The sequence below is a fragment of the Diceros bicornis genome, chromosome 37 (assembly GCF_020826845.1).
Source record: "Diceros bicornis minor isolate mBicDic1 chromosome 37, mDicBic1.mat.cur, whole genome shotgun sequence".
Classification (NCBI taxonomy): domain Eukaryota; kingdom Metazoa; phylum Chordata; class Mammalia; order Perissodactyla; family Rhinocerotidae; genus Diceros; species Diceros bicornis.
Window position 1 is genome coordinate 5,524,392 of NC_080776.1, and position 72,089 is coordinate 5,596,480.

A 72,089-nucleotide genomic window follows, 5' to 3' on the forward strand; every position below is an offset into this window, starting at 1 on the left:
CCTAAGAGCCACGAAGACCGGAACTGTCTGTTTTCTTCACTATTAAACACTCAGCATGTAATCTGATACCTACTAAGAGTAGTTGTTTAAGAAATATTTGCTAGATAAAAGAATGAAGATTATGGTTGAATCAATGAAAAAGATTAGGATAGCAAAGTATAATGAGTGTAGAAATTAGGGAAATGGATCAAACACAGAACCATAAATAACATCTACAAATTGTGCTTTGCAAGAGAAAGAAAATCATCTAAGACCAGCCTCAGTACAAGACAGTGATGAGATATATAATAATAATAATTCCCAACATTTAGGTTAAGCAGGTTATTACTCACATGCTTAGAGTTCACAAAGATAGGAAAGAATTTGTACCTAAGGTATTTGTGGACCCTGGAGCAAAAATTGCATGTTAGAGGTTGATGTTGTTTTTTAAAAAGTTATGGTTAGTGGGCTGGCCCCGTGGCTTGGGGGTTGGGTGTGTGCGCTCTGCTACTGGCGGCCTGGGTTCGGATCCCGGGCACGCACCAATGTGCTGCTTCTCCGGCCATGCTGAGGCCGCATCCCACATACAACAACTAGAAGGATGTGCAACTATAACATACAACTATCTACTGGCTCTTTGGGGGAAAAAGAAAAAGGAGGAGGATTGGCAATGGATGTTGGCTCAGGGCTAGTCTTCCTCAACAAAAAGAGGAGGATTGGTATGGATGTCAGCTCAGGGCTGATCTTCCTCACAAAAAAATAAATAAATAAATAAATAAATAAATAAATAAATAAATAAATAAATAAATAAAAAGTTATGATTAGAAAGAGAAGGGGAATATTGAAGTCTCCTGCATCCCCTCATTCTGAGTGATCACACTTTCTGGGGAATCTGTAGGGTAGGGGTTGGGATGTATGAACGTCTTAACGCCAAATGATCTTTCTATAAGTCGAGCCTGTTACTCCTCGGTTTAGTACACTTCAATGACTTCCCACTACACTTAGGAAAAATCCAAACTCCCTAACATTGCCTACCTAGTCCTACAATACATCTGTTTCTCGCCAAACTCTCCCATCCAATTTTGTGCCTCCATCTCCTGTAGCCATGATACTGTAAACACATCCACCATTTTGTTTTCCCAAATGGGCTATCCTCCTCCTTCTATTTTTCTTTCTGATTGGAATGCTTTCCTTTCAACCATGACTTCTTTCCCCCACCCATTCACTTTATCTAGTTAATATCTGCTCACTCTTCAATCTCAGTTCAAACATCACTTCTCTGGGGTAGCCTTTCCCCGCTCCTTGGTTTAGGCCACATTTCCTTGTTATAAACTATTAGAGTTCCATGCATCTTCACTTTACAGCCTTTATTATAGTTTATAATTAGACACTTGTCTCTTTTTAAAACATCATTCTCTGCCAATCAACGATCATCCTCATGGGAATAGTGTTGGTTTTGGTTCAACTTTGTACCCCCAACATCTAGCAGAGTGACTGGCATAAGACAGTGCCCTACAAAAATTTTAATAATGATAATAGCTAACTTTCTCATATATATTTAGCGTTTACTCAGTCCCAGATATTGTTCTAAGTGCTTACATGAATTGAAGGCAGTAGAATGTGATGTAAAAAGCATGGACGTGGAAACTGACAGCTTGGCTTCAAACTTCAGCTTTACCGTTTATTAAATGTGTGAACTCAGGAAAATTATTAAATTCTCTGTACCTGAGCTTGCCCATCAATAAAATGGAGATGATGTAAGAGATGTATGGTGATTAGGTAACTGAGAACCAGAAAGCTTGATTAACCTGCCCAAGGTCTTAAAGCTGCAAGCAGCAGGCTGCAAACCAAACCCAAGCAATCTGAATCTGCTATGAACCATGACACAAAGAGACAACAGTATACATTATGTATAATATACAGGTGATGTCCATCTCTAAAATTACTGTACAGACAGGCAGAGACATCCATAAGCACCTGCCCCTATCCCTCACACCATATCCTGCTCCTTCCTTTTCCTTAAAGCAATAAGTAGGATGTTATTCCTAGACCCGTGAAAAAACATCCCAAGATGGGAAATCAAGCCAAGATTATCTTTTCCACCAACGCCAGAGTCAAAACTAGAAGAGGAAGACCGACAAGCACAGGTGCCCTGGAGCAGACTGGTGACAAACACTCCTGCACTTGTACCTTGCTTGTAAGTAGAATGTCACTTCACCAACAGATTTCAAATGTCACTCCTTTGCACATAAACACGAGTATGCTTTATTGAATATTTATCACTTAATCAACACATGAAAGATTGCACAAAATCTGTGTCCAATGATCCTTGATGACAAAGCATTAGTGACCCACTCCTTTTCCAGAACTAATGATATTTTGCTCTAGCAGCCTAGTGCTATATCTCATAGAAACAAATAAGGCTCTCATGCATAAAATTAATACAGTAAGCTGTCTAGGCAGTGATAAATTTGGAAAGGAAACAGGCCCACATAATCATTTTGTCCCTCTTGAACGCAGATTTCCTGCAAAACCTTGAGTCACCTACATCTTGACTTGTAAGGTTTTTTTGGAAATTATGCCATCGTCTCCCATGAAACCCAATAGGGCATGTGCAGCCAAAGTGGAAATAAAGAATGCAATGAGGTTGTTGAGGAGATGCTTAGAAATACGACCACTTCATTTTATGTGGAAAGGTAATTGATCTCCAAGCATTGAGAGAGCTCTCAGCTTGCCCTTTACTGTTGTTATCCTCGCCACTCTGCACCTTTCAATTCACCTGTGTGTAAATGAGTCCTGAATTCTCTTGTTTTATGTAGGGGTAGCTGAGGGTGATTGTAGGCTTTGGAAACCATTGATAAGCAGCAGTATCAAGAGTATCATCATGGAAAAGCAAGTTGCCTCGATTTCTTCAACAATCACTAGAAAACACCTCTGCTTCTGAAAGCACGAATCGCATGAGGACGTTCACAAATAAACCCCACGTGTCCTCAGAAACATGTCTTAGTCACCCCCACAGTGAACCTTACTGCAGAAGTTTGAAACAAACATTTGAAAGTGGGTTTTGAAATCTGAAAACTGAATATTATATTCAAAAATTCCCATGTATAGGTTTTGAAGAACAAAGGAGATAACCATTGCTGCATAGATCCCATTAGACCTCCCTGAGAAGAGGAAATGAAGGAATTGATTTATTTAGGGAACACGTTGTTAATTTGCTGTATGTGTCATGTTATACTTGGGTAGCATCTGAGGAAAATAAGGAATTCTGGCTGAAATGATACTGAGGATGGCAGTTCTTCGTTTTACTTCCCCAGGCTCAAAACAGCATCTGTCATGATCTTCAGATGACTGCTATGGCATTTGTTATTCTCATTGCAACTCCAGCCACAAGAGTGAGTTTTCTGAATGCGCGAATCTCATGTCACCACTGTACACTTGGTAAATTATATACACGAGTGTGTTTGATAGATTCCCTTTGATTTCGTTGGTATTTATGTTTCTTGTGTCATTTTGAAGGAAAAAAATGAAAAATAAACATTGTCTTCTAAGGTTCTCTTTTCCAAAAGGGGAATTGGCTAACATCCCCTTTTTACCTGTTCCAGGTGGGGGTCCTGAACGACAGAGTAGTTTACATATTAAATTGATAACATGAGTCTCCATGGAAAAATGAAAGGCAAGCCAAAACACACCCGAGGGGATTCTAAAGCGGCAGAAATGTGATCTTGTTTCTGTAGAACCAAAGCATTAATATTAATGGTGAATTAGATGTACTTGCTTAGCAATCAACTCTTCTCCCCAGGGGGGCTCTCAGAGTGCTGACAATCTCCCCTAGTTCTGGTTCTGTTTCCTGACTTTGAAGCCCAGGCACCAGAATGCTGTCATTTTCTTGCAGATTCTTCCTTTCCCTTACAGGTCAGAAAGAGCCTCTACTCATCCTGCAGTTGTAATACAACCTTCGTTCCGTAGTTACCCAGGGCTTTCCCTTCCTCCACCCTGCCTCTTCGCAGGGCTCTTCTCCCTCTATTTGCCCCGTCCTCAGATCACACTGAAGTATATCATTTCTAACAGGAACAGTCCTAGACTGCTGAATTATGGAGCTTAGGTTTAATTAAATATTAACTGAAAAATAACTAACGTTTTTTAAGTGCACATATAAAGTTCCCAGAAAAACACAACCCACCGGAAGAGAAGCTGCATTCCACTCTGCCATGATCAGATTCCCACTCTCCTGAGCACAGCTTTGTACCTCTCACTTCTGTTTTAGTGGTATATGTGTACGGAAATATGGAAAAAAATATGTGAGTAAATGTTGTAATTACTGATAATAACATGAGATGAGCTGTTCAGGATGGTAGATTTTTATGTTACCACTGTGTTTATTTAGAAAGGATTTCAATGAACAGTTGAAATTACTCCATTTTGTACACCGTAAATCATTCTGAAAAGCTACTCATACGTATTAGAGCTGTCACAGGACATATTGGGACATTTTGGGACTATGAGAGACTGACTCAGTTTATTAGCCCATATTTGGCCTCTTGAAAGAAGATCAGATCTCTGCACAAAATGGAAACAAAGATTTTCTGTGTAAAAAGACAGAATGTCTTTCTATTTCATTTAAAAACTGCTAATGGGGATTATTGCTAGAACATATGTAAGCTCCCTTAAATCCACATCATTCTTTTCTCTCCCCAATAACTGCATCTTAAGGTAGGGTGTGCATGAATAAATAATTCTCAGTATTGGAAAAATAAGTCTTTATCTGCCTAGAACCCCAATGCACTAGTGTGTTAAGCCTGAAATATTTTGAAGTTCACGTTGTCCACCTCAATCATTTTATAGATGAGGAAGTGAAGCCCCAAAGAGACAAGTGGTGTGCAAAAATAACCCAGTGAAAGAACATGTTGTTTAATTATAAAGTATTGGGATAAATAGATTATTATACTGGAACTTTCCATTAGAAGTAATGGATTGAGCACTCATTCCCCTCCTCTTTTTATACTACTAAAATATCAGAAAATAAATGTTTTTAAATATGATCTCATAACCCCTGAGAAAGGAGGCAGCCTGTAGATGAGAGATTCCACAGATTTCCAGAATGTAGAGGTAGAAGAAGAAAGGATAATTCATGGAACAAGGCAGAGGGAGCCAGCGTTCTTAGTGTTAACATGTGTGTCCAGGGCCAGCCCCAGTGGCCTAGTGGTGAAGTTTGGCGTGCTCCACTTCAGCAGCCCAGGTTTGGTTCCCAGGTGCGGACCTACGCCACTCAGTGGCCATGCTACGGCAGTGGCCCACATACAAAATAGAGGAAAACCGGCAACAGATGTTAGCTCAGGGGGAATCTTCCACAGCAAAAAAAAAAAAAAAAAAAAAAAATGCGTGGCTGATAGCAGGAGCCATAGGAAGTCCCAAAGTGGGGAAAGTCCAGTAGACCCAGAGACCCATAATTAGCACTCAGACCTGTCTTAAAACCAGATATTTTAGAAATGAGATAATTCAATTTAGCAAACAAATATTGAGCATTTACTAGAGACAAAGAGCTTTTGGAGTTACAAATTGAACAAAAAAATTCCTTGTTCTCCAGGAGCTTGGGTCAGGTGAGGGAGAAAAATGTATTCACACCTAATTATAATGTAAGGCATCCTAATATACATTCTATGGGAATGGTGCAAGCAACTCATTGTGATAGCTCAAAAAGAACAAGACAATTCAGATTGTGGAATCCAGAAAGATTTTATTATTAGACTTTAACCTTAAAAGACAAATAAGATTTTGAAAATCAGAAAATGATGGTAGGAAAACTTTTCGTGAGGAGAGACTAGGGAGAACTATGTCATGTACGCTAGGAAGGAATACTCATATTTGGGAATGATGAATAGATTGGTAAGCATGAGCACAGGATGAATCATGAGTTGGAGAATGCATTTGCCAGATCATGGAGAACCTGGAATTTCAGAAAAAGGAATGTGGATATATTTAAAATGTTTGAGTGGCATTGAGCCATTGAATATATACGGTGTAGGAGAAAAGCAATCATATTTTTTCAATCAAATAAAGGGATGATTTATATCCAATAAAATTCACCTGTTTTAAGGGAGGAGTTTGATAAGTTTTGACAAGTGTAAATACTTGTGTAACCACCATCCTAATCAAGATATAGAACATTTTCCATTACTCTAAAGGTTCCCTCATGACTTTTTCCAGTCAGTCCCTCCACTCCCTATCCCGGCAACTATTGATCTGAGTTCTATCCTATAGATAAGTTTTGTCTCTTCTGCAAGTTTATGTAAGTGGAATTATACAGTCCATACTCTTTTGTGTCTGGCTTGATTCACTCAGCACAGTGTTTCCTGAGCTTCATTTTGCCTTGCTGTTCCCTGCCCATGTACCTCCAGAGGAAAATCCTCCATCAACGGAACTTGCCCACTTTTGCAGATCCTGTATTCAGCCTTTATTCCACTTATCTACTGCTGTATAACAAATCACCCCAAAAGATAGCAACTTAAAACAGCAATAAGCATTTATTTTCCTTATGAACTAGTCATTTGCACAAGACTTGAAAGGAACAGCTTGTCTACACTCCACACGGCATCAGTGGCAATGTTCAATTGGGACAGGAGTATTCACTTCCAAGGTGACTCACTCACATAGCAGGCCAGTTAGTGCTGGCTTCTGGCTGAGAGCTTGGCCAGGACTGTCAGTCAGGGGCCTTAGTTTCTCTCCATATAAGCCTCTCCAGAGGGCTGCTTGGGCATCCTCTCAGCATAGTGACTGGATTCCAAGAACTAGGTTGTCGAGAGACGAGACGTGGAAGTTGCTGATCTTTAAGACCTGGTCTCAGAAACTAGCACAACATCACTTCCACTGTATTCTACTAGTGAAGCAGTAACAGAGCTTACTCAGAATCAAGGGGCAGAGACATGGATCCGTACCTCCTGAGGGAGAGAGTATCAAAGAATTTGCAGCCATTTTTAATCTGACATACCTTTCCATTCAAGGGAGAGACCTTTTAAATAAAAAGATTTGTTCAACACAAAGGGAAGCTATATTAGCCATCTAGACAAATTAACCTAGTCTTCTTGTCAGACATTTGATGAAAACAGATGCAAGAAAGAGAAAGACGAAGATGAACAAACAGAATAATGTTGGGGGAATCAGAACTGATACAAATAATTGGAAATAACTTGTTTCCATTCTAATTTTAATTCAAATATAATTAATCGGTAATTATCCCTAAAGATAATAGAATATTACATCCTTAAAATAAGCATAGGTTGCTATTCTTTAAAAAAGGAATCTGAAGGGGGGGAGTCAAGATGGCGGTGTCGGCAGACTCTGAACTCACCTCCTCCCGCGGACATAGCCAATTTACAACTACTCGTGGAAAAATTACCCCTGAGAGAGGACTGAAAACTGGATAAGAGGAACTCCTGCAACAAATAACAATTGTAATTGAGGTGGAAGAAGCAGAAACTCCCTTCTGGAGAGAAAAAACACCACCTCCACAGGCCTCAGTGATTCACAGCCGCCCGGGAGCAGCCAAAAGGTACGCAGCCCTCCCTGGAGGAGCAAAGCCCTGAGCCAGAAACTCACCCATTTCAGAAAGCAACCTAAAATCACCAGAAAGAAAGGCGCACAGTGCTTTATGAAAAGAGACTCACCTGATAGGCTCTAGGTGCATCTCAGTGAGAGGTGAGACCTCTCCAGGGACTGGGACATTGGTGGTGGCCATTGTTGCAGCCTGGTGTGGATGTGCTAACACAGACACTGGCAGATGCCATTGGACTTCTCCCTGGGGCCTGCTAGACCAGGGTCTGCCCCACGCAATAGAGCACCCATTTAATCCAGCTCAGCCAGGACAGGCAGCCCACCCTAGGGACTGGCCCCACCCAACAACAAATCCTCGGGCAACATGTGGGCCTGCTAAGTGAGCTGCCTGGATTCTCTGCAGACTGGCCAGTGCGTCCAAGGAGTGGGGGGAGAGTGTGGGGCGGTGGTGGAGTGTGTGAGGCTCCCTCCTTGGAGAGATTGGGTCCACTTCAGGAGGTTGGGGCATGCACACAGGGCAGGACTGTCTTGACTGGGTATTTGGACCTGTGGGCTAGGGGCTTATCAGCTGCAGAAGACTTGTGCTTCTCAAAGACCCACATAGTGGGTTGGCCCACCTTCCAAAGTCTGAAACAATTGGGTGCTCTCATGTCTGAGGCCAGCCCCACCCAACTGCAATCCTCAGAGAGCTGACAAGAGACCTAAAGGCTGGAGGCTTACAGCAATTGTAAGCCCCTGAGCCTAACAACCTGCACGCTGGGGGCCTACTCACTTAAAAGAAATACTGCAACGCAAATGTGCTATTAGAACTTGCAGTCAACTATGCTGGGGCTCCCCACGCCTGATAAAGAGACTGAAGGGCCCACAACAACTACAAGCAGCTGAGCATTACAACAGCTGGCCAGGGTCATAGCTCAGACACCCTGGGCACCTACAGGGAAAGCAACCATGCCACAACAGAAGGACACATGTAGCCCACGTAGGGGCCACCCATGGAACATTCAGAACTGAGGGAGGCATACTGCCTGGCCTCATAAGGCATCACTTATATAAGGTCACCTCTCCAAGATCAGGAGACATAGCTGACCTACCTAATACATGGAGACAAGCACAGGGAAAGAGGCAAAATGAGAAGGGCAAAGGAATACATTCCAAGTAAGGGAACAGGACAAAACCCCAGAAAAGGAACTAAGTGAAAAAGAAATGAGCAACCTACCTGAGAGAGAGATCAAACAAAGAGTGTTAAGGATGCTCATTGATCTGGGGAGAAGAATGGATGAACTCAGTGAGAATGTCAACAAAGAAATGGAAGATATAAAAAAGAACCAATCAGGAATGAAGAATACAATACTGGAAATGAAAGATTCACTAGAGGGACTCAAAAGCAGAGTAGAGGATACAGAAGAACGGATCTGTGAGCTGGAAGAAAGACTAGAAGAAATCACCCAAGCTGAACAGGTAAAAGAAAAAAGAATTAAAAAGAGTGAGGAAAGTCTAAGGGACTTCTGGGATAACATCAAGCACACTAAGCTCCGTGTTATACGTGGTCCAGAAGGAGAAGAGCAAGACAAAGGGGCAGAGAATCTATTTGAAGAAATAATAGATGAAAATTTCCCTAACCTAAGGGAGGAAACAGACAACACAGATACAGGAAGCACAGAGAGCACCAAACAAGATAAACCTAAAGAGGCCCACACCAAGACACATCATAATTAAAATGTCCAGAATTAAAAATAAAGAGAGAATCCTAAAAGATGCAAGAGAAAGCCAAGTTACATACAAAGGAAACCCGGTAACGCTATCAGCTGACTTCTCAGCAGAAACCTTACAGGCCAGAAGAGAGTGGCACAATATATTTAAAGTGCTAAAAGGAAAAAACCTACAGCAAAGAATACTCTACCCAGCAAGGTTATGATTCAAAATGGAAGGAGAGATAAAAAGTTTCCCAGACAAGCAAAAATTAAAAGAGTTTGTCACCAAGAAACCAGTGCTACAAGAAATGCTAAAGGGACTTATTTAAGGAGAAAAGAGAAGAATACAAATAGGAAAAATTATTGATTTCCATGATAAGAGGGTAATGGATACAAATGCACAAAAAAGAGGTTAGATATGATATAAAAAACATAAAATGTGGGAAGAGGGGAGTTAAAGAGTAGAGCTTTCAGATAGAGGTCAAACTAAAGAGACCACCAACTTAACATAGATTCCAATGTACGTAGGTTACTGTATATGGACCCCATGGTAATCACAAACCAGAAACCTATAATAAATACACAAAAAACTAAGAGAAAGGAATCCAAACATAATACTAAAGAAAGCCATCAAACCACAAGGGAAGAGAGCAAGAGAAGAAGAAAGGAACAGAGAAGGACTACTAAAACACCGAGAAAAAAAAGTTAAAAAATGGTAGTAAGTACATACTTATCCATAGCTACTTTAAATGTCAATGGACTAAATGTTCCAATTAAAAGGCATAGGGTGGCTGATTGGATAAAAAAACAAGACCCATATATATGCTGCATACAAGAGACACACTTCAGACCTAAAGACACTCACAAACTGAAAATACAGGGATGGAAAAAGATACTCCCCATAAATGGCAATGAAAAGAAAGCTTGGGTAGCAATACTCATATCAGACAAAATAGACTTTAAAGCAAAAACTGTAAAAAGAGACAAAGAAGGTCATTACATAATGATCAAGGGAACAATCCAACAAGAGGATATAACACTTGTAAATACCTACGCACTCAACGTAGAAGCACCTAAATATAAAAGCAATTATTAAAAGACATAAAAAGAGAAATAGACAGTAACACAATAATAGTAGGGGACTTTAACACTCCACTTACACCAATGGATAGATCATCCAAACAGAAGATAAATAAGGAAATATTGGCCTTAAATGACACACTAGAACAGATGGACCTAGTAGATATATACAGAACATTCCATGCAAAAACCAAAGAACACAGGTTCTTTTCAAATGCACATAGAACATTCTCCAGGATTGATCACATATTAGGCCACAAAACAAGTCTCCATAAATTTAAGAAGATTGAAATAATACCATCTTTTCTGACCACAACAGTATGAAACTAGAAATCAACTATAGGAAGAAAATCCGTAAAGTCACAAATACGTGGAGATTAAACAAAATGCTGCTGAACAACGATTGAGTCAATGAAGAAATCAAAGGAGTAATCAAAATATACCTGGAGACAAATGAAAATGAAAATACGGCATGTCAGAATTTATGGGATACAGCAAAAGCAGTTCCAAGAGGGAAGTTTATAGCAATACAGGCCTACCCCAACAAACAAGAAAAATCTCAAATAAACAATCTAACAATGCACCTGAAGGAATTGGAAAAAGAAAAATAAACAAACCCCAAATCAGTAGAAGAAGGGAAACAATAAAAATCAGAGCAGAAATAAATGAAATAGAGAATAAAAAACAATAGAATAAATTAATAAAACCAATAGCTGGTTCTTTGAAAAGATAAACAAAATTGACAAACCTTTAGCTAGACTCAACAAGAAAAAAAGAGAGAAGGCTTAAATAAGTAAAATCAGAAATGAAAGAGGAGAAATTACAATGGACACCTCAGAAATACAAAAGATTATAAGAGAATACTATGCAAGCTATATGCCATCGAAATTGAGCATCTAGAAGAGATGGATAAATTCTTAGAATCATACAACCTTCCAAAACTGGATCAAGAAGAAATATAGAATTTGAATAGACCAATCACCAGTAAGGAGATTGAAACAGTAATCACATACCTCCCCAAAAATAAAAGTCCAGGACAAGACGGCTTCCCTGGTGAATTCTACCAAATATTCAAAGAAGACTTAATACCTATCCTTCTCAAATGTTTCCAAAAAATTGAGGAGGGGGGATGTTCCCTAACTCATTCCATGATGCCAACATTACACTAATACCAAAACCAGACAAGCATAACACAAAAAAAGAAAATTACAGGCCAATATCACTGATGAACATCGATGCAAAAATCCTCAACAAAATATTACCAAATCGCATACAACAATACATTAAAAAGATTATACCCCATGATCAGGTGGGATTTATTCCAGAGATGCAGGGATGGTTCAACATTCGCAAATCAATCAATGTGATACACCATATTAACAAAATGAAGAATAAAAATCACATGATCATCTCAATAGATGCAGAGAAAGCATTTGACAAGATCCAGCATCCATTTATGATAAAAACTCTGAATAAAATGGGTATAGAAGGAAAGTCCCTCAACATAATAAAGGCCATATATGAGAAACCCACAGCTAATATCATCCTCAATGGTGAAAAACTGAAAGCTATCCCTCTAAGAACAGGAACCAGACAAGGATGCCCACTGTCACCACTCCTATTTAACATAGTACTGGAAGTCCTAGCCAGAGCAATTAGGCAAGAAAAAGAAATAAAAGGGATCCAAATTGGAAAGGAGGAAATGAAATTGTCACTATTTGCAGATGACATGATTTTATATATAGAAAACCCTAAAGAATCCACCAGAAAACTTTTAGAAGTAATAAACGAATACGGTAAAGTTGCAGGATACAAAATCAACATACAAAAATCAGTTGCATTTCTGTACACTAACAACAAAGTAGCAGAAAGAGAAATTAAGAATACAATCACATTTACAATGGCAACAAAAAGGATAAAATATCTAGGAATAAACTTAACCAAAGTGGTGAAAGATCTGTACACCGAAAACTATAAAACATTGCTGAAAGAAATCGAAGACGACACAAAGAAATGGAAAGATATTCCGTGCTCTTGGATTGGAAGAATTAACATAGCTAAGATGTCCATACTTCCTAAAGCTATCTATAGATTCAATGCAATCCCTCTCAAAGTTCCAACAACAATTTTCATAGAAATAGAACAAAGAATCTTAAGATTTATATGGAACAACAAAAGACCCCGAATAGCTAAAGAATCCTGAGAAAAAAGAACAAAGCTGGAGGTATCACACTCCCTGATTTCAAAATATACTACAAAGCTATAGTAATCAAAACAGCATGGTACTGGCACAAAAACAGACACACAGATCAATGGAATAGAATCGAAAGCCCGGAAATAAACCCACAGATCTATGGACAGCTAATCTTCTACAAAGAAGCCAAGAGCATACAATGGAGAAAGAAAAGTCTCTTCAACAAATGGTGTTGGGAAAACTGGACAGCCACATGAGAAAAAATGAAAGTAGACCCTTACCTTACACCATACACAAAAATTAATTCAAAATGGATTAAAGACTTGAATGTAAGACCTGAAACTATGAAACTTCTAGAAGAAAACATAGGCAGTATTCTCTTCGACATCAGTCTTAGCAACATATTTTCAAGCACCATGTCTGACCGGGCAAGAGAAACAATAGAAAATATAAACAAATGGGACTACATCAAACTAAAAAGCTTCTGCACAGCAAAGGAAACCATCAACAAAACCAAAAGACAACTTAACAATTGGGAGAAGATATTTGCAAACCATACATCTGTTAAGGGGTTAATTTCCAAAATATATAAAGAACTGATGCATCTCAACAACAAAAAAACTAACAACTCAATTAAAAAATGGGCAAAAGGCCTGAGCGGACATTTCTCCAAAGAAGATATACAGATGGCCAACAGGCACAGGAAAAGATGTTCAACATCATTAACTATCAGGGAAATGCAAATCAAAACTACAACAAGATATCACCTCACGCCAGTCAGAATGGCTATAATTAACAAGACAGGAAACAACAAGTGTTGGAGAGGATGTGGAGAGAAGGGAACTCTCACACACTGCTGGTGGGAGTGCAAACTGGTGCAGCCACTATGGAAAACAGTATGGAGATTCCTCAAAAAATTAAGGATAGAACTACCATATGATCCAGCTATTCCACTGCTGGGTATTTATCCGAAGAACTTGAAAACACCAACGCGTAAAGATACATGCACCCCTGTGTTCATTGCAGCGTTATTCACAATAGCCAAGACTTGGAAGCAACCTAAGTGCACATCAAGGGACGAATGGATAAAGAAGATGTGGTATATATACACAATGGAATACTACTCACTCATAAGAAATGATGAAACCCGGCCATTTGTGACAACATGGATGGACATTGAGGGTATTATGCAAAGTGAAATAAGTCAGAGGGAGAAGGTCAAATACCATATGATCTCACTCATTAAGTAGTAGATAATAACAACAACAAGCAAACACATAGAGACAGAGATTGGATTGGTGGTTACCCGAGGGGAAGGGGGAAGGAAGGGGGGCGAAGAGGATAATTCAGCACATGTGTGTGGTAATGGATTGTAATTAGTATTTGGGTGGTGAACATGAGAACATGATGTAATTCAGGCAGAAATAGAAGTATAATGATGTACACCTGAAATTTATACAATGTATAAACCAATGTTACCACGATAAACAAAATAAATAAATAAATATATAAAAGGAATCTGAGAACAAGAATGGATTCCTGGAAATTGTATAAAATTACCAATATATAAAATTCACTATGGGTCGGCCCCGTGGCCTAGCGGTTAAGTATGCGCGCTCTGCTGCTGGCGGCCCGGGTTCGGATCCCACGCGCGCATGGACGCACTGCTTCTCCAGCCATGCTGAGGCCACGTCCCACATACAGCAACTAGAAGAGTGTGCAGCTATGACATACAACTATCTACTGGGGCTTTGGGGGGAAAATAAATAAACAAAATTAAAAAAAAATTCACTAGAGAGATTGAATCTTAGAATGGATATGGCTGAAGAATAAGTTAGACAGTTGAAAGATTACACAAAAATAGATCACTTGGAATTTAAAGCTAAAAGATGAAATGAGATGAAATGAAGAAACAGAGAAAAATTAGAGCATACAGAAGTTGGATGCAGAAGGCATGACATCTGTCTACTAGGCGTTCCATAAGGATAGTACAGAGAGAATTAAAGCAGAGAGATGAGCAAAGAAAAAAAAATTTCCCTAAAAATTACATGCATTTTCAGGTTGAAAAGTCGCCTTATGTCAAGAAGAGTGAATGACAAACGGCTCACACTTAGCCATTTTGGGGTGAAATTTCTAAAGTCTAAGATTGAAAAGAAAGCTCTGAGATTCTGGGGTGTGTAAAGGGTAAATCTGAGAGTAAAAATAAGAAGAATCGGGTTAACATCAATATTAACATTTACAACACTGAATTCTAAAAGAGAATAATTAATGCCTTCAAATGTCTGAGGAAAAATGATTTGAATTTATAATTTTATGACTGGCCTAACTATCAAGCAAATGTGTGGACAAAATAGTTACATTTTCAGACATGTGGGGACTCAGAACACTTATCTTCCAAGACCCTGTCTGAAAACAGTACTCAAAGTCTTATTTCAGCAAAATGAAGAAAGAAATCCAAGAAAAAGAAATGGGATCTAAGAAAAAGTGAAAGCAACCCAAGAATGCAATGAGATGATACCCCAAGATTAGCAGTAAAGCAGGTCAGGTTATAGAAACAGGTTAGAGGTCTCTAGGAAGAATGGTTCTATCATATTTCTTAAATAATGTAGAAAATCCTAAGGCCGGCCCCGTGGCTTAGCGGTTAAGTGCGCGCGCTCCACTGCTGGCGGCCCGGGTTCGGATCCCGGCGCGCACCAATGCACCGCATGTCAGTCCATGTTGTGGTAGTGTCCCATATAAAGTGGAGGAAGATCGGCATGGATGTTAGCTCAGGGCCAGTCTCCCTAAGCAAAAAGAGGAAGATTGACATGGATGTTAGCTCAGGGCTGATCTTCTTCACACACACACACACACAAAATATATATATATATAGAAAATCTTAATAAAGCTTCCATAAAAAAGAAAATAATGCATTAAGAAATTCTGGGAAGAAAAAAAACAAAAGCTTTACAAGAAAGTCATGGTCCAAATATGAAGCCAACTATTGAGTAAAAGAAAGAATCCATTTGATCTTAACACTGAGAAGAGTCTCCTTCAAATAGCACAGGTTTAGTGACACAGAATTATATTTCCATTTCTCTGGATCTAATCATGAACTTCTTGGTTTAGTTCTGCCACAAATAAAACTTAGATAATCATAATGTATTATGAAATGTTTATTGCTTTAATTTTTATAATTAACCTATGGACAGATGGATCCAAAATCCTAGAATGAATCTCTCTCAAATATATATGTGTTTATATATATATATGTATTTTTTGTATCTATCTAAAAAAAGAAAAAATATATATTTATATGCATCTATGTGTGAGCGAATGACACACACAAACACATATATGTATGTCTAAGTGTATACCTTATATGCTATGTATATGTCCTATATACATGTATATGTGTATGTATATGTATATATCCTAATACACTTCTCCTTTATTAAATCAATGAAGTAGCTGACCAGAAGGAGTAAAAAAGAGTGGCAGAGAGTGTAGGTATGCTAATTTCCTAATTTTACATATATAGATACTGCTTAAAATGAATGGTTCAAAAACCAGAGGTTTAGGTATCTAATTTATAGTTCTATAATAATAATTAGAAGAACTAAAAAGAATAATATAACTAAAAATCCAGAAGTGAGTGGAAAGTAGCACATACACACCAAATTCCTCAGAGATTTTTGGGGTTAGTACACAGATGTTAAAGTTGTTACATGAAGAAATAAGTTTGTGAGTGTACCATTTGGCATTATTGAGGTAACCAACTTTTTGAGGAGGTAGGAGTAGGACGGGAGCCCAAGGTACATCCTATTGCCCCCCACCCCCCGAAGAGGCATGACCTTTTTTGAAGCAGCTCTCTTGAGCTAAAGGTAAATCCTTCTTGCTGAGCAGCTGGGAACTGAGCACTTCGGTCCTGGAGGGACATCCAGTGCTGCCCTAGAGCGTCTGCTGCAGTGAGTAGCACTACTGAGTTAATACTTGTGAGTTCACACAAAAGGGATTCAGTAATTAGGGTTTTGTTGCATGGACATTTCCTATGTTACTCGGTAATTTTGAGGTGGTTCTTTCTCATTTCTATTAAAAATATTATGAGCATTAGAAATACATAGAAATAATTTCAAATAATTCCTTCCAACACGAATATCTTTTTGCAGAACCATATGCAAATAGAACATATTTGCTCAAACCCTCTAGCACATAAAGCATATTCTTCTTATGCAAAATGAAGCTTTAAAATGTGTGAAAGTCTCATTTCTCCTAATTACAAATTCTCTGTTAAATTTATTCTACTTCTACTCTTTATCATGAAGAGATAGGAGTACATATTCAATTCCATCACTTCTTTGCCTATAGGTTACAGTTAAATTTTGTTAATTCTGTTCCCACTAAATTAGATTTATAATTATTGTAATAGAAGATAGGTTGACATTCATTTCTATTCTATGATTTTTAAAATAATACTTTTATAGTTTTTACAAAAAATTATACATATTCATAAAACATTCAACAATTACAGGCAAGTATAAAGAATAAGGCAATTAATCACTTAAATTCACACCTCTCAGAAATAACTAGTGTTAACAGCACTCTAGACATCTCTCTGTACAGATGCGTAGGTGGATGGATGGATACACGGATGGATGGACAGATAGATGGATGGAGATAGATAACAGGAAAACATTTGTACAAATGAGATTACATGTACATACTACTTTACAGAATCTTTCTTGTCTTTACAACAGAGTAATGATTGTATGCCCAATTCTTAAAATATTTGTGACAATAATCTTCTAGTCCCTTCAAGTGTCTCATTAAAAATCATTGTGCTTTGTGACCTAGCCTTTTTCCAGTTTAATTTTAAACAACCCGAATTACATTATTTCTGTTTATAATTTTTGTTTTCATAATAAAAACACTACTAACATATATTAAACATTCACAATGTGTGGGACAATATGATAGACACTTTTACGAGAGTCATCTCATTCAATGCTTCCAGTACGCCCATAAAAAATGGAGTCCAAATAGAGAGGGTAAGCCGTGTGTCTGAGGTCACACAGCTAAGTATCAGACTAGACCTGAACCTAGGCATTTGGACTCCAGAGGCTACAATCAAGACCAGTCCATACAAAATTCATAAACCCCTCATTAATTAACCTGGTACAAGACCAAGATATTAATCACATTTTTTTCCTTCATCTGGATTTACAAACTCATAACAACACACTGCTGTATTCAGTAAATAATTATTAAAAATCTACTAGATATAAGACACTGTGTTACGGGACAAAGAATTAAGAAAAAAAGGAAAAGAAAAGAAATGTTTGTGTAAGGGATTTTATCATAAAAGAACAAAGCAATGGCCAAAAGAAACTGCTTGTCTATTTTTATAGTGTTTATATTTACTGATTGAAAAATGAATTGGGGTTTACATTTTGCCTGTCCTTTTTCTATACACACAATGTGTAAATACAAATTCTCTAGTAAAACTGAGAACATACTTCATATTCCATTCTGTAATCTGCGTCTTTCTCACATAACATTATAGATGAGTATTTCCCATATCATTAAATATTATTTTAAAAAATAATTCTTAGTAGCTCTTTGGATGTAATTTTAATGGGTACATTCTAGCATATGGTTGAGCTATAAAATATTTTAATTATTCCCCAATTGTTTAATGTTTATGCTGTTAACTTTTTCCTATTATAAAACAGTCTTTAATAAACCTTAGGAAGGTCCTAGAGCAGAAATAAAATGATTCAACTTTTCAATTATTCAAGACAAAAAGAGGATGAAAATTTATTCAAGAGATTCTCTTATGCTTAGCTTAGAATCCCAAATTCATCTCTAAAGTATGGTTTTCAAGCCTAAATATTGTTCTCTCTACTTTTTGTCCTTGGATGAAGTGAAAATTTCATTTTCTTCTTTAAATCTCTTCCCTTTTCAATGTATTGTTTTCTCCATTTCTTTTCTTTTTTCTTGTTTGTTTATTTTTCCAGTGTAAGAGTCACCTTTGATACTGAAAATAGCCAATTAGAGAAGATCTAAATTTCTGGGAAAGCAACTTTTATTCTTTCTCATTATTTTACTGTCTCTTGTTTTCCAATTAACACAGGAAGATTCACACAGCCCCAGTCTGTATTCAGTCACCCAGTCTGAGAGTTCGCCATTATCACTGAATAAAATTCCAATCTTTGATTTAGAAAATTCAAGCACATCCAACTGAGGTCCAATTCTCTTAAAGAGATGTGGTGTTAATGGCTTTGGTTGTTTTCTTTCCCTTAGCAGAGGGAAACAGTTCCATGGCATAATTTTTCATGCTTTCATGAATTTAAAAATAAATAAATAAAATTATCCAAAAGCAGTAAATTATTCATCATGTTGCTTAGTCTTAAATCCCTGGTATTTTTTTCCAACACTTTCACGTATACTTTTTCCTGTTCCATAATACTTCAGATACCAGTTAATAAATGTGTATGCTTGCGTGTTGATCACTGGGTTTAATTGCATGAATGTTTATCAAATCCAAGGGACTAATTATTATAAGCTTTCCACTGCACTGAAGAGCATTTTGCTGAGAATTGAATATTAAAAATGCAAAGGATCTGTCTCTCTATGCGAAATGTAAACTGACTTATTCTCACAAGAAAAGACAGTCTAAGCTGAAAGAAAATTGGCAAAAGAAAACAAAATATAATGTAATTGGCTTCCTTGAATTCATTTTGATTTTCCTTCCTAATAAAAAGTTGGAGGAACAGCCATTTAAAATAGTTTGCCCCAAAAGACCAGAAACCAACCACCATACATGATACTAAAAATTCTTCTAGAATTCCATCTACTATATCTTGGAGTTAGTCGTGATAGACATAACCATTTAGGTAAAGAAGTGGTAACCAATGTTTAAATACAGAGTATGACTTCTTGTGTATGAAAATGCATCGCTCATGGGTCAGTTAATCCAGAACGTTTGCCCCAAGGCTTTTAGCAGTGTAAATACAAAACTGACAATGGGACAAACACCAGCAGAATCAGTTTTGTTAAATGCCATCAAGTGTTTAAAGAATGCAAATTGACTCATGGCATAACAAGATCATGGATCAAAACAGTCCCAAATTGAGGGAACATTTGTATTTGACAATATTGGGCCATTTTTGAGAATATCTATATACGTTTTTGCTGTTAGTGCTGGGAATAGTGCTGGGAATAGGTCTCAGAGACCATTTTATCCAGTGGTTTTTAGACTGCATTTCCTGGAGCCCTCGGAAACCTCCACAGAGGTGGCATGAATGATATGGAGAAACAGGGGAAGGCTAAGCAGGCCTCTCCCACCTTTTTAAATAAGATAGCTCAGCTTTTATCTGTCTTACAAATAGAGGGAAAAAAATCTAAAATTTCTTTTTAGAAATGAGAAATAAAACTCTTTGCTCCTACTCCCTCATTTTATGGGTGAGAAAACTAAGTACTGGGTAGATTAAGTGTTTACCCACTCTGCAATTATCTGGTGGTAAAATCAGATGTACCACCTTTTTTTTTTTTAAATGATACCACTTACATGCTAGCACTTTGGATTGAAAGTTTCTAAAAGTCAGACTATGTTGGTCTAACCTTCTTTTCATAACTTGCTGAATACAACTAGAAAGTCAAACTTAAAGAGAATTGTCAAAAGGGAAAGATTTTATTTCAGAAACCCACCTTTTCTATGCTCCAGGAATCTCTACTAGGTCTATGACTTTAAGTAATTAAACTTTGTTATGCCTTAATGTCTTCATTTTTTAAAATGAGGATAATGTGATGACAACATATTACAATAATAATAAGATACCATTTCACATCTATCATCAGATCAGCAAAGATAAAAATCTAATGCTACCAGGTATTGTTGAGAAAATTGGGAGATAAAAACACTCAAGTGCTGCTCCCGGGAGAGTAATTTGGTTTAACCTTTGAAAACAGTTTGGTAAAATCTAGTAGAGTTGACAACATAGTATCTTATAAGCCAGAGATACTACTTCTAGTTATATGTACCTAAGTATCTAATAGGAGACCTATATGAGGATGCTCATTGTACCATTACTTTTTAAAGTAGAAAATTGGAAATAGATGTTCTTCAACAGAGGCATGGGAATGGTGGGTTTCCAGTTGCCCAGTTAAGGATCTTGAAAGTTGCCATTCCATCCCAACAACAATAAAAAGTTGAACAACTCTTCTTGGATCCATACTACAGGGGAGGACACAGAGCAAACAGCAGCCCCCAAGCCTGGAGAGACAAGCAGGTGAATACAAGGAGTTGTGGCTTCCCGGAGAAGAGACTCTCAAGGAGGAGAAACTGCCAGGAACGAGCTCTGAGAAGGAAACTCTGAACTGTAATTGACAAATTGCTGGAGGCTCAGTACAGACAAGTCACAAAGAATCCCAGTTATAGGGGGGCTCCCACAGTATTGTGTGATTTACCTCCTGGAGACTGAGCAGATTCCCACATTAAATATCCAATAAACATTGGAGAAAAATCCCCTCAGGCTTCCAGCAGGGGGAGGGGAAAAGGAACCATTTTGAAACCGTCAGAGCACTCTGTTCTTTTTAATAAACCCTGCCCTTGGGAGAAACTAGATACCCAGAGCCTAACTGAACTGGGGGATGGGAAATTCCCAACTCTAGCTGGCTCTAGTCCCTCCTAAGGAGGGGGAGGGAAACAGAAACACTTGTGAAGTTCACAGTCCAGAGGCATAGGTTTACTAAAAGACTGAGACCTAATTACAGGACTATAGAATGCTGCCCCTACCCCTACACCTCACAACCACATCACTAAAGGCCTATTTACAGGAGTTCCTTTTACCCAGTACATCACATCTGGCTATCAGGAAAAGTTACAAGGCATACCAAAAGGCAAAAAACATAATTTGAAGAGACAGAGCAAGGATCAGAACCAGACCTGGTAGGGATGTTGGAACTATCAGACCAGGAATTTAAAACAACTATGATTAATATGCTAAGGGCTCTAATGGATAAAGTAGACAGCAGGCAAGAACAGATGGGCAATGTAAGCAGAGAGATGGAAATCCTAAGAAAGAGCCAAAAAGAAACACTAGAGATAAAAAACACTATAACAGGAATGAAGAATGCCTTTAATGGGCTTATTAGTAGACTGGACACAGCAGAAAGAATCTGAGCTAAGGGATATATCAATAAATCCTTTAAAACTGAAAAGCAAAGACCACAAAGACTGAAAAAATTAGAAGAGAATATTCAAGGACTGTGGGACAGCTAGAAAAAGTGTAACATACGTGTAATGGGAACACCAGAAGGCAAAAAAAAAAGAGAAAGAAATAGAAGAAATATTTGAAACAATAAAGACTGAAAATTTCCCCAAATTAATATCAGACACTAAACCACAGATCTAGAAAGCTCAGAGAACAACGGGTAAGATAAATGCCAAGAAACTACACATAGGCATATCGTCTTCAAACTCCAGAAAATCAAAGATAAAGAAAAAACTTGAAAGAAGCTAGAAGAAAAAATATCTTACCTATAGAGGAACAAAGAATTACATAAGAATTCTCAGAAATCATACAAGCAAAAAGAGAGTAGAACAAAATGTAAAACTGTTAAGAGAAAAAACCCTATCAACCTAGAATTCTGTACCCTGTGAAATTATCCTTCAAAAGTGAAGGAGAAATAAAGACTTTCTCAGACAAACAAAAGTTAAGGGAATGTTTCCAGTAGACCTGCTTTGCAAGAAATGTTAAAAGAAGTTCTTTAGTGAGAAGAAAAGTAATATAGGTTAGAAACTCAGATCTACATAAAGTAAGAAAGAGCATTGAAAAAGGAATAAGTGAAGGTAAATAAAAATTTTTATTTTTCTTATTCTTAATTGATCTGACAGATAACAGTTTGTTCAAAATAATAATACCAATAATGTATTTGATTATGTATGCTTATGTCTATACCATAGATACCATATATATATTTATACACTCGTGCTATGTACACTTATATATATATATACACATATATATAAGTGAAATGAATGACAGCAATGATGCAAGGGATGGGAGGGAGGAATTAGGGTTATTTTGTTATTATAAAATTGGTATTACTATACCAATTCATGGTATAGTGTTATTTGAAAGTGGACTTCAATTAGTCGTAAACGTATGTTGTAAACTCTAAGGCAACCACTAAAAAATAAGTAAATAAATAAAAGTATAACTGATATACTAAGAAAAGGGAGAAAACTCATGGTTGTTCATATGATGAAATATTATATAGCAATTAAAATAAATGACCTAGAGTTGTGTATATCAATATGTATAGTATAGTGACCATAGGCAATTTACTTAATCTTTTTGTCCCTTGGTTTCTTCATCAAAAAATGACGATAATAGGGCCAGCCCAGCAGAATAGTGACTAGGCTCGCGTGCTCCGCTCCAGCAGCTTGGGGTTTGCAGGTTCAGATCCCGGGCGTGGATCTACTCACCACTCGTCAAGCGATTCTGTGGCAGTGTCCCATATATAAAATAGAGGAAGATGGGCGCAGATGTTAGGTCAGGGCTAATCTTCCTCAGCAAAAAAAGGAAGATTGGTAACAGATGTTAACTGAGGGCTAATCTTCCTCACACACAAAAAAAATGATGATAATAATGGAAAACTGTCTGGGATTAAATGAGTTGAAACATGTAAAGCACTTAGAACAGCCTGATGCATAGTGAACTGTTTAAAAGTGTGTGCTCTTGCTACAATACACCTGAAAACAATAGTGAATGACAAAAGCAAGTAGCCGAAGCACACCAAGCCTCATTTAGTCTTTCTATATTCTGGGCAGATATTAAGCATCAGGATTTTGGAATGAGAAATTGAAATTCTCAGGAATTCCAAAAACCATGATTTATTCTGTGTTTTTCATAAAATATTTTTACAAGTTTTTAAAATAATATAAGTAGCCACAAAAATAAATAGTGAGTTATTTTTGTGATAGATTATACTGAAAGCTTTAGAGGGATCTTGTAAAAAATAATAATAATAATATACACAGTTTATTACTATGATATGTGTTATTATCATTATTAACCGCTTTAGTGTGACACAAATACATTTCAATGATATATAAAATTATCTCTACCTGATACAGATGTTAAGTAGAAAACATTTAAAAGGTAACATTAACATAAAAAAATGCAAATAGAGGTTATTTTTTTAGGGGCCGGCCTAATGGTGTAGTGGTTAAGTTTGCGTGCTCTGCTTCTGCGGCCCAGGGTTCATGAGTATGGATCCTGAGTGCGGACCTACACTGCTCATCAAGCCGTGCTGAGGCAGCGTCCCATGTACAAAGTAGAAGAAGATGGGCACAGATGTTAGCTCAGGGCCAATCTTCCTCACAAAAAAAAAAAAAAGTCATTTTTCTAAATGAAAGATAATATTTCAGGTGTAGAAAAATGGCTTTCATTTTGTATTGACCTTGGTCAAATCTTAAAAGCATGTATAAGAACATCTTCAAGTTGGATGTTAGGGTACATGTTGCTAAATGAGAACCCATTTTCTTTGTTTCCAAGGAAAATATTTTATGTGCTTGCCATGAACTGTAATTTATAGCAAATATTCAAACACAGGAAAATGTCAATGAACACCGTTGAACAGTACTATTCAAATAATGTTAACACCTGAATGTCCTAGCAAGGTTAGTACCCTACACAGAATAGTGTCAGAATTGCCAATTTAAAGATTTATTTTGCTTACCAAAATTATTATTTCTTGGAACACCACTCCTAAGATTTGTCTAAAGTATACTATGCATACAAACTTATAAATATTTCCTTTATTTGCAACATTGACTCACCCTTAGCAGCAGACAGAACCATGAGTGGACACTCATAATATGGCCAGAGTCGCAGGCAAGACTGTCTGGTTAGGTGGTGACCACTTCCCTCCTACGCACTCCTGTCCAGTTCCTGAAACTATCACCCTTAACCTTCAGCTCCACTGGTCAGTATTTTTTGCCTTCAACTTGACATGAATGGATTCCTTCCAACCAGCAATGTCTCTGTGTTCACCACGAAGCTTTTATTCCTGCAAGAGAATTATGTTTTCCCAACTGATTTTTCTCAAAATTTGGGATTTGAAAAAATATATAAACTTCCCGAGAAATGTTGAGAAGGAATTCCCACATGGAAACCATAATATGTACTATAAAATGTGAACTCAAGAAATACCGTATTCCTGACTGTGATTTACAGGTAAGAAGGAGCAGGGGGATGAGTTCAGACAGAGAAATAAAAGGACCTTAAATTGCACCTTTCATGTGCTATCTCTTGGTATGAAAATTCGAAAACAAAAATGGTAAAATTATGTCTGTTCGTTCTGGTGGAGGGTACACGTGTGTCTGATAAATGATTTTACTTTCCTGGGTTTTTAAAATCGTTTCCAAAGGAATTGCTAACACTGATTCCTGGGCCTCGTTGCCAGAGGTCCTGATTCTGTGGGTCTGGGGTGGAGACTAGGAATCTCTGTTTCCACGAGTGCCGCAGAGGATGATGGGGCAGATGGCACAACACCAAATTTGGGTCAATGCCGACCAAGTTCAGGGCAACCAGACGCACACCAGAGTACGGGCAAAGAATCCTAAATCGCGGCCAAACAGGATTTGCAAATCACATCCTGGGGCGAAAGTCCAGCAGCAGGGGCAGCTGGTGCCCTTGCCATGGGCTGGTGTGCCAGGAAAGGCCTCCCGGTCCCGTGACATGGCCCCGTGTAGACGCCTTTCACACCGCAGGTGGACCGGTGCTGCTGTGCCGGCTGCCATGCACTGCTGTTCACAAGGTTCAATAAAAACAGGCTGGATAAGTTGGTGAGGGGAGGCAGGAGATAAAGCTCTATATTGAATGGGCACCATTTTAAGAGTTTCTAAAGTCCTGCCTTTATTAAAAGGAAAATTCCAAGCCACATTCATGCGTTTGTTTTCTGTATGATGTACTTAAAAGGCACTGTCTGACCTCATCGTGTTTCTTCTGAAGCCTTTTCATTGCACTTTATGCTTTCAGATTGCTCTGCAATCACAAACCAGTTGATGATTAAATTACCAGTTTCAAATCCTCGTTATAAAGCAATAATGTCAACTTCCTTGTTTCTCTTGATTGTTTGATTTTAACGTTTTTAACTCGGTACCATTAGTTAGTCCATATGCTAATATTTGAGAAATAGTCATGCCGTGAGAAATTTATGTATGTTTTATGATACCACAAAATGCAGCAAGAAGCAAGTTTTAGGGCTTGTGATGATTAAGAGAAAACAAATCCAGACTCCTGAAGTCTAAAACCAATGTGTGTTCTCTGTTAATTCTCTTTGTGTAGAAAAATGGGATCTTAATACAAAAGAGTTCTGTGTTCAAGTTCTCAGAAAGATCCTGGTTTCTGCATCAATCCTTTGATTTCCAATAGCAGAGCTGCTGAAAGCTTGCTGAACTTGACCTAAGCTTCCGATATCAGGGCCCAAACCTTTCTCTCTATCCCCCCATCTCCTTCTGGCTTTTGATAACTGATGCCAAACTGAAGGTGGACTCCCCCTCCTAAATGCAACTGACAAGGCTCATTGACATCCTGATCAAAGCTACACCATGTGGAAATTGTTTGGGTATTTATCCACACGCATGGAGTAAGTGGGATGCCATCTGTACAGGGAGTTGCACAGACCGTTGCTCTGATTTTGGCATGTAAACAGGGCCACAAGCTGCTATTGTGGCATAATGGGCTACACCAGTGACATACACAAACTTTCAATTATAAAAAAATTTAAAACTATTTTTTTAACTGTCCTCCATGACTTCCAACTGACAAAGACATCTGCGTAGCAGCAACTGAAGTAGGCCCTTCCCCCTTCCCACTGAAATTCAGTGTTTACAAGGAATGATTAGAATCAAGACTATTGGATAGTCCATGCCAGAATCTGGGTGATCTCTGCCCTAACTCTGAGACAGGTGGACTGAGATGCTGATGACGATGCTGGACTGAGGAAAATTGATCCAGGCTTTGCCTCATGAAGCACTGGCAGCATGAATTAAGGTAATACATGTCAATTTCCTTTGCTGTCTGTTCCCTGACCCTGGAGTTCTATAGATGGTGCCAATCCAAACTCGGGGCAACCATCCTTCAGCTGCTGTTGACTACTGTTCTTCAATGTAAATGAAGCACCATACTCATGACCGTGTCCTCACTCTCATCTTTTGCTGTGCGTTGACAGGTAGCATATTCCAGAATGCATCCAGGCAGCAAATGTGATGGTGAAAGAGCAATGATGAGAGCCATGGAAATAGCCACTGCACCTATTTACAAGAACGGTGCTCTACATGGAGGTGGAGAAGGGAGAGAAACTGTTAGCAATCCCTTCTGAAAAACACTGATTTTTTTTAATCCATTGGAATAGAGAATTTGAGAAAAAAATGGAGGGTATAGGAAAAGAAGGCACCACATAAAGCAGAACTAAATTAGATGAAAGTGGTTGGCATGTATTATTGCATTAATTGTCATCACAACCACACGAGCTAAACACTTTGGGCTGGAAAAATTAATTTTTCTAAAGTATAGAGGGATCTAGCCCCCAAACACTTGGAATCCATTCATTAACTTAGCACATATTATTGCATGGCAGGGCAAAGGCATGGTCCTGTAGCAAATACCAAGCGAGATCAGAGACAGATGGTGTGCATGTCACTACATGATGAGCTTCCCCCGAATCACAAAATGCAACTGAAAAAAATGTAAATGACCAAAGAGAAGTAAAGATAAGGTGTTACCAGCATGCAGAGGAAAGAAGAGGGAACTTTAAGAAAAGGGAGTTAAAAGTACATTCCTAGAAGTTTGAGCTGAGTCCTTAATTATAAGCATTATAATGATGCTTATAATTATAATGCTTATAACGATGAATGCAGGTGAGGAAGAGCATTCTAAGCCAAGGTACTAGCAAGAGCCAAGGTAAAGAGCAGGAAAGGAATAAAGAATAAGATTGGAGAGAGACTGGAGAGCCTTGAATAGTCAGCTAATAAGTCTACAGATGTTTCCCACATAGAAAGGTGCTGGTGGGCCAGCCCCAGTGGCCTAGTGGCTAAGCGCAGCATACTCCACTTTGGCGGCCCTGGTTCAGTTCCCAAGCACAGACCTACACCACTCGTTAGTGGCCATGCTGTGGTAGCAGCCCACATACAAAAAAAAGAAGATTGGCAATGGATGTTAGCTTAGGACAAATCTTTCTCAGCAAAAAAAAACTAAAAAAAAAAGTGCTAGTGATTCTTAAACAAGAGAGTGAAAATATCAGTGCTGTGCTTCAAGAGTCTATAGGGAACTGACTGTAAATTGGATTGGAAGGAGCATTGAAGGAAAGTAGAAAAAAATGTCTATAGAAATAGCCTGAGTGAGATTTACAGAAAGCCTGATTTGGCATTATGTTACATTTTACAGACTAGGAAACTGAAGTACCCAGAAGTTAAGCAACATGTTCAAAGTCACACAACTGGTTGGCGACAGAGTCAGGGTCCAAGTCTGGGAAATCTAGCTCCAGAGTTAAGGCTCTTAACCATTCTGTTGTGGGACTTCTCAACATTAAGACTTTTCAGTAATATACTATCTTTGCCAGGCATTCCAAAAGCTGAGAGCATAGCCATGACATGACATTGAATAAACAAATACTTAAGGTATAAATAAAAGTGAAAGAAAAATGCAAGCAATGGAAAAATTCCATAATAGGCAAGAACATGGGTATCAATTATGAAACATACATACCATGGGCATTAAAATAATGTTTGAAAGAATATTTAATGGCATAGGAATAGTTTCATAATATATTAAATGAAAAAATGAGATTACCAACTTCTATCTTCATCTACCTATGCATAGAATAAACACAGGAATGATTTAGACAAAAACATTTACAGTTGCTCTTATTTATCTTGAAAGGAGGATTTGGAGTGATTTTTATTGTCTCCATTTTTTTGCATTTTATGATTTTTCTGCTTGATTTCCATAATAAAACTGCACAATTTTCTAGTGTAAAACAACCAATTTGCTCAGGTTTTTCACCTATAGTACATATTTCTTATACAGACTGAGCCTCACGGCTTCATGTTCAGTTTCTTCAATTATTATTAAAGAAATAATTATTTGATTATTTGAACACTAAGCAATACCAGACCCTGTGTTAAGCCCTGAAGTTACAACTGTGAATAAGACAAATAGAATCATGAACCTGATAGCCTGGTGGAGAACAAGATATTGAACAAATAAATTAAAATGTAATAGTTGTTTCAAAAGGGAAATTACCGGATGCTATGAGAATACCCATGAGTATGAAGAGGGACTGGCTAAGGAAGGACGTCTAAGGTGAAAAGTAGATGTGAAGTAAAGTGTGAGGTTAAGAGAATTCCAGGATGAGCAATGAGCATGCCTGATGTCCTTAGGAGAGGGAATGTGGAGGTGGAGAAAAAACACAAGGATTCTGGGAAGACAATGGAGATCCCAGCCAGTATGCAAGGTGGAGGGTCTTGGAGCGGTGTTAATTACTGTGGACTTTGTCCTAAAGTTAATGGGGAGCCACTGTTGTCCTATGGAGACTGGTCTGGAGACGGGCGAGAGACATTGCATGGAGACAAGTTAGGAGGTTTTTCTAGAAAGGTTTGTGACTTGAACCAGGAGAGTGGCAACTGTTAAGGAGAAAAGCAGGTGAGTCAAGAGTATTTAAGAAGTAGAATCAGCAGGACTTGATTGGATGAGGTTGGTCGGGGTGAGAAAACTGTCAAAGATGACTCTCAGATGTCTGACGTGAACAACTGGAGAGACAGATGTAATTTACTGAGATAGAAGATGCTAGAAGGGGAAGAGGCTAGCAAAGAATGAAGCAGAACTTTCACTTTTAAAATCTAAACTAGTTTAACAAAATTCTGGAGTAACGTCTACACTTTCTAAGGGAAAGCTGAACTGGAATAATAGGCAGCTGATCTAGAACGTAATTTTCAGGGACCTGGGAGTGAGTGATTACCTTTCGTAAGTCCTTATAAAGACAGGTGGTCCTCCTGATAGCTGGGATTTGAAGAGAAATACAGAATTCCAACCACTGAAACAAGCAATGACTTTACGTAGAGCTTAGCATCATTTTATCAACCAGAGGGCCATCCAGACAAACAGGCAGGTGCCTCTTTCTGCGTGGGCTCTAACTAGAATCTGGAGGTACATCTCTTAGTTCAATTACAGTAGCATGGTAAGCCACTCGAGCTTGCCAACAGTGTTATTGCTTCAAGGTGGAGTCTTTATTTTATTAGTAAGTAGCTTTAAAGATACTTATGGTTTTCAAATCCTTTTTGAATTCTTCTTGAAAAATAAACTCTTTTGTGATCTCATTGTCTTAAGGTTTCTCAGCAGCAGCATTCAGCGATGCCAATGATTGATTAGATATCTGGATTGGCAGCTCATAATTGCTGAACAGGCAGATCTGGAAGACCACGGGGTAAGAGCAGGCCTTGGAAAATTAAAATGCTTACAAGGGCAAGGTAAACTATTTGAATGATTGAAATAGGCTGAGTATAAAAAAAAAAACGCAAGTCATGTTAAATGATAAATAACATATTGCATCAGAGTTGGTAACACATTAGAGAGTGGTGGAGACTGTGGCATTATGGAGTGTGCATGCCCGATCCAAAAGCAAAATAGCTACTCAGCTGATTGTTGCCATATAAGAGACTGGGCCCTGAGTTGCCAGCTCTTTTTTGTTTTATTTTATCTTAAGATTTTATGAGATTCTCTTGATTTGTATGTATTATCAATTCAACTTTTTAAAATGTGTAACACAAATAAAACAAGCCTATCCTAAGCTGTCAATTTACAACTGTGATAGGAAAAAAAAAAAGCACAACTTTGCCAATATTTCTCAGTCATGCCTTAGTTGAAAGAGGTGGTCTCTTCTGATTAAGAATATCTTTAATATCTGTACTCTCATTTACATAAAGGTCATAAATTATTTGCCCATGTGCCCCTGACAGGAGGAGATGCTGGAAAACTAAAACTTTAAAGCATATTATCTTTGCAAGACACGAGGCTGAAAAATACTTGTGGCATCGTCAATCTTCGCAGATGAATCCTCACTAAGTGAATCAAATTCATTTTTTAACTCGTATTTCAGTGTTTGTTAGGTAACAGCATAAGATAAGACAAAATAGAAAATGTGGTCCCTGCCCAAGAGGCATGAAGTCGACACAAGGAAGACAAAACATTCCGGAAATAAAAACACCAGCTGGGAAAGAGACATAATTAATGAAATAGTGCCAAGATTATTGTCTCGCTGCAGTTACCAGGTGTTTCTGATACAACAGAGACTGATGGCTTGTGGTGAAAAGGACTCGCATACTCCACGTTCTACACGGGACTGAAATGGAGTGTAAAACTCTCGCATGCTGGGGTGCCTCACTTCTGTTAACAAAATGCAGCAAGCAAAACTGACTCACAAAGCATTGCCGTAGCCCTTAACGTAGTCATTCTACAATTACACAGTTGCCTTGACCTTTACAGAAAATTAATAATATTAAATTGCTTTGCCTCTTCCAGGTTTACCTCAATTTATTTTTTAAAGGATGTTTGCTATTGTTGTCTGACTTTTTTTTAAGACTCCAGTAAAGGATTAGGGAAAACAGATGGGAAACATACACTGTAATCAACATACGATCCCAATTTCGTTTTTACAAAGTGAATGCATGCAAAGAAAAAAGACTGGAAAGAAATAAACCAACATGTACTAGTTACCTGTGGGTGGTTGTTATCTCAGGCGATTGTCACTTTAACAGCAAGCGGAAACCAACCATGTTTTCTCAGTACTGCTTCTACAAATCCTCTTCATGAATTTTCTGTGCCCTGTGCTTTGGATGAAATTTCACAAGGTTCCCAAAATTTTTTCTGGTGACTCTTAAATAATAATAATAAAGTATAAATTATAAATATAAATAATAAAGGAATAGTCTCTTTCTCTGGATAATGAAAAGTCCAATCCAGTCTAAGAATCACACAACTCCAGTCAAGTGTAATATTAAAGCTCCAAATTCTTATTCAATGTAAGTATCTCTTTTCCCATAATGAGCAAAAACGCTCAGGTCCACTTTAGACCAAAGATCGCACAGTGGAAAACAGATGACAGCTCCACTTCTCTCTTTGCATCCTCCACAACTTGCTAGCTAAAATCTATGGCCTCTTGAGGGTTGGTTGACGGTGAAGGTGTGGAGAGGTAAAGCTGCAGGAAAGATTTTTCTTGAGTAACTCACTATCATCTAGCATTGGTGCCCTCTGGAAATGGAAGCCCAGAGCTGACTGTTTCTTTCATAGGGATCTTTTGCAATTCCTTAGAGATTTATTTCTGGGCACCTCTGATTATAGTTCCCTCTTACATGCTCAATTCTGCTCCTCTATCACGCTTCTGACGCCCCCTCAACCCCTGGACTTCCAGCAAGGCACATCAAGGTTGGGGTCATATTGTCCCTTCAGATAGTATTCTGGGCAGAGTCTATTTTAATATAATCCCAGGCTCCTCTTTTCAATGGGATCTGGTCCCCAAGAAAGAAACACCTTTGTCCCACCTTCAAAGGAAGCACAGCTCACTCCCCGTGCCCCTGGTCAGTCTCTTACCCTAGGATTCCTCCTTAAAGGAATCAGGCCCCAAACTCCAGAGGACATATGTCAAGGGCCTCAAGCAGATCTTCCAAAAACTCTTAGCTCAATTGGCTAACGAGAAGAAGAAGAAACTCAATTCTTCTATGCTCTCCACATGGGAGATCACCCTGGGTTAATGCTGTAGACCGAATCCTCCACCTCTTAGTGCATCCTGCATATGTGGTCCACATCTCACTTTTGAATGTGGGGTACGTGAAACCGATTGTATTATTCTTAGCCTTTTGAGTTTCTGCTGAAATTCAATGATAAAAGGAGTACCACTTTAACATATTGCTGCATTATTTTCTTTTGCATGTTTTTCTCTTTTATCTAATTTTCCTACATTCACATGAATCGTTTGACTGTCAGAGAAAAAAACTGAGTGTTTTTTTTCCTAAGAGCATCCAGTGCTAATTTTGTAGAAATAGTTTGGCAGCAGTTGCATATATTTGTTCAACAATAATTTTAAAATTATATTTTAACTATAATCTAGGATAATTCCCTTGAAATTTGTAATTATAAAAATATTTACAAGCTATTTTTAGAATTTTGCCACATGTATAACCAGAACAAACCACCTCTATAACATGTCACCATACCTACATCAATGCCACTTCTCTCCATTCCTCATTAACATTTCCTTTGGTAATTTAAAAAGTCATGTTGACAATGTCAAAGGCATACTAAGGGAAGGCCACCAGGCTACCCAGAAAAGGTTTTCAAGAATAGCACATCTCTGATGGAGTCATCATTATCCAGGGACTTAATCGCAGCTCTTCAGTCTAGAAAATCAACTTGATTAGAGAAGCCAGAATTTATCAGACTCAGGACACCCAAACAAATCACCTAAGAGTGATATACATGATACATATATAATGGATCCAGATCTCAGATGGCAAACTTAATTTTTCAAGAGATGTGAGTCTTTTTATGTTCTCTATCTGAATTTATCTTTTATTTTGAAACTTTATGCTGCTAAGTGGAGAAATTTAATACTGGTCATTTCATGATCATCTACTGATTTCAGGTTTCCTTCATTGACTCAGGGTATCCACACAAGATGGGGGTAGATGGCTTACATAACTCTGGGGAAAGGCAATCTGGTCTTCCGCTGTCCTTGAGGAAAGACCCCCTTCCCCAGAAGAAAAGCCTTTCTTGCCTCTTTCTCTCCAAACTCTCACCCACCTACTCAAGCACTCGTGTGTTGTCATCAGTAGAGGTTGGCAGCTACCCCAATGGCATCGCTCTAAAAAATAGCCTAAAGCCAACCTGTACAAGAAGGAAAATTATAAACAAATAAATCAGAGGTGCAAGAGGCAGAGCAGAAAAAGTGGGCAAAATGTGATAAGAAGTTTAAAATTTATTCCGTTACCGGCAATTTCAAAAGCCATGATAAACTGCTTGACCATTTTCCAGCTGCAGAGACATCCATGTGGATTTAGGGGCTAGTACCAAGAAAGAGCTCACAATCCCCCAAAAGAAAGTGTAGTGTTAACTATAGGCAACTCGTCTTAAAAAAAATAACTGAGTCGGGTAGAAAATCATTTAATAAATTGTAGCGCTCGTGCACTAAATAGTGTTTCGGTGGCCTGGGAAAGTTAATTTTTTTTTAAAAGCTCAATAGGCATCCAATGTATAGCAACCCTGGTGGGATCTAACCCAGAAACAATGTTGAATCTAATGCTTTAATGGCACATATTTATTATAAGCCTACAATGGAAAATACTAAGTCAGATCAGAGACAGAGTGTGTTTATGGCTAGGCTCCCAGGAAGCACAAATAACCACAATATATGGTAGGAGGTAGCAAGTGTCCAAGAGAAGAAAAGATGGAGTGTTATGGGAGCTGAGAGGAAGGTATAGAGTATTTCAGGGAGGGGAATTGGGGACGGCTTCCTAGGGGTTAGCATGGATGTGTGGAAGTGATGGAGAAGGGCGGTCCAAGGATCTGGCATGAGCAGAGGCAACAAGCAGGAAAGAAAGAGACTGTAGAATGAAGAAAGAATAAGGTTGGAATGGTAGGTTGGGGCATAGACAAGGAAGACCTTGAAACTCCTCCAAAAGAGTTTGGAGGATTTTTTTGTTCTTTTTTTTTTTTCTATACTAGGATACACTCACGATGATTGAGCAAGGGAGTGCAAATTTCAGGGCTGTGCTTCAGAAAACAATGGAAAGGAGACTGTAAAATGTATTAGGGGGCGGGACTGAAGACAGCGAGAAAAAAGAGTCTATTGAGATAGTGACATCTGCAGAAAGCCTCATCCGGGCCTGTGTCACCTCCTCCCTGGGGGATTCCAGCACCCACCACTGCACGTGCTAAACAGGATGGGGTTAAATGATTTGCTGAATGAAGAAGATGAGGGAGAGAGGGAAGTCTTCACCTAGTAAAAGATTGGAAAATAACACTTGAGGAAGACTAATGAGTTTTGAGAGAAGGACATTGATTCCTACAGATACATCTAAAACAAAGAGCAAAGGTTAAGGTCCTCTGACCAGTGAGAAGTTAGGGTCATGAATGACTGAAAGGATTTTGGAACTCTCTACCCTTCTCTGTCTCTGTCTCTGTCTCTCTCTCATAACAGGAAGAATCATTTAACCGGTACATTCTCGTTCTTCCTTTGTTACCCCACCCACCAGCCCCAGCCTCAGAATATATGCAACAAAGCCCAACATTCATTAAAACATAAATTTAAAAACCCACTTGACTGTATTTTTCCTAAATGCAAATATATCATCTGCTCACTAAAGGTAAGTAATATAATTAATAACTTGGAAAATTCAGAAAATCACGTGTAATTCCATCCAGAGAAATAAGCACACCTGATTTGTATCAGCCTTTCCAGATATGTGCAGATATGTGGAATACAAGGCACGAGACGGGTAGATTTACGGATAGAGTAATATGTATTGCTAGGTAAACTTTTCATTTGGAGGGTTCACATAATCCATTTTCTGAAACCGATTCCTGTGCCCTCTTGTTATCTTAAAATTTTGTCATTGTTTCTTTTACATCTGACAGAGTTGTCTCAAGATTAAAATCTACACTGAAATTAAAGAATTCTGCCTGGCTATCTCTTGGACCCCATTACTGTCCTTACTTTAATTAGTTATAATATATCTATAGGACATTCACGGCGAGGGAGCTGGCTGCCCTCATCCAACTCCAGGAAGTAAATAGGAACTTCTTGTAATCCCAGTGCTCAGATTCCTAAACGCAGGCCTCCAACAGTTCGTAATGAGCTCAAGGTCACCTGGTCCATGAAAAGTGAGCCTGGAAATCAAAGCCAGGATTCTGCAGACTGAAACCTTTACCTAAGGATGGAGATCTCTCCATAGGATGTTCAGTCCCACAGATCTGGACCTGAGGGTCCAGTTAAACCTCTTTGCTTTACAAACATTGGAACAAAGGGGTTGAGAGGTTTCATGGCTTGTGTGGGTCATGTGGGTGGTTACGACTGATTTAGGTAGTCCTTCCGCTGTTTTAAAACTGGACAGTGTACAGAATTTCCCTAATATTGAGGGAGACGTTTTTCCAAAAAATTTTTTAAAAACTTAATTAAAAATAAAGCCTTATTGAGTCAAAAATTAAAGTTCATTGAAAATGAAAAAAAGTCTATTTTTGACTTGATGAAAGTGATTTAAAAGTGAATTTCACTTTTTTAAAATTCAGTGTCTATTACTTTAATGAGTTTTTAAATTGTCATTAAGTCAATATGTGTTTTATGATTTTTAATTTACTTTTTAAAAATTGCATCAAGCTTTGCTGCATATTTAAAACTCTTTCTGTCAATGTGTGATATGATTCTATTTTTTTTTAGGTGTTTGGGGGGGAATTGTGTGTGCAGGTGTTTAAAAGGTCATACATGAAAATATTAACATTGCTGGAATTTCAGATGGTTTTTTTTTGTTGTTGTTGGGAAAGAGTCACTCTGAGCTAACTTCTGTAGCCAATCTTCTTCGTTTTTTTTCCCTCCCCAAAGCCCCAGTACATAGTTGTATATTCTAGTTGTAAGTCCCTCTAGTTCTTCTATGTGAGCCTCCACCACAGCATGGCCACCGAGAGACAAGTAATGTGGTTCCATGCCTGGAACCAAACCCAGGCCACCAAAGCAGAGCCTGCTGAATGTTAACCACTAGGCCAGCAGGGCTGGCTCTCAGATGATTTTTATTTACCTTTTTCTAATCTGTGCTTTCTTATTTTCTCATTTTTCTACAATAAATATATATGTCTTATATAATGCAAAAAAAAAAAATTGCCAGTGAATCAATGATCTTCCTAGCCTTTGTGGGGAAATAGCATTTATTGTATTTGAAAAGTAACACGCTATTTGGTCACTGTGGCAGATACTGTGTGGCTTGCCCGCTTCCTATCATTCCAGTCTCTTTCTAGTACATCTTCCTACACTGCAGTGTTTGGAAAGCTAAAAATTATATCTTTAGACTCTTCTGCAGCTGGAGCTCCAGAGGAGACTTAGGTTCAGCCAATCAGATGCCTTGATGTGAGGCTAGAATTTGAGAGAGGGTTGAATGCCGAGGGAGGCAGGCTGGGGGTGCAGCTGGAGGCAGATCACAGCAGAAACTGCATGATTCTGCAGTCCCCGCTCCCCGGCCGCCTGACTTTGTAGTTTCTTGCAGCAGTGGGGGCCGCTGCCCCGATCACAACAGAGGCAGTGTGTTTCTGGGGCCGGAGGTGGTTCCTGAAAATTCCACCTACCACCTGTTTCTTCGGATTTTCCGATAACATTGTAAGCCATCTTACATGTAGTGAAAAACCCATTCTGCTTAAAACTAGCTATGATGCTTCCTTTGCTGGCAATTGAGCACTAACTCATGGAGTCATGTTCAAGGTGTTCTTATTCGTCCTCCTTCCATTCCTTAAGCTCTACCGTTAATTTCTCTCCTTTTGTCGTTACAGCAATAATACCTGCCTGTTGTAAAACATAAAAAATCAAGCAATACAAAAGTTGTACATTGAAAAGTAAAAATCTGACCTCGTTCTTCCCACCACTCATCCTATATCCCAAAGGAATCCACTATTAATAGTTCGCTGTTTCATATTCTTCCTGCTCTTTTTATGCCTATAGAAAGTATGAACACACAGAGAGGGTTTTCTTTCATTTTTACGAAAATGGCCTGATACTACATATACATAAATCCTGCAACTTGATTTTTCAAAAATCTTTCCATATTTGTCTGTACTGAGCTACCTGGTTCTTTTGAACTACTATATATTATTCTATACTGTGGAGAAATTAAAATATATTTCAACATTCTCCTATGAATGGACATGCTAACATTACAAACAATGCTGTAATGATCATCCTTTATCATACAACTTTGTGTCTACATTTGAATATTTCTTGAGATCGATTCTAAAATCTAAATACAAAAAATTTAAATGTTAGCAGATTGCGTTTAGCAATGTTTTTAAAGAATAATGTCTGTTTTGCTTATTACTCTATCACTGGTGCTCAGAACAGCAGCTGCCATGTAGAAGGCACCAAATAAATATGTGTGAAATGAATGCCAAATGAATGATTGAAAATAGATTAGGAAACACATTAATGCAATTCACCACATGAATGAATTAAAGGAGAAAAAAATAAATAATATTCAAGCATTATGATGGATGTCCCTGCAAATTGGGTAAAGCTCCACGTCCATTCCTGATTTTTAAGAAAAATTATTCATCAAGAAATGGAGGAAATATTATTAACCTGATAAAAGGACTTATTAGAAACCAACAGCAAAATATATTTCTAAATATTCAGAAAAGAAAGAGCAGTTACCACCTTCAAGGACTCAATTACGAATAAAAATAAACTTGCATACCTGAGATAGGAAAGGAGGCAAAAATATTAAAATAAGATATAAAATATTAAAGACCTAGAGACTTGCACAAAGAAATGCAAAGCAAATCTAATCAAAAAGCAAAATTATCAGCCACACAGGTGCATTGAGTTTACCCTGAAGAAGTTCATCATATCGGGGGCAAGTCTGTTGGTCCAATTTTAATATCAGGAGAACTATGAGGACAGAGGAGAAAAGGCTCAGGAAGCAATGAGTAGCCTGCAGCTCACCTGCATCCTCGCCAGCACTCCTGGCCTCATCAAGAGAAACAAAACCTATCCATTTCTTTTCCCTAATCTTCTGCTGTATCAGTTCTAAATGCTTCTCATCCCCTAATTGTAGTTATTTGTAGGATATGGACAGGCAAAGAACAAAGCTCTTTTTAACTTCAGGAAGCTGTGATATAAATTCAAATTATAAGAAATAATCAAGTGTCCCATAATTTGGAATATTACATAATCATTTAAAAAGATAGGCAGCTTTATATGTTCTTAAATGGAAAAAAAAAAAAAACACCCTAAGATGTGTTAAGTGAAAAGGCAAGGTGGCAGTGTGTATAGCGTAGTTATATACGCAGATATTTTTGTTTCTTTCTAACAAGTTTATTGAGATATATTTTACATACCATAAGTTTATCTATTTAAATTGTACAAGTCCATGATTTTAAATATATATACAAAGTTGTGCACCCATCACCATAATCTTACTATAGAATATTTTCATTATCTCGAAAAGAAACTCTGTGCCCATTAACAATCACTCACCATTCTCCCTCCTCCCAGACCCAGGTAACCACTAAACTACTTTCTATTTCTATAAATTTACTGATGTTGAACATCTGATATTAATAGAATCATACAATATGTGGTCTTTTGTGACTGGCTTATTTCACTTAGCATAATGTTTTCAAGGTTCATCCATGTTAAGCCATACATCAGCACTGCATTCCTCTTTAAGGACCAATAATATTCTATTGTATGGATATATCACATTGTATTTATCCAGTTGTCTGTTGATGGACATTGGGTTGTTTCTGCTTTTTGACTATTAGGAATAATGCTTCTATGGGCATTTGTGTACAAGTTTTTGTGTAGACTTTTTTTTGTGTGTGTGAGAAAGATTTGCCCTGAGCTATAATCTGTTGCCAATCTTCCTCTTTTTTGGCTTGAGGAAAATTTGCCCTAAGCTAACATCAGTGCCAGTCTCCCTCTGTTTTGTATGTGGGTCACCGCCAGAGCGTGGCTGACAGGTGGTGTAGGTCCATGCCAGGTAGCCGAACCCTTGAACCTGGGCTGCTGAAGCAGAGCACACTGAACTCAACCACTAGGCCATGGGGCAAGCTCCTAGACATATGTTTTATTTTTCCTGAGTATATATCTAGGAATGACGGGCCGGCCCCATGGCTTAGTGGTTAAAAGCGCGCGCTCCGCTGCTGGGGGCCCAGGTTCGGATCCTGGGCGCACGCCGACGCACCGCTTCTCAGGCCATGCTGAGGCCGCGTCCCACGTACAGCAACTAGAAGGATGTGCAGCTATGACATACAACTATCTACTGGGGCTTTGGGCAGAAAAAAAATAAATAAATAAAATTATATCTAGGAATGGAATTGCTGAGTCATATGGTAACTCTATGTTTAACATTTTGAACAGTTGTCAGAATTTTCCAAAGTGGCTACATTTTGCATTTGTATGAGAATTGCATTTTCTCTGCATCATCATCAGCATTTGTTATTGTCCATCTTTTCTGTTACACCCATCCTACTGGGTGTGAAGTGGCATCTCATTTTGGTTTTAATTTGCATTTTCCTAACGACTAAAGATGTTAAGCATATTTTCATGTGCTTATTACCAATACATATACCTTCTTTGGAAAAATGTTGATTCAGATCCTTGGTCCATTTTTTAATTGGGTTATTTGTCTTTTATTATTGAGTTACAAGAGTTATTCATGTATTTTGAATACAAGTCCCTAATCAGAGAGATGATTTGCAAATATTTTCTCCCATGCTGTGGGCTGTCTTTTCACTATCTTGATGATGTCCTTTGAAGCACAAAAGTTTCTAATTTTGAAGTACAATTTATCAATCTTCCCTTTTATAGTTTGTACTTTTGGTGTCATATCTAAAAACCTGTTGCCTAACTCAAAATTTTTGTGTACATTTTCTACAGCACATAAAAACCTATGTAAGCATATGAGCTCTTTTCTCTAAAGACTCACAAAAATATTAATAAAAAAAGTGGGTAACTTTATAAGGAAGGACAAGGGGAAGGAAAGAAAATTTTATGTTTCACTTTATTCATATGTATGGTTGGAATGTTTTACCATCTATACATATCATTTCTATTTTAAAGATTTTTTAAAAATCTAAATTGAATACTAATAAATAGCAATTGACCATTGTTGGCATTTTAGAAGGCCTAATAAATGGCAATCCTCTTTTCTGCCTGAAGTCGGAACCAGTTGAGATGCAGATACAGGAATTAGAGAGGTGGAAGGCATGATGTCAATCTGATTTCTAATGAGGCCATACTGGAGGGAATGGCTCAGTGTAAGAGCCAAATGGACCTGTTAGAACACCCTGGTCCCCTTCACTCTGGTTTATACCTTGGAATGGGTATAAACCCAAAAAAAGTTTGAGTCTAAAAGTATGCACACATCCTGAGGATCAGTGCCTAGCACTGTTCGGGGGGAAAAGGATAGCAACAAGAGACAGGCTCTTCCATGCCTGAGAACTTGTAACGTATTGGCTCCACCCAATAGAAAGTTGTAAATCAATGCCTTTCACCTATCAACCAATTCACTCATTCCACCTCCATGACAAGAACTAATTGTTGAGGCAAAAGGCTTGGAACATTTAAGAAAAACCCCGCTTCATGGACTACGGAGAAGTAGAGAAATAAATATCTCCCTCTAAAAATTACCGTAAAATTTTAAGCTACAGTAGATAGAAATTTGTACCTAGATATTATATATCCTTATATCTTGCTCCTGATGCTCCATTATAAAATTAGTGTGTGCATGCAAGTAATTGGTAATTAAGTAGCAAATTGAGGACCTACGCCACCTTGGAAAATTCAAAGCATCTGGACACGCATCGTATTTCTTGTTAAGGAAATTTTGGAAAAGAATCTCAAGATTTCAGGATACAGAATTTACTCTCAGAAAGCAGAACACAGAAAAAGTGTGTTTAAATTCTAAGCCCAAGAATGGAGCTGGAGAGTAGAAGTCTTTTCAATACCAAAAAAAAAAATCAACAGAACAGTTACTGAACTATTCCCTGCTTACCATTGTGACAGGCACTGACAAAGCCAGAACTTTCTAATCCATTGCTACGGCACCAGGTATCCCAAGAGATTGATGCTCTTAGCCCTCAGGAAAGATGGGCAGAGTTTGGAGTCATTGGAGCCCACTGATTGGTTATCTTCAGCTGGATCAGCCTTTTTCATTTTGCTGATAGGTTACCTAAGATTTTCAGTGTTTACCTTGACTTGAACAACATTGGAAAGCACTGTGGCAATAAGATATAGTGAAGACTAAGGTAAGCTCAAGGCTTTTAGAAACCTCGCAGTTGAGTGAGGGAGACAGACATGTAAGCGAGTAACTATCGTTACTAAAATTTAATGCAATAAGTGCTAAAATAGAAATTACCACAGATGAGAGCCTCATTTAAGGTACCACAATAATATCTTATCTTTGTCGAGTAATTACTATACGTGGAGCCCTGTGGTAAATCGTTCACAAACATTATTTCTATTGTGCATAAGAACCCTCATAGGTAGGTTCTATTGTAATTCCCTTTTCCAGAGGAAAATATCAAGACAGAAAAAGTCTAGGTAGCTGTGTCTCATAGCTAATAAGCAGAGGAAGCAGGATTTGAACCTTGCTGTTTGAAGGTGGAGATCATGCCCTTAAACACTGGCCACAGACAAGTTCAACCACCCACTCAGGGTCAAGAAGAAAGTATTTAAATATGGCACTGCATCGTGTCTTTCAAATGCCTTCTCACTCAACTCAGTACATTTGTTTTAAGTTCATGCTTGCTTAGAACCATCAGGTTGAATGAATAACACTAAAGAACCAATAAAAAAACCAAAAACATCACATACGTTTAAAAGTAAAGCTCCAAATTTGGTAGCAGTTGAGCACAGGCTCACATCTTCATGAGGACAAGGCAGGTACAGTGTCTTTTTCATCTTTGGGTCCCTAGCAGAGCATCTAGTACAGATGAGGAACTCAACAATATTCATTGGATAAGTGACTGAAGGAACAAATAAGCCAATACAAGAAGAAACTAAAATAGCTGCTGGACACAAAAGATGACAACAGTCACAGAGGAGAAACAAGGATCTCATTATGCAAACAAAAGTTAGTAGTGTCTTGATTACCTCCAATGATACCAAACAAAAGTTATACAAAGATCGTGGTTCACAATCTTGACATTGAGCTTATCATATTGTTTGAATTCTAGAGTATTACATTTCCAAGAGACTCAGAAGATATCTAGACTGACTCAATTTTGAAAGCCTCCCTTGTGACCTAACAGAACATCATTAGGCCTCCATCTGAATTATCCAATGGTAAAAAGCTGCTTGTGACCAACTTAAATTGTTTATTACACAGGAGTCTTCCCTATCTTGACCCAGCATCTGTTTTCTGGTCCTACGTCTACCACTGGAAACCACATAGAGCAATCTAATCCTTCTAGCTAATGATGGCCCATCAAATATTTGAGGACATTTATCATGTTTTCTTGTTCGCACTCCCATATCTTTTCTGTTTCCTAGAGTACCATTTCTTCCTATTGATTCCATACTACGATGTACATGTGTGTTTCAACAGAGTGGCGATGTGATTAATGGAAAGTAGCCACAGTTGTGCTTAGAGGATTTAGGAGTCCTTTAACAACACATATTCGGAAATTCACAGAGACAAAATTATTAAAAAGAGCTTTCCAGGTCTCCAAAGTTCCCCATAGGAGTAACAGATAAAAATACCACCTACTTTTCTTCCCAGAGTGAGGATTCTGCAAGGCATAAGCTTACCCTTGCATTTTCATGGGGCAATTTTTATATCTTCATGGCCTCCTCTCCCATCTGCCTATTCTAGAGTCTGTATTATGTAGTCAGCACGTGCAAAGACATACTGCAACATGACCCTAAGTGTTTACTGTGAGACTGACTTTGAAAATGTCAAGTTTCCGGAACATCCCTCGGCAAGCCTAGGATTCAGGCCTAGCTAAGTTTCATTTCTACATTCCCAGATTTTTTCTGTCATCCTAATTTTCCCCCTCTGGTCTTGTGTTAAGTTTTCCAATATCCAGTTTTTCATTTTAGGAGAATGAAGTGCCCCACACATGATATGCTAAATCAGTACCATTGTAGGAAAATCAATTCAGGCTCAGAATATAAAAACAGGACTTTTCTATTTATGAGGACTGCCCTGTGGGAAGTAAGAGGCTTTGAAAGAAGGGACCACTGTATCCAGGTCCCTAACATGTCTACATGATAGGTTTTGGTTGGCACATGAGCTCAGTCTAAGACCCTCCAAGATTTGCTTTGTGTCGGCAGGGGAGGGGATGTGACATGACATTCAGTTAAGCAAAATGAGATGGCATGACATTCAATAGGAAAGGAAAGAGTGGAATGTGTACTTACAAGTTAGCAAACTCCACAAAGGCTATATGAAAGCGATACCAATAACATAGCGTGAAAAATGTCACAGGAGTATACAAGAAGACTTTTAGGATCTATATAAGGGTCACGGTAGTTGTCCAGGACAAGAGGACACGGCAGATTTATAAAGGAGTCTCATTATTGGTCCAAGAGGATAAAATATTAAGGATCTCTGTTAGCGGAGAATTTTGTCTTTTGAAACTATGACACTGAGTTTAGTTCCTTGTGAATCTTGTTTCTTTCTTCAGTATAGAAGAGGTTGCGAGTCTTGCCCTTTACCTCTTCCTAGAGAGGGCTTCCCATTGCTCACTACGTGTGGAGCTGTTTTGCTCATCATGTCCCACTCACCCTTCAGCCACAGTGGACTTTTAATGTTTTAACGTCTGCAGAGAGTAGTTTACAACCATCATTACTGAACCGAAGCTGCATTAACAAAAGAAAAAAGTCTCTATATATTTATCTGTCTCTTTAAATTGAAATGAGGTTAAGAATTATTTCTCTCTTTTAAGAAGTCATTTTTTGCCATTTAGTATTGAAACATAATTGCACAAATCAATGTTAATTTATGACAATGAAACAATAAAATATTGATGAAATAAAAATCCCTAGACTTCAGTAATGAGAACAGGCATTTAAATCAATTCTCCACACTGGCACCAAAGCAATCTTATCAAAACACTAACCAGTTTGTATTTCTTACTTAAAACACTTCACTAGCTTCCCATCATTTGTAAAGTCAAGTCCAAACTCATTTGTAAGATGAATATTTCCTTTTTGGTTGACTCTTGCTTCTTGTTCATATCCCACCACTTAGATGCGATCTCGTTTCATTCACAGCAATACTAAGCTACTTACAGTTCTCCAAATATGCCATGCTATTTTACGCCTCCTTGCATGCCTGTTTATCATTCTAACTGAATTTCCTTCTCCAATGTCCACCCAGAAAGATCCCATTCGTCCTTCAAAATCCAGCCCAGATTTTACCAACTCCAGGAAACCTTTGTACTAATGCTTCCCTGAATGAACCATCACTCTGTCCTCTCTCTGCCACCTCTGCACCTCATTCACCTTTCCATATCTCTATTGTTTCATTTAACCACAGGTTCTTTCTTCTAGGTTCTTTGGAAACAAACTAATTTTTGTGTCACAATACATAGAACACTCTATAAATGCAAGCACTCTACAAAAAAAATTAAATTAGATGACACGTTTTAGATTATTTGATAAACAAATACTTTATATTTTCATAGACTCTGCAAAATGAATGCAAATACTAGAACTTGAATGTTATATAGCGCCAACGTGATCCTCATGGTAATCTTGCAAAGTGAGCAAGATGAATATTTTCATATCATTAATACAGAAGGGCTAGTAAGTGGAAATCCTGGAATCAGAACCCAAGACTTTTGACGCCTGCGTTGTTCAATACTCTATATACTACCCACTTTGACAACAAAACATTCACTGTCAGAGATTTTTGTGATCAGGTGGCCTGACGAACAGGATCTCTATGGGATGAATCTCAAAATAATTATGCTGAGGGAATGAAGTCAGGCAAGAAAGAATATATACCCTATGATTTCATTTATATAAAACTCTGAGAGCAGCGGTTCTCAACCAGGGCAATTTTGCCCCCTAGGGGACATTTGGCAATGTCTGGTGACATTTTTTGTTGTTGCAACGTGGGCAGGAGCACTACATGCATCTGGTGGGTAGAGACACGGTTGCCGATAAACCTCCTGCAATGCACGTGACAGTCTTCTACAACAAAGGATTAGCTGGTCCAAAATGTCAATAGTCCTGAGGTTGAGAAACTCTGCGGTAAAAAATGCAAACTAATCTGTAGTGAAGGAAAGGAAATCAGTGGTTGCTTATGGATGGGGAGCCAAGGAAGGATGGGAGGAAAGGATTACAAAAGACCACCAGGAAACTTTCAGGGGTAATGAATAAATTCACTATCTTGATTTTCATGATCATTTCATGGGTATAAACATATGTCAAAACTAACCAATTTTTACATTTAAATATGTACAGTTCATTATTTGTCTATTATGCCTCAATAAAACTTTTTTTTAAAAAGTTAAAAAATTAAATGATAGAACAACAACAAAAAAATAGTCCCTATGGTATGAGTCAAAGGTCTCAACAATCCTTTCTTATTGAAAAATGATGAGCATGAGTGCTCATTAGGGGGACCACACTCTAGCTTCAAGATGTCATCATGATCACTTAGATAATCAACAAGTTTCCTTTCCAAGCATTCCTGGCAAGGCATGATCTGTTATTACTTCAGATGGTGGATTAGAGTTGAAAATAATATAGTAGAATTATAAGGAAGATTCAGAAGCCAAGATGTGGTGAGGGTTTGAGACAAGGCCTAAGGTGTTTATTTATATTTCAAATAAGCCAAAGCAGAACAGAGATAATGAACGTTAAACACTGTTCGTCTATCATTGGGGGAAATGTCTGCTGCTCAAAGCAAGCACCTTGTAAGTACCCATCAGAGTGGATGGGTTTTGTGGATCCTAGAGAGCCACCTTCAAGAAATGCCCCCTTGTAAGAGTACTGACTTTCACCTCCCCCTTTGGTTGAACAGCACTGGTACAGTTAGACAACTGGGTAGAATGCTTAATGGGAGTAGGAGATGAATCTCACTCTTGTTGTGCCTCGTCCAGCCCATTTGTGGTAGCCAGACTCTAAGATGGTCCCAATGATCCCACCTCCTTGTATTGACATCCTTGTAGAATCTTCTTCCACATTGTACCAGGGTTGGTCTGTGTGACCAATAAAACAGTGGTTTGAGAACCGCTGAGCTTTGGTATATGAAACATCCAAGTAGAACGCTGAAAAAGGAGGAGGGAAAGAAAAACAAACCACTGAATTCAGCGAATTTGTCCAGTCCTTTCGTGAGGATAAACTAAACGCTCTAGTGCTGCTGTTTACTTGACAACAGAAACACACAAGCTGTCTCGGCATCGTCTTCCTCATTTTCACAACACCAAGTATGCTCCTGACATTCTATAAATGTTAAGTACTAACACGGATTTGCTGTCAGTGTTTTCTTTATAGATGTCATTACTGGAGAGGTTTTGCTCAGCAAGTTCCAGTTATTTGGACATCCCAGTGCTCGTCAAATCCGAGTCTAACACAGACCCTAGGGCAGTGAAGGCACAAGGGGAGTGTCAACAGAAGCAGTTCCTGGATTGTCACCTTGCTTTTCCCACAGCTACGTGGCTCCACTGGCTTTCCAGAAAATCTAGGTCTCTATCTCTCCTCCCTCATCTTGTAGCCATCCTATATCCCTCCCCATTGCTAAGATATGCAATGGGCTGAACCCAAAATCCAGCAGACTGTCTCCCAGACAACTGGCCCTCTGGCTCTTCTCCTTCTTAACAAGATCTTAAGATCACCAGCTCTGAACTTTTTGGGCAGTTGGTATAAAAGGAACACTATGAAGTATGCAAGGTCTCAGGAACCCTCCAGGTGTTGATAAGGAAAAAACAATTAAGGATCAAAGCCTTAAGAAAATTACATTTCCAGTGTCATACAAAATGACCTTTAATTGTGAGTAGTTAAGAATTTTTCCACGTCCATGCTCTCATGTGTCTATCTAGAATCTTTACATTACAAAATCCAAGCCTCTGCTTTGTTTTAATAATGTCTTTAGGCTTCCACTGGGAATTTCTTCAACACACAAAGATGTTAATTGGCGAACAAGAAAAGTATTTGAAGGACTTCACGACCTACAATTATTCTTTAGTGGAGTTGGATTTTTTTTTTTTTTAACCTGTGAAAGAATATTTGTGCCTCATCTTCTCAGGGAAAATTTGTTGCCGTAATTCTATCAACACAAGGCTATCCTGTGTTTTAGAATTGCAAACAAATGTTTCCTCTGCCAGAGGTAGCATCCCAAGACGACTTAATGAGAAAACAAAGCAAGAGAAATGCAATTCTCTTGTGAACACAAACAGCTAATTTAATGAATTACACGGTAGACAAAAAACGAGGAAAATGCAAATAAGATTCTGGATCTTCGTTTACGAGAGGTCCTTCCTTTTTCGCACACACACAAAAAGGCTCAAAGTTTCAAGTTTTCTTCTTTCTAATCCAGAGACCAAAGAAGTACAAGGATGTAATTTCTTTTCTTGGTGAAAAAGACTTTTACCGTAGTAATACCACGTAAAGTTACACAGGGCCCATTGCCAAGAAACAGGAGCATATTACAAAGCAGTGTTAATGTTTTGGGGTAATTTGTGTGCCTGAAGTTCCTTATTATTATAATTCGAACTAGGTAGATGCAATTACTATGCAGCAATAAAGGACTATTGCACTGAAGGCTTACTTGTTCATTACTTGGTTTCCAGTCCATTTTTATTGCTGCTTTGTGCAATTGTGTGATGGCATCTGTGGCACATGAAAGCACAATGACATATATGCAAGGCATTTGATTACAGCACTGTTTGTAACTGCAAATAACTGGGGAAAAACTAAATAACCATCAACAGAAAATATTTTAAATTATGATATATCTAGCCAATGAAATACTAGGCAACTATTAAAACAAGGAGGTGACTTATGGAATTCTCCTTAACAGGTATATTTACATGAAAATAGAAAGGTACAGTTTAATATATATAATACACAATCATTTGTGGGACAAAATGGGGATTAGACATGTATATATAACTTGTATATGTATAATAAAAAAATAATGATAATTATGGAGAAGAGGATTGAGAGAGTTATAATTGAGGGCAGGAAGGAGAATTTTTACCTTTTTGTTCTGTATTGTATGTTGTCTGTACTTTTCTTTAAAAGACTTCAACATAGGTAGTGTGGTATATATGCACACATTCAATATTTTTAACTTAGTCCTGTACCCTGGGATGTTAGTTAATATTTGAAGTGCCTTAATCAGGCATACACATTTAAATAATTATTAATAATAGTAAGCATTTAAAAGTGCTAATCAAAAGCCCACATTCCACAAGCAGGCTAATATAATCTCATCATCATTCTTGCTTTCCGATCACTAGCAAACGTCATGTTAGTTTAAAAAATAGATTTTATTGATTTATTCATGTATTTGACAAATATGTATTAAGCAACTACATGATAACAGGCATTTTTAGCAGTTGGCCTGTATCAGTGAACAATATAGAGAGTCGTATTCTTGTAGCGATCTAATATGTTTTTAAGGATTTTTTTTTTATTGATAAGATTAATGAGTTTGACGTCTGTTTCCAGCCATGATGGATTAGATAGTATCTGCCTTTCCTCCCAACACAAATGATTAGAAAACTAAACATAATACAAAATAAGTGTTTGCAGACACTGAAAAACAGGGAGCCTAGGACAGCGAACCCTAAGAGAAGGTAAACAAATAAAGTGAACACTACTTGATGTTCTTGCTTTCCGCCTAGAGGCACTTTCCAGACAGTAGCACAGAAATGGGAACCCCAAGCAAGCCACATGCTCTTGCCGACTGGAAGAGACAAAGATCAAAGCTCTCAGAGGCAGCTGAGATTTGCAGGGCAGATACTGGAGAGGAAGAGCTCAAGAAATCTGCATAGGCATCCTTTCGAGTTTGAAAAACTACAGGGCAACTGTAAGCTGAATAATTCTCAGTGCTCACAGAGGGTAAGTTCCAATAAGCCAAAGTGGAGACTTCTTTGAAGCACTGGCACATTCAAGAGAGACCCCAGAAAAGCCGTGTGATACTAAGGGGCTACACTAGGCCTGCAGTAAGAGCTACTCAAGACTTGCCCTCAAGTAGCTTCAGAGCAAGCCTCAAAAGTGGCATATGATCTCAACTGCCTGACAAAACAAAATTCAACATTCCTTCTTAAAAAGACAAGAAAATGTTAATTCTCAGTAATGTCATGTTACAATGTCTGACATCTAATCAAAAATTACTAGACATGCAAAGAAGCAGGAAAATGTGATCCATAACTAAGAAAAAAATTAATCAAAAGAAAAAATCACAGAGTGTCAGAGACAATGGAATTAGCACACAAAAACTTTAAAACAGCAGTTCTAGGATATAAAGAAAAACATAAACAAAATGAAGAAAGAAATGAAATGCATAACAAAGAACTAATAGGTGCTTCTAGAAACGAAAAGGACAGTATCTAAAATGATAAATTCACCATGTGTGCTTAATATCTGATTAAACACTACACTGACTTGAAGATATGGCAAAAGAAACCGTCCAAACTGAATCACAGAAAGAAAAAATAAGCCAAAAAATTAGCAAATATTTAGTTACTTTGGACAATATCAGGAAATTATTTGAAATTAAAATATTAAAATTCAATAATCAGCAGGGGCTGAAGGAAGAGAAATTGAAGAAATAATGGCCCAAATTTTTCAAATTTGTTGAAAACTATGAACCTACAGAGATCCAATATGCACAACAACCCCAAACAGGCACATCATAATTAAATTGCTAAAAACCAGGGATAAAAAGACAGTCTTAACAGCAATCAGAGAAAAAAGATATATTACTTAAAGGAAAACAAAAGAGGAATTACACTGATTTCTCATCCGAGATAATTCAAGCCAAAAGACAACAGAATGACATCTTTAAAGTAATGAGGAAAAAACTATCAACCTCATTCATATGTATATGAATATATAAATTATTTATTATTTCATTTTATCACCAGGTTTTAGATTTTTAGATTTACCTTTTTGTTGAATTTTTTATTGACTATTGTAGAATGTATAATACATATTTTTAACTTATCAGAGTCTACTTTCAAATAATATTATACCACTTAATATATAAGAGCCTTAAACAGTGTCCTTCCATTTCTCCCTCCTGTCTTTTTGGCTATCAGTGTTATTATATTTCATTATATGTTATAAACCCCACAATATATTGTTATAGTTATTTTTAATAAGTTAAAAAATTAAAAAAATTCAGGTCATATGTTATCCAGTATTAGCCTTGTCTGGCTCTCTTCATTCCTTTGTGTAGATTTGAGTTTCCATGGATATCCTTTTGTTTCAATCTGAGGAACTTCCTTTAATATTTCCTGTGTACATGTACATGCATATATATATACAAATATATGTATTTTAATTTTTTGAAAATAAAAAAATTTGCTGCTAAAGTTTTTTTTTTTTTTAATAACTTGATCATTATTTCAGATATGTAGTCTCCTTGGGAACAATTTAAGATGTGTTTTTAGGATCACTTTGTACTCAAAAGACAGATACCCAAGAACAAAATGAGGGAATTTTTTTAGGCAGAATAATTCTATTACTTGTGTTGTCTTCCTTATGGAATCCAGTTCTCCATTATCAGGCGCAGTAAGAAAACTACAGACGTCAATGGTTTCTCAGAACCGCATCAATGCAGAGGTGAGATTGGATGAGAAGGGAGATATTTAAAGGGCTCTGAAGGCAGGAGTTACATTGTTTCTGGGTATCTGCTCTCTAGGTATCTGGTACCCAAACCTCCCTCTTTATATGTAACTATCCCCAAAAGGAATATGTTTCAAAAGCAATATGAAGTCTCCTTCATTATAATCCCACAAAATAAGTGAATATGACTAGAATTCTCACAATCTTCTACTTTGGTATGATTTCCACAGACTGTAGAATTTGAAGCCAAACAATCGCCATAAAAATCATCAGAATTATGCCACGTAGTTTTTAAGTTTCTGAAAATCTCAGATATTACCAACTGATTCTCTATTTCTTATTTGGAAAGAAATCTATTATCTCACATTTCCCAAAACAGCTGCCAATGGGCTTTCATCGGAAGGGCTTCTGAGCATACAAGTCACAACATCCACACTCCCAGATGCAAGGTAATGGCAGACTCATTAGGAGAACATAGACTCGGTGCGACTTCACGCTCGAGTGGCTTTTCGGTTTCTCATTTGACGGTATGTTAAGGGCAGTGAAAAGTGAAGATGTGAAACCTGGAGAAGACAAAAGTACTCAATTCTTAGTGCCTGTGATTAAATCAACACTTGGATTAAGAAGAGTTTTAGAAAATAGACTCTTCTGCCTATGACTGTAATGAAAAAAAAAAATAAAACGAGTTTGCTTTTTTTTTTTTGTGAGGAAGATCGGCCCTGAGCTAACATCTGCCAATCCTCCTCTTTTTGCTGAGGAAGATTGGCCCTGGGCTAATATCCATGCCCATCTTCCTCCACTTTATATGGGACGCCGCCACAGCATGGCTTGACAAGCAGTGTGTCGGTGCGCGCCCGGGATCCGAACCCGCGGGCTGCCGCAGCGGAGCGCACGCACTTAACCACTTGCACCACCAGGCCAGCCCCCTAAAACCAGTTTGCTTTTAAGAGAAGTTGGAATGCAGTCGACAGAATTGTATGATTTTTTTGGAAGCTTTAGTAAAAAGGGTATTGGGTCTACTTCTTGTTTTGTCAATATTTCTAATACTGTTTGTACCAAGTGTAGTTGTTGTCATGGTCCCCATTATCATCACCAACAATGCCAACTCTGAAGGGACATTTCCTATGAATTGAGGGAATGAATGAATGAAAGGACTATAGAAGGACTGGGAATTATAAACTGATGATTTGCTCTGCTGGTCAGTGCAGTGCCTGGATTTTGACACAGAAGTCCCACTCCAGAAGGTCCTTTCCTGCTGCTTCGCTCACCCTTCTGCTCCTTGTCTTTTTTTTGGTCTGCCTTTATTTCCTTTATCTTACGTACAGGGAATTCAGTTGATGATCTGCTCGTGGCACACCATCATCACAGTTATTCACTTTGTTGTGTTTTATGTCATTATTGATCTGCTTTGTCTGTCTGTCCTCATCCCATTCCCTTTCCCCGTCTCTAGCCACCTACTTTACTGTATTTAAAATATGCCTTCTTGGGGCCGGCCCGGTGGCGCAAGCGGTTAAGTGCGCGCGCTCCGCTGCGGCGGCCCGGGGTTCGCTGGTTCGGATCCCGGGCGCGCACCAACGCACTGCTTGGCAAGCCATGCTGTGGCGGCGTCCCATATAAAGTGGAGGAAGACGGGCACAGATGTTAGCCCAGGGCCGTCTTCCTCAGCAAAAAAAGAGGAGGATTGGCGGATGTTAGCACAGGGCTGATCTCCTCACAAAAAAAAAAAAAAAAAAAAAAAAAAAAAATATGCCTTCTAGGGCCACCCCTGATGGCCTAGTGGTTAACTTTGGTGTGCTCCGCTTCAGCAGCCCAGGTTCAGTTCCCAGGCATGGACCTATACCACTCATCAGTGGCCATGCTGTGGCGGTGGCCTACATACAAAATAGAGGAAGATTGGCAACAGATGTTAGCTCAGGGCGAATCTTCCTCAGCAAAAAATAAATAAATAAAATATGCCCTCTAATATACCATCCTTATGTGTATTTAAATATGCATCCCTAAAATATTTGTGTTGTATAGAATTTCGTACATGATACTAGATTTAAATCTCATTATTTATTGACTGTCTTTTACTCACACTGTTCTTGAGTTCTAACTGCATTGTTATTTGTTCATCTAGTTGGTTAATTTGGATAGCAGTGTAGTATTGCACCATGAGGTCATACCACAGTTTAAGTGTGATTGCCCTGGAGACCATCATCCATCAAGGACCAAATTTTGCCCAATAAAAATGCTGCTGTGAGCTTCCTCAAACACATCTCTTTATGAGTCTATGCCAGAGTTTCTCTGAGATATACACACTGGAATGGGATTGTGGGATCTAAGGGTACATCCATATTTAATGTCACTAAGCACTGCCAGGATATACCCCAAATGACAGAATATGAGGATTCCTTCCACCATGGCCTACCCATTCTCACCATGATTTTCTTACTTTGATGTTTAGCAAAATTAAGTTAGTCATAAATTTAATTTGCAACTCTCTAATTACTAAAATAAACAAACATCTCTTCACATATTTCCTAGCCATCTGGTTTCCCCTTCTCTGAATTACCTAGTCGTCTTCCTTGCCCCATTTTCTATTGGGTTTTCTTCCTTTTCCTTGTAAATTTGCGGATATTTCTTCTATGTTCTAGGTATTAATCCTTTCTTACATTTTAGAAATTACAAATATCTTCTCTCAATCTATCACTACATTTTAACATGGTCACGGTAAACATGGTCAACAAAAAAAGTTAGTTTGTAGTAAAAATCAAACACATGAATTTTTCCCTGATGTTTATGCTTTGGGGAACCTGATTTTTTAAAAAATCCTTCCACAATCCAAGGTCATAAAGATATTCTCATGTTTAATTTTATTTAGCTTTATAATTTTATCTTTACCAGTTTAAATCTTTAACTCATCTAAGGCCCGTATGGTGTTAAGTAGTAATCTAATTTTATTTTTTCTCTCTGTAGAGGGACCATTTTTCCAACTTTATCTATTAATAATCCATCCTATACCTACTGATTTGTAATGCAATGACTATCAAATACCAAATTCCCATGGATATGTGGATCTATTTCTGGGAGCTCTGTACTGTTCCATTAATCAATTCTCTTTTCCTGCACAAGTACCATCTTGTTTTTATTTCTTTGTAATAGATACCAACGGTTGATAAGACATATCCTCCAATCTTATTCTTAAAAAAAGGTTGTGTTTACTCATGGACTTTTATTTTTCCATATAAATTTTAGAAAGCCAGTTTTTCAAATTCATAAAAGAACTCTCCAGGAATTCTAACTGGAATTGCATTGAATTTAAGATTAATTTGGGGAAGAAATTAGGTCTTTACTATGTTCCATGATCTCATCCTTAAATATACTCTATCTCTTGACTTAATTTAAGTCTGCTTTACTACCTTTAACAACTTTAAAAAGTTTTCCTACTTAAAGATCTTGTTCATTCTGTTACATTTATTCCTGAACATTTTATAGATTCTGCCGCTATCATGAAAGGTATCTTATTTTCTTGTGTTTTCTACTTAGTTTTTATCTTCTTTTGAGGAAGAATGTGATTAACTTTTGTATTTGAAACTTGTATCCATCATTATTTATTTAGATATTTTCTCCCTCCATTAACTCTTTTTTCTCTCTTGGGATTAATAATAATGAATCATTGACATTTCTACCTCTAGCCTTCATATCTCTTAATTTTTCTTTCATTCTTTCCATTTTTTTACCCTTTGCTGATGCCTTCACAAAGAGTCTCTCAGTCTGATCGTCCAACTCACTTACTCTTAGTTCAGTTGTAGTCATTCTTCACTTCAGCTGAGTGATTTCAACAGCCCAGATGTTAACTGAGTCACCCTACCTGACGCCACACCATGTGAAAGAATCACTCAGGTGAGCTCTGCACGAATCCCTGACACACACAATGGTGAGATATAATAAAATTTTTTCTTAAAAATGCCACCAAGTTTGGCACAGTTTGTTACACAACAATTGATAACCAGATCATCATGAGATGGTGGTAAATGAAGTTACTTTGAGAGACAGACAAATCAAATCCCAGTCTAGAGATTGAAAAACAAATAAAAATAACCTAAAACTGCTTTAATCTAGACTTTAAAAGGAAAAGAGCAGCCCAGACTGGTCCCAACGCAGAAGATATTTCCCTCCTACCTCTCAATAGTGTCATATGAGTCATGGCATAGTAGCAATGCTGATCTCCTAGGAGCCTTCCACATCACTAGACTCATCTGTCTGGAACATTTGGGGGGCACTTCTGTTCATAGTGCTGTGGCCTGTTTATTAACTGAAGTAGCTAGCTTCATCATGAATACATCAAAATGTGCTTGTGTTGGCTCTTTGGATTCTCAGAGTGATTTTTAAAACACCTTTTTGATATGCTTAGAGCCTCTAATGAGGACAGAAGCCATTAATTCAAAAAAACATTAGGCTGCGAAAAGAACAGCTATCTTTTTTGCTGTTAGTTGACAGTCCACATGCTACAGGGATCAAACAACGGATTGTCATTCATCAGCAGACCTCACTAAACAAGACAATATACTGCTGACCTTGACGAAAACAAATGTGTATTTGCCTTTAGTTTGCCTCAGTTATGTAAAATTCAAAAGCCAGTTGCCCAGGAGAGAGCAGGAGTAGTGATGTGAGGTAAGAAGGGGTGTGAGGTTATTAGATATGCTAAGCCCAATGTATCGTGTGGAAAGAATAGAAAGGTCCTTGGGGAAGTTTTTTTTTTCCCCTACTTAGCCTCAGTCTCCTCATCTACAAAAGGAAGATAATAATACCCATTCTCAGGGCCAATGTGAGAATTTAGTGAGACTTGATATCTAAATTGCCTGAGAAGCACTCAACAAATGAGAGCTGTCACTTTTATTATCATCATCATCATTATCATTAATAAGGGAGGAATGAATCTCAGTAATTCAGATCAGGGTTAAAACTGGAGAGATTGTGCAAAGAAAGCATTTTGTCAAGATGTCACTCTAAAACCAGTGAAGAAATAGATTATCTTGGGGCCAGCCCCGTGGCTTAGTGGTTAAGTGCGCACACTCCCCTGCTGGCAGCCCAGGTTCGGATCCCGGGCGTGCACCAATGCACTGCTTCTCTGGCCACGCTGTGGCCGTGTCCCACAGACAGCAACTAGAAGGATGTGCAGCTATGACATACAACTATCTACTGGGGCTTTGGGAGAAAAAATAAATAAGTAAAATTATTTAAAAAAAAAGAAAGAAATAGATTATCTAGAAAAACACCAGAAGTACCACAACTAAGTCACTTGAGGGCACAGGGCCAGAATCCAGGAAGTCTAGGCAAAGAACTCAAATGGAGCCAAGAGAATGAAGAGCTCCTGTAGACAGCAAGTTTTTGACCTGTAGAGCCCATCTCACTCTCTATGCCAATTTTAAAGGGAAATTTGACTTGATTAATTCCCATTATAATATTCAAAAATAGAGAAATCTTTTGGTGAAGAGCAATAAAAATAAAATAAGAGGGAGAGATGTTGTCATCAAGAATTTCTCTTGGAGAAGGCACTCGCTATTCAGAAAGAACACTTTGATAAGAGTAGCAGATACTGTTAGCGTTCAGCCTACATCTTCTTGGATTCCTCTTCCTGTGTCTTTGTGTCCCGTCACCCCAGCTTCAATGTGAACTTGCCTTTCAGGGCCCACAGCAGTACCTCTTCTTTGAGAGACTGTGCTCAGGCTTCTGAGTCCTTCACCTGCACATACAGATAGCCTCAGTACATGAGAGTTCATTACCCTTCAGGTTGGTCCTTGGCCAATGGTTGATGGTGCCAGAGCATGGAAGCCCATTCTTCTTGCCTCAAGTCAGAAACTGTGAGGTGTAATTTATACCCCACAGGATCTGGTCAAGTCTAAGACTTCTCTGGTTACACCTTTGCTTGGCTTCTTCCTCTTCTATGTTCTGCTTCCCTCACTCTCTTTCCAGTTTCTCCTGGAAGCATCTTAAATAAATCACTTGCACTCAAATTCTCATCTCGGGGTTTGCTTGAGACAATGAGCCACTTCAGTGTTGGCTGCAACCCCAATAGGATGCATGAGTAACACAAGGTAATTGCTATCTGCCTTCTAAAATTGGTGAGTCCTATTAATTGGAGAGCCTTTGTTTCAGTGGGTTTGAGAATAGGAATTTAGCAGTAGTTGCTGAGATAGAGCTGGTGATTTGTGCAATATAACCACTCCCCCACTGCACACACATACACAAATCATCTCCTCTATAAAATATCAAGTAATGCCTATGTCACACTCTAAGGTGTTCACATACAGGCAGATTCTTTTGAAGAATTGGACCACTTGCTGAATTCTTCATTGGGATGGGCAAGAAGCAAATGCAGATATTGCTCTTGTGAACCTACACAGGGCCAGAGAATTAGGGCACTTTTCACTCCGGTTACCCATATAAAAGACAAGATTTTGAGTTGTGATCCACAAGATGGAACAGAAAAAATAAAAGCAATAATATTAACCTAATCCTAATCTATTTGTTCTCCTCTTCCATTAACCCTTTAGTTATATAAAATGCTTCACCCATTTGTGCCAAGTTTCACATTCTGTTATCAAAAGTCTAACATAATTGAGACATTTTCTTCTCTCTTTCCTTCAGTGACCAAACATTACCCTGCACCCTCCCAACTCCTTGGCAGCTCTTCTCCCACATTTTCCTGTCTCTTTCCTTTGGGTGTCCTCCCACGTTCCTATAATTGAAGGCTGATGTCATCCTGAAAGAACACGCAGTCTCTATTTTCAGAGGCTCTGTCATCAATGCAGCTGTCTGGCATCCCGTCATTGCCCATCTCTGTCAGTTAATAGAGAGACACAAACCTTCGGTGACATTATGCAAATATGTAACCTTCCCCGGAGACTTTCTGTCTGGATGCCAATGTCTACATTGCACTGAAATAACACACTATCCACTTAGACAGCCATAACCTACTCTAATGTGTGTCAGAAAAACAAAGAAAAATTATCTTGACCTCATTTGCTAAGGGAATGTATAATTTCTAGAGTGGAGCAGTATTCTAGACCAAAGGTCTCACAAGGAAAAATGCCTGTAGAATTCCATAATCCATGTCATCTAGGAGAAGTCCTCAATAGCAGTAGAATTTAAAACTCCTTGAGCAAAACTGCCTTTCCTGGTGCTCCAATAGGCAAAGTAGGCTTTTCATGATCCGCACCACACCCAAACTGAAGAGAAGCAGAGGAAATCCACTCTTCCCATTTTAATCAAGTTCTCCTCTCCTCTCTTCTCTATCCTGCTCTCCAGGCTCATCAGGCCAATGCAAGTAATCTAGATACATTAACATTCCAAGATATCGAGGCATATAAACTATAGTTATTGGAGCATCCTATTAGACATGCTCACCTACAATTGCTTCTCATGACCATTTTAGCCACCAATATCTCTAGTCATCCCTTTTACTCAACAAATATTTCTTAACTATTAGCCATGTTCAAGTGCTTAAATCCTGGGAAAAACACAAGATTGAATCACTAAGGACCTGTTCTCAATAAGCTCGTAAACTAACGGGGGAACTAAGAGACGTAGACTCATAAAATCATTTAGAGATTGTACATTGCTTTAATGACCAGAAGTGTTTCAAGGAGAAGTTACCATTTATAAGCTAAGATAGAGAAGTAGGTTATAGTAATTTTCTTGTTGCAGTTGTAACAAATTACCACAAACTGAGCGCCGTAAAACAACACAAATTTACTCTCTTGTAGTTCTAGATATCAGAAGTCTAGCATACACATTACAGAACTAAAATCAAGCATCAGCAGGGCTGGTTCCTTCTGGAGGCTCCAGTAGAGAATCCAGTCCTTGCCTCTTCCAGCTTCTAAAGGCCACGTTGTATCATATCACTCCACTCTCTGCTTCCATCTTCATATCACTTTCTCTCAATCTGATCTCCTGTGTCCCTCTTATAAGGACCTATGATTACATCAGGCCCACCTCGGTAATACAAAATAGTCTCCCCATCCCAAGATCCTTAACTAAATAACATCTGCAAATTCCCCTTTTGTCATTTAAGGTAACATTTTCACAGGTTCCAGGGATTACGACGTGAACATGGACATCTCTGGGGCAAGGGGAACACTATTTAGCTACCACAGAGGCGTTCCAGGCCATGGAAGTTTCCTGATGAAAGGCATGGAAGCAGGAGGGGAGATCACCATTTGAGGAATGGCAAGGTAAGGGTTTATGCAATGGAAATGGGGAATCTCCATGTGTCTGATGAGACAAAATGCTACTTTTGGGGGTTGAAAACTCTATTTAAAGACAACTAGAACCAATCAAAAGTACAGAGTAGAAGACTTCTTAAAAATTAACATGGCAGTAATGTACAGAATGATTTTGAATAGGAGTCTCAAATGTAAATGCTACAGGAGCCAACCAGGCACCTTAAATAGGTAAAGTGCTCTTAGAGTAAAGAGAACATAGACCTGGGAGAACCATAAAGGATAGGAGAATGCAGGCTCCATTCTGAAAGGGCCAGCAGTGGGCAACCCAAGCCATTTGCTGCCCTGAAGGATGTAGACCCAGTGGTATCATAGCATCAGATTTTTCAAAAGAAGTAAGAAACCAGGATTTTATATAACATCTCTCAATTTTTAAATATTAATAACTATTCAAAAGAATTTTCTGAAACATTGTAAAACTGAAACAAATATTACACTCAACATACACACAGCTGGCAGTTTGCAGCCTCTGGATTAGAAAAAGGCAAGACGAGTCAGCAGACCTCATCCAGCATTCAGGGCCAGTCTCTATTCTATACGTGAAGTATGACGGAGGTTAGGAAAATGGTTATGGACTTAATCCCTAAATAGTCCTTTTGCTGATTGCCACACACCAAAATATTATCCACCACTATCACGTAGTTGAGGAAACAGAATATAGACATGAGAGGATAACTAACTCCAAAAGGTCAGCCATGCTAAATGTCAATGAGTGTTATATCAATAGTTGCTACAAGAATCAAAAGGACACTTGGCCAGTTTGGCCTGACAGAAAGCCTTGTAGAGAGCATATTTCCTGAAGTCTTATCTCAGTGATTTGGCCCCAATTCTTATGTGTACAATCAAATATCTTCATTCCTGTAGCAGACATGACTGTGGCCTACTTCATAGCCAATCCCACCCCTGACTTCTTACTAACAGAACCTTGATTCTGTGCAAGAATCTATATCCGTGTGTTTAGGGGAAGCTGGGCCCCTCCTCAATTCTGGAGGAAAATCTTGTTTAGTATAATCCAATCATGGCAACTCCATTTCTCTTCCCAGTGACCAGTTTTAGAATTTGTCCAACAATGCAGTTCTGACCATCGAGATGGGAAGGCAATTCTGCTGGCATAACTTGTAAGGGAGTTTTCTTTGCTCTTATAAAGGCGCAGACACTCTTCCAGACGTAGGAGGTTTCTGTGCAATGTCTGGAGCTGCTGCACCCATTTTATGTCCATGCCAGGGCAAGCATGAGGACAAGAACCAACATGCTGAAAATGGCATGGCCAAAAAGTAGTATGAACCAGCGTCAGTGGTGATATTAGCTGCTAAAAGTTAAACATGGGAATATTACAAAAGGTGACGTGTGGCTGGTTCAAGAACCATAAGGAAGGAAATCCAAGACTTTCATAGAAATGGTCAAAATCAGGCCTTTTAGCAAAGCCAGCTTGGTGGGAAGAGCAACAAGAAAAGTGAGAAAGAAGAGAACAGTTGTACACAGTGAAGTGTGAAGGGAGTAATTAAGAGCAGAACTTGATGGTGAACCTCTTAATCTCAAGCTCGTGTGCCTGATGCACAATAAGCCAATCTTCAAGTGCTTGGAGATGGAGAAAATTTTATTCCAATTGGCCAAAATAAGAAGGTGAGAAGATAGGTTCTCTCAAATCTTCCTTAACAGAAGAAGACAGCAGGGGGTCTTTATAGAGCTAAGGGGCTTGGGCGGAGGAGTTTCAGAGAAACAAAGGGGAAATCCGTGTTTCTTTCACTCCAGATAAGCCCTTGGGCAATCAGACTTCCAGGCATCAACAGCAGCTGGGAGCTGGTTATCTGATGATCATAACTTCCTGAAAGGCCTTCTTTTTCTTCTTCAGAACAAGCTCATAAATCCTTGTGACCCTTGAGTCACCTCTCATGTTAAACAAGAAAACAGCAAATTAACAAAATTAACTTCTTTTCATCTGTGTCTGTGTTGGAAACAAGGTCAAAGGGTAATCATGTTCTTACTGAACATCTACAGTGACCCTCAGGTACCAGGCTTCAAACTGACTGCAGAGATTCCAGGCAGTAATAATCCAGAGACAGCAGGAAGACACCAAACACAGCAGCACACGCAACAGGCAATCTACACCTCCTTTGGGCCCCAAGGGCATTGCCAAGAGCTCATCAGTGCAGCTAGCCCAGCAATCTGGAGAGTGTTTAGTGAAAAAAGGAATGATATTTTAAAGAAAAATTTCAATAACTGTCTAGAGAACCATAAATGGTGTCACACTGAAACTCTGCTACTTGGTAACAACATCTGGGGACACTTAGTGAATGGGCAGGTTAATTTCCACTCATTTAGTAGCAAGTTTAGTTCTATCAACTCAAACTTTGAAATAACTGAGATTATAGGGGCCAAAGCGGGCATGGGCAATGATGAGTTAAATGATCAGACAGTGGGGTAGAACAGTTGGGGGTACAAGTGGATGCACGGAGCAAAAGAATGAAGCCAAGAAGTTACTTTCATCTTAAGAGAATAATGAGATTGTTATGCAATTTATATGGAATAATTTGAGTGGAAAAAACCTTTTATCAATAAAATATGACTTCATTGAAGTATGACCTAAAGATCAGAAAATAAAAAGCTAAACTATGAAAATTATGGTCAAGTAAAGCTGATAGGGAATACTCTGCTAGAAACACAATTTGAGCACGCTGACTACATTTTTTATACATGACCCTCAGTAAAAAAGTATAGATGAATTCTCTGTCCCTGTTTATTGATAAATGAATATAAATTATTTTTATTAGCAAACGTATTATGTCTCAGTAACATGTATTTTATGAAGGTGCTGATATTGTTTGAAAGTCCAATGTAGCTTTAAGAAGCTATTTGTATTTAGGGGGAAACTCAGCAAATTACAACTGCTCAACAAGTTTCCAGATTCAAAGATAAATTGAATACTATTAATACTTAATACTATTTCACAGGGTGAAATGCAATCTATTTTAAGGACTACTTTACAAAAATTCCACCCTAGCAGGGGCCAGTGAATTACATTCTTAGAGAATTTGACCAGTTCAACGTAATTGCTTGCCTAAATACCAATGCTTCAGGTGTTTCGTAAAATACAGTCATATACATGTATAATTTTTTTGACCATGTAAAAAAATATATTTGTATTCCTAGATGTGTATTATCCTATTACCTACATCAGTGATTCTCAATATTTTTTCAGCTTTAACAGATATAATGGATGGTGTTCACATGTTCACATTACCATGGTTATAGAGATTTTGCTGAAATAAAGAAATAAAGAATAAAGAAACAGCTGGGACATAAGCATTTTTAAAAAGTCCCATGGATGTGGTATAGAGTTAAGATTCACATTCTTATTTACACTTTCTTTATCCTTACTTTCTTCCTTATTACAAACTTACCCGTTTGGTAAAAGTTTTTAAAAATAATTAAAGTTGCAACTTACTAGGATTTAAATGACTTATAATCCCTCACATATTATCAATACATTAACAATAGTTGCATTCCAAGGACAAGGCAGTGAGTTATGCACAGTTTCCACCTAGCTGATGAATTACAACTCAACTCTTTTTCTCCCATACCAGAAAACAGGTGCGAGAGATAGCCTCGAGTCTACCTTAATTTTTAACAAAAGGGAACTCATGTAAATTTTGATATTCTTGTTAGTAACAAATGACCCATATCTGGTTCACAACCCTTTTTATCACAGATATATAAGTGTGGCTTGACATCATTTTTGAGAACCACTAGCCTATTAAATGCAAACTAATATGGGTTTGCAAAGAAAAAAATTCAATTTCGTATGTTTGTGCCTTCAGTGAAAAAAAAATGTGCTCAGCATAGTAATTCTGAATCATTATAGAACATGCATTTGGAGAGCAGGGTCAGTGTATATTAATAATTTTTCTTATTTTCTATCTCCCAAAGTCATTGCATTCATTCTACCTATGGGCCAGAGTTTAATGAAAACATGAAATGTTATTACAGGAGAAACTGCATAAGAAAATTCATTCATCATGCAGATCCTATGGAAATTTAAAAACTCTCATTCTGACCTTAATATGCAATTTCTAGTGTTCCTTGTGCCTGGTGATACACAATGGTAGGGGAGGTGCAACAGGGAAGAAGTGGCTTAAAGGATTTAGGAGTTTGAGTTGATAGTAAAGCTCAATGTGAATCAACAGTGGCAGGAGGCAATCGAAAAATCTCACATATTCTTTATTAGAAATGTGATATTCAGAATGAGTTCTCTTCCCTGCCCCTCAGCCTATGCCTGGATTAATATGTGCTGTTTAAACCTTGCCTTCTTGAATGGGATATGGACAAACAGGAGAGAATTCAGAGAAAAGTGACTGAGAGGGGCTTGAAATCCTGTTATAAAAGAACTGCTTGAAGACATTATGCTAAGCGAGACAAGCCAGCCACAAAAAGACAAAGATTGTGTGATTCCACTCATATGCGGTCCTTAGAGTGGTCCAATTCATTAAGACTGGGGCTCAGGGGAGGGAGAAAAGGGGAGTTGCCATTTAATGGGTACAGAGTTTCAGTTTTGCAAGATGAAAAGAATTCAGGAGATGGGTTGCACGAAATGTGAATGTACTTAACACTATTGAACTGTTCACTTCAAAATGATTAAGATGCTAAATTTTATGTTGTGTATTTTACTATAATTAAAAACTTAAAAAGAAATCTGCTGAAAGAACCAAGACTGTTTAATCAGAAAAGAGAAAGACTTGTGGGGCAGAAGATAGAGGAAAGAGGACTCTTAAGGAAGAGTCACTACGTGGAAAATAAATCAACTTATTCAGGTGACCTTAAGAAAATGCCAGCACCAAGTAGTATTAGCTACTGGGCTAGAAATCTTAGCTTAACATAAATAAGAATAATTCAACAGTGAGAATGTAAGGCAGAAAGATAGAATAAATGATTGATACTTGTGGTCCATGGTATTAGGTACTCTGGGCAATAATTCATGCCCCAAGAACCAGTTAGTAGCAAGGAACCAGTTGGTAGCAGTGATGTAGTATGCAAGAGCATTGGGGAAGGAGTCAGAAAATCTAAGTGTAAGCCCACCTGTGTCACTTATTAGCTATATTACTATCTTAACATACTTTAATATAGTTTAATGTCCTTTTCTTTAAATCAAGGGTTTGGAAAGGACTTCCAAGTTAAATGGCAACTGAGGTGGGCCTTTAACTCCACTCCACACAGATTTCTATTCAAATAATCAAAAGGGAAAGAAATTGTTTAGCCATGTCAGAAACTAGGAAATTTTGGGCAGACATAATACACATGGGTCAAAGCAAAGACACCAAGATGCTACCAGCAACTCTTACCAGTGAGAGAGTATCTCAAGAGTAGAAAGGATCTTGGAGCATCACATTATCAAGCTAATAATGAATATAACTTAGAAGAGTTAGACCTGGATTCATGGCTGAGCCTGGGGAGAGATGGAAAGCATCACTTGGGACCACTTTGACACTGCAGAGTGACAAGAGATCAGCTGTCCAAGATTGTGGCTTGACTGAGCATATGCTTTGTCTCCTCTCTTTATTGAACTCCATTCAAAAGATAGTAAAGGACGAAAGACCTCTAAGATTAGATGCAGGCCTTCAGCAGATGAACTATTTCAACATAGTTCTAGAAGAGAAAAGGCAGTTGGAAGAGTGTTGACAAATTAGACAAAATTGTGGAGGCTATAATCTAGAGTTTAAACAAAGTAGGATTCAGTGCAGCAGAGAGCTAATCAAGTCTCCAGACTTAACACAAAGAGCAGGTAAGAGAAAGGATAGGAGGGAGAGGGGAGGAAGGCAATAGGGTAATTGCAAGTAAGTCTGTGTACACTACAAAAAAGTTGATTCACTTCCCACTCTATCCCACGTCCCCACACTTGCCTGTAGAGTATAGATAGCTGATAGTTACCTGCAACGAGAAAAAGAAAAAGCAAAGAGATCATTTCTAGACAAATTCTGTAGATCTTGGAATAACTAGGATAGCTCGTGAGTGTGTTAGTGCCCTTGAGTATACCCTCTTGATTCTGACACTTGGCAATAATAGATTGCTCCCTCAATCTAGTATATTCACTATATTATTTTTTTTCAATTTGAAAAAAAAGCCTGGCGTTAACTAATCTTACTCATATATATTGAGCTCCCACCCATCAGTCATTCTTTCTAGAATTCAACTCAATATTCAAAGAGAATATCCAGAAGCTGAGAAAAACCTATAACATTAAAGATGAAAACCAAGATAAATGACTCCAGATAAAATGGAAGCTATTTTGTCTCTTCGAAGATATTGGACACTGTGTGGAGAAAACAAGAATGAACATAGGATGGTGATTTTTAAGAGTCTTATTTTTAATAATAAAACTGCAAGGAAACTTTTCACTACAATTTTAAAGTCAGGAACATTCTCTGGGGTTCCAAATCTATGTATTTTTTCCTCATTATTGTTTTAAACATCCTACAACTTCTAGGAAATATTCCCATATCTAGATAAACCTATCACTATGTTAATTCCAAATAAATCTATGATACTACTTGAGAAGAGATCAAGAAAAAAAACACAAATTTTTAATATTTAGGAAAAAAAACATCTAAAAATTAATATGTTTTTGAAATAAACTTTTCAATAGATAAGTTGGAAATAAGGCAAAGAAATCTCCCAGAAGGCAGAGTAAAGACAAAGGTATGGAAATTTTCAGAAAAAAGAAAGAAAGAATAAACCCAGGAGTTCAAATTTGGACTGATAGGCATATCAAGAAGAAGAAAAGAAAAGAATAAAGAAAATGTATATATTCTGTCTCGGGCCAGCCCCGTGGCTTAGCGGTTAAGTGCGCGCGCTCCACTGCTGGCTGCCCCGGTTCGGATCCCAGGCGCACACCGAGGCACTGCTTCTCCGGCCATGCTGAGGCCGCGTCCCACATACAGCAACTAGAAGGATGTGCAGCTATGACATACGACTATCTACCGGGGCTTTGGGGGGAAAAAATAAATAAATAAAATCTTTAAAAAAAAAAAGGAAACAAAAAAAAAGAAAATGTATATATTCTGTCTGCTATTTTTATTTATTTATTTTATTTTTGTGTGTGTGTGTGAGGAAGATCAGCCCTGAGCTAACATCTGATGCCAATCCTTCTCTTTTTGCTGGGGAAGACTGGCCCTGGGCTAACATTGGTGCACATCTTCCTCTACTTTATATGGGACATCACCACAGCATGGTTTCACAAGCGGTGCGTAGGTGCGTGCCCGGGATCCGAACCTGCGAATCCCGAGCCGCCATAGTGGAGTGCTGGCACTTTACCGTTGTGCCACTGGGCAGGCCGTGTCTGCTATTTTTAAAAATACTTATTTGCACAACCTCATACTCAGAGATTCTGATTCAAGAGGTCAAGGATCAGACCCTGGCAGCTATAATTTCACGAGTGCCTCAGATGATTTTGATTTTAGTGCAATTGCTGCAGAAAGCTTTTACTATTTGGAATTATCTTCAACTGGAAGGTTAGGTAGAAGTAAATGTAGAGAAGAGAAGGAAATTCATAAACCAGAAAGCTAATGAGTACTCTTCCCAAAAGCATTTCTCCCATCCTCCATTCTTAAAGGCTATGAAGTTGCATCTGTGGGGAAACATAAAAGCTTATATTTCACCTCAAGGCTGAACAGAGGTGGTCCAATATCCTGCAGACTTCATGCCTTGTTTGTCTGACAAAGATCTCCTTGCAAAATGACAAGACTTGAGAAATACATATTAGAGAAGATGAAAAGTTACAAGAAAAGGATTTCCAGATAATAATGAGAAGATCAAAATATTGTGAAGAGGTTGGCTAGTGGAAAGACAGGAGGAAGTAGGCCCTCCTAGAACTATACAAGGATGCATCCTTTCCATTACAAGTAACCCAAATCTTCTGAAGGACCACTGAGTGCCCTGGGCTTGACAGACAAGGAGGAATCAGGCCCTATCAAGTTTACAAAACTCTTTTCAAGACCAAATTTCTATCTTCTTCCATTATGGCATGCTGCCACCTGGAAGAAACCCAGTTTTTTTTTTAAGTTTCTTCAAGAAAAGCTATGAATGCAATCATGAATAAGTGAATGGATTGTGGGAAGTTAATGGCTAACCATGGAGAAATTCTTTTAAAAGTATTAGAATGCCAGGTCCCAGCTTATGCTTTTATTGAAAAAGTTATATATATTTGGATCAATGGTAGCTGACAATAAACAATACTAACAACAAAAATAATAGTTAATGCTATTAACCACTTTGTGCTGGGCTCTGTCCAAGGCCCTTACATGTGTGTCTACTTATTTAATCTCACAATAGTTCTGTGAGGGAGGTGTTAAGAGGTGAAGTAACTCCCCCAGGTTCAAGTTGGGGTCAGCGGCAGAGCAAGAATTTGAATCCATCAGTCTGGCTTCAGAATCCATCCTCTTAACCGCTAAAGTTATAAGCTTTAAGCTGACAATAGAAATGGAGAAAATACCATGCCAATATGACAGTGAGGTGATGGGGACATTAACAACTGTGACAAAAAAATAAAAATAGAAAGATAAGGGCCGGCCCCGTGGCTTAGCGGTTAAGTGCACGCGCTCCGCTGCTGGCGGCCCGGGTTCGGATCCCGGGCACGCGCCGACGCACCGCTTCTCCAGCCATGCTGAGGCCGCGTCCCGCATGCAGCAACTGGAAGGATGTGCAGCTATGACACACAACTATCTACTGGGGCTTTGGGGGGAAAAATAAATAAATAAAATTATAAAAAAAAAAATAGAAAAATAAGAGGGTAAATGATAAGAACAATCATTTTACTTTCAAATGTACTGGGCCACAATATGGGAAAATGGAGACAATTGTACAGCAAAATTATAGATATTATCTTAGGTTCCTCCAAGATTTGGTGGTATGGAATTTGTGGCTAGAATGTGGATAATGCAACAATCAGATCAAATAAAAAGAGAAAAGACCTATATGTAAAGAAAGTAGCAAACACTTTAGAAATCATCACATTTGAGAGTGGGACATTTGGTGGAGAACATTTAGGTGAGAATTAAATGAAAAATAAGTGAGAGTTTTGAGAAAGTAGAGGAAAGATTGTACAGACTGGCTATGGATAGTATATTCATAATACATATTACAAAACTCCCAAAATGTAGTAAGGATGGGCCATTCCCTTTGCCTTTTGGGAAGAAGATTCAGTGGAAGGATATGGGTTCTGAGATGGTGCAGAACTGGGTTCAAATCCAAGATGCTTCATTTATCATTGTGACTCTATGCAAAATTACTTAATTTTCCTGATCTCATATGAAAAATAGGAATAATTCTCCTTAGTACATAATATTGCAATAATTAATCAAAATAACACATAAAAAATATAAGCCCATTAAATTTCAGTTCCTTTCTGCTAGAACTCTTGTTATGCTGAAAGTAGAGGCAGTAATAAACGTTTGTTGTCCTTGCTGCTCTCTCAAGATGGAGAAGGAGAAAAACTGCTATGTTTCACTGACTGCTGAACAATCCAGAAAACTGGGATCAAATTAGGAGAAAGGTAGAGTATTGTAGTGGTGAAAACATGACAGAACCTTGGGAAGATCTATCCACACAACCTTGGAATATGAAGATTCCAAGATATGGAATAATAATAAAGCAATACAGGTGTAAGATGAAAGTGAGCAATGGCATGTTCTATTAAATGCAAGTAACGTGTTTTTAGAGTAGGATCTGCTTAATACTATAAATTATTAAAATTTTCTTTCAATATTTATTTTTCCCCTCTTTATTCCATAATTTGATAGCAATAGTAAATATATCTCTCAATAACCAATGGGTCAATGAAAAAATCACAAAGGAAATTAGAAAATACTTTGATATTAATAAAAATGAAAACACGATGTACCAAAATTTATGGGATACAACTAAATCAGTAGTTAGAGGGAAACTTATAGCTGTAAATTTCTACATTAAACGAAGAAATATTTTGAATCAATAACCTAACCCTACATCTTAAGAAAATAGGAAAAGAACAGCAAACTAAACGAAAAGCAAACAGAAGGAAAAAATAGAGATTAGAGTGAGTATAAGTGAAAGAGAGAATATAAAAATAAGAGAGAAAATCAATGAAACCAAAAATTGGTTCTTTGAAAAAAATTAACTAAATTGGCAAACCTCTGCTTAGACTGACCAAGAAAAAAAGAGAGAAGACTAAAATTATTAAGATTGAGAATGAAACAGGGGACATTACTACTCAGTTTACAAAATAAAAAGGATTTTAAGAGAATACTAAAAACAATTACATGATGAAAAATTGGATAACCTAAATGAAATGGACAAATTCCTAGAAAAACACAAACTACTGAAATTAACTCAAGAAGAAATTTGTTAAAAATCTGAACAGACCCATAATGAGAAAAGAGATTAAATTAGTAATCAAAGAACTTCTCACAAAGAAAATGCCCATGTCCAGAGGTCTTCACTGGTAAATTCTACCACACATTTAAAGAAGGTTTAATAGCCGTCTTTTGCCAACCCTTCCAAAAAATGGCATAGGAGGAAAAACTTTCCAATTCATTCTATGAGGCCAGAATTACTCTGATAACAAAACCAAAGACATCACAAGAAAAGAAAATTATAGGTCAATATCTCCTATAAATATTGTCACAAAATTCATCAACACAATACTAACAAATGAAATTCAGCAATATATAAAAAGGATTATTTACCATGACTCAGTGGGATTTATTCCAGGGATGAAAGGTTCTTGGAATATATTAAAATCTATCAATGTAATAAACAATATTAATAGAATACAGGATAAAAAAAACACATGATCATCTTAATAGATGGAGAATAAACATTTGACAAAATTCAAAAGCTTTTCATTACCAAAACACTCAGCAACCTAGAAATAAATGAGAATTTCTTCAACTTGATAAAAATATATCTACAAAAAAAAAAATCCCACAGCTAGCATCATACTTAATGGTGAAAGACTGAATGTGTTCCTTCTAAGATCAAGATGAGAATGTCAACTCTTGATACTTCAATTCGACACTGTACTGGAGGTAATAGCCAGGGCAATTAGGCCAAAAAAATAAAAAATAAATAAATAAAAAGCATCCAGATGGAAAGAAATAAGTACAACTATCTCTATTCACTTGACATTTTCTTATATATGGAAAATCATAAGAAATCCACAGCAAAACTCTTAAAGCTAATAAACAAGTTCAACAATGTTGCAGGATACAAGATCAATACACAGAAGTCAGTCTTATTTCTATATGCTAACAATAAAAAATCATAAAATGAGGTCAAGAAAACAATTCCATTCACAAGAGCATCAAAAAGAATAAAATACTTAAAAATAAATTTAGTAAAAAATGTGTAAGTCTTGTACATTGAAAAACCTACAAAACATCACTGAAATAAATTAAAGAAGAACTAAAGAAGTGAAAGACACTTCCCATGTTCCTAAGTTGGAAGACTTAATATCATCAATACGGCAATACTCCCCAAATTTATCTACAGATTCGATACAATCTCTACCAAAAGTCCAGCTACCTTGTTTGCACAAATAGACAAGCTGATCCTCAAATTTGTATGAAAATGCAAGAGGCACAGAATAGCTAAAGCAACCTTGAAAACAAACAATGTTGGGGACCTCACACTTCCTAATTTAAAACTTACTACAATCCTACAGTAATCAAGACAGCATGATACTGGCATAAGACTAGTTTTATAGATTAAGAAATAGAATTAAGAGTCCAGGAATAAATCTTTATGCTTGTAATCGATTGATTTTTGACAAGGGCACCAACAATTCAATGCGGAAAGAATAATCTTTCCAACAAATAGTGCTGATACAACTGGATAGCCACACAAAAAAGAATGAAGCAGTATACCTACCTAACACCACAGACAAAAATTAACTCAAAATGGATCACAGACCTAAATGTAAGAGAAAAAGTATAAAACTCTTAAAAGGTAACAAAAGAATAAATTTTCATGACCTTGGATTAGGCAATGGTTTCTTGGATATGACACTAAAAGCGCAAATAACAAAAGAAAAAAAAATAGATAATGCAGACATCATCAAAATTAATAAAGTTTTCATTCAAAAGACACCATCTAAAAGTGAAAAGACAACTCACAGAATGGGAGAAAATATTTGCAAATCATATATTTGATAAGGGACTTGTATCTAGAACACATAAAGAACTCTTACAAACTCAATAATAAAAAGACAAATAACCCAATTTTAAAATGGGCAAAGGAGATGAATAGACATTTCTCCAAGGAGGATATACAAATAGCCAATAAGCACATGAAAAGATGTTCGATATCATTAGTCATTACAAAAGTACAAATCAAAACCAAAATGAGATGCTACTTCACCACAATGTTTAGAATCAAAAGGTCAGATAACAAGTGTTGTGGAGGTTGTGAAGAAATCAGAGCTCTCATATACTGCTATTGGCAATGTAAAATGGTGCCACTGCTTTGGGAAACAGTCTGTCAGTTCCTAAAATGATTGAACATAGAGGTACCATATGGCCCAGCGATTCTACTCCTGGGTATACACCCAAGAGAAATGAAAACGTGTGTCCACACAAGAACTTGTGCACAAATGTTTACAACATGATTCATAATAGCCAAAAGGTAGAAACAACTCAACTATCCATTTATTGATGAATGGATAAACAAAATGTGGTATACCCATACAATGGAAATTATTCAACCATAAAAAGGAATGAAGTGCTGATAAATGCTACAGAATGGATGAAC